Source organism: Chanos chanos, chromosome 6, assembly GCF_902362185.1.
Source record: "Chanos chanos chromosome 6, fChaCha1.1, whole genome shotgun sequence".
Lineage (NCBI taxonomy): Eukaryota > Metazoa > Chordata > Actinopteri > Gonorynchiformes > Chanidae > Chanos > Chanos chanos.
The window spans coordinates 37,232,461-37,289,830 of record NC_044500.1 but is presented as its reverse complement, the minus strand read 5'-3'; the positions used below and the strand labels follow the sequence as shown (position 1 = coordinate 37,289,830).

At 40.0% G+C, this 57,370-nt stretch overlaps 3 protein-coding genes across 3 annotated transcripts; all 3 read left to right on the top strand.

Moving 5' to 3' along the window:
- The first annotated feature begins 17,104 nt into the window (after window positions 1–17,104).
- cntn2 (contactin 2) lies at window positions 17,105–31,953 on the top strand. The gene is made up of 22 exons (XM_030778324.1): window positions 17,105–17,168; window positions 19,469–19,610; window positions 19,986–20,161; window positions 20,346–20,441; window positions 20,560–20,772; window positions 21,084–21,186; window positions 21,337–21,518; window positions 22,416–22,552; window positions 23,037–23,166; window positions 23,392–23,542; window positions 23,980–24,107; window positions 24,299–24,474; window positions 25,068–25,188; window positions 26,462–26,620; window positions 26,809–26,958; window positions 27,086–27,156; window positions 27,252–27,486; window positions 27,816–27,931; window positions 29,463–29,649; window positions 30,176–30,288; window positions 31,073–31,241; window positions 31,844–31,953. Exons 1-22 carry the CDS (start codon window positions 17,105–17,107, stop codon window positions 31,951–31,953), a joined length of 3,129 nt encoding a protein of 1,042 aa, XP_030634184.1.
- A 4,762-nt stretch (window positions 31,954–36,715) lies between these two features.
- Window positions 36,716–40,697, top strand: LOC115814772 (acidic mammalian chitinase-like). Its single transcript, XM_030777721.1, has 11 exons — window positions 36,716–36,740; window positions 36,833–36,862; window positions 37,234–37,435; window positions 37,749–37,805; window positions 38,824–38,989; window positions 39,093–39,217; window positions 39,309–39,432; window positions 39,625–39,807; window positions 39,957–40,073; window positions 40,256–40,382; window positions 40,489–40,697. The coding sequence occupies exons 1-11, from the start codon at window positions 36,716–36,718 to the stop codon at window positions 40,695–40,697; spliced, it is 1,365 nt and encodes a 454-aa protein (XP_030633581.1).
- Window positions 40,698–49,391: 8,694 nt separating this feature from the next.
- LOC115814773 (acidic mammalian chitinase-like) lies at window positions 49,392–53,393 on the top strand. The gene is made up of 12 exons (XM_030777723.1): window positions 49,392–49,416; window positions 49,509–49,538; window positions 49,878–50,079; window positions 50,391–50,447; window positions 51,495–51,660; window positions 51,764–51,888; window positions 51,980–52,103; window positions 52,283–52,465; window positions 52,617–52,733; window positions 52,910–53,036; window positions 53,143–53,172; window positions 53,215–53,393. The coding sequence occupies exons 1-12, from the start codon at window positions 49,392–49,394 to the stop codon at window positions 53,391–53,393; spliced, it is 1,365 nt and encodes a 454-aa protein (XP_030633583.1).
- The last annotated feature ends 3,977 nt before the right edge of the window (window positions 53,394–57,370 follow it).

Here is a 57,370-nt window from a genome sequence, read left to right as displayed (position 1 = left end):
GCAAATCGCTTTCATCTCAAGCACTCACAGAATGCAACTGCGCTGAAAGGAAGTTCATTTTTTCGTAATTAAAAGCTTCTCTCTCTCTCTCTCTCTCTCTCTTTCTCTCTCTCTCGCTCTCTCTGTGTGTGAAGGAGATTGGGATCTAGGACACCTTGCCTAGTGAGGTGCAGTGTTAATTTGAACAGCAGAGGGTAGATGTGACCAGCTGTGGCAAAGCTCAGTGCCAGCTGGACACAAAGTGCCTGTCTTCTGACAAAGGCATGTCACCTCTGAGCTTCTGAGGGGGCTCCAAAAATGTCAGCCTCCCCAGGAAGATCAGTCATCGGACAAGAGATGATACACATCTCCCTCTTACTTTGACAGATCGATGGTTCCGTTCTCTCATATTCTCTCTATCCAGATAATGGGGTTTAATGGGTCCTGCCCCTTGGGACCCATCCACTGAGATAAGAGCAGGTGGGGATGGGCGAGGGGAGTCAAAGATGGAGAGGTCAGACAGTTCCTCTGTTGTGGACTTACTACACCTCTTCAAACAACAGGAACTCCCCCTTTTCTGTCAGAATTTTTGATCACTGTGAATAAGAATTATTAATCAGAATCAGACTATAAATGCAGCCATCTGCACACACCACAGAAAATGGCTGCTTTTCAGTCTTTTTACATTTAAAGTGGTGATTTATCTTGTTCAGACACACAGGACATTTTACATATGGTCAAGGTGATTAATTTCAAAATTTTTGCTAGAAGCAAATTTGATGTGTGACATGTAAAATGTGTTTCATTTCTGAGATTGCAGGGTTGGCACATGGCTTACCGCAAGGTGTGGATGAATTTGGTGAATTCGTTATTCTGTAAATGGTAGACTGCTGATTTTTGATTAACTTACCTGTTAGAAAAAGAGACACAGTAGGAGTCAGATTAACTCTTTGATGTTGTTTCTTTTGATTAATTACATGTCAGATAGCAAGTGCACAAATCAAATGACTTTGTTACAAAATCAAAGTACCCTTTATCATACTCGTTCTGATTGTGAATTAATGTCTATGAACAAGACAGATTTATGCTACTGCTGCCAAGGATCGAAAGCAGATAGCCAGCTGAATGGAAGAGAGAAGGAAAGAAAATGAGAGAGAGAGAGAGAGAGAGAGAGAGTGACAGAGACAAAGAGAGAAATGCTTGAATGTATACCTCAACAACAAATTTGCTAAATTCTTAAGTTGATTCAAGCAAAAAAAAAAGTGAGAAAGAGAGAGAGAGAGAGAGAGAGAGAGAGAGAGAGAGAGTGCTGTAGAGGGTTGAGTTGTTGTTTTTTTAATGGTTGTTCCAGTTGGTTTGACACAGGTGCATGCTGACTTGATATCACCCATCACGTGCTCCGGGCGGCACCCTAGCGAGCCATCACCATATGCCCCTCGGGCAGATGGCATTTTCTCTGCCAGCACACTGGACCCCTTCTCCCGCCACAGGGTGTGCTATTCTGAGTAACGCTAACATGACAGTTTCTAAAACTAAAGATGCTGAAATTAGTCTTTTTTTTTTATTAATACTTTGTTCCAAACATTTCAGCATATTGTGTACAAAATTTTGCTGAAGTACCTCTGTGATTAATGATTCAGCTTAAGAAATCAAATGACCAGGTGTTGCAAGTTTTGTCTTGCTGTCAGCTGATTTTTAGTGTCACATGAGGCATTGAAGCCTGTCATGTGTTGTACTGCAAAACTAAACAACATCACATCTGAACTCATACATAACAATTACACAATATACACAAATACACAATATCTCCAGTCAGCTGAAAGACATTTGTTTAAATGGAATTTTCTTGTGCTGATAATGCAAATGATCACAGATATATAGTTTCAATCTGTAAAATTTAGATGCCTCTGTAAAAGTTATTTGATTGCTGTTATTTACTGCAGTATCCTCATAGATAAACTCACATGTGGTTCATGGTCCATGGTATTGTACATATGGGTTGACACAGTTAGAAAAATAGTCCTTTACAGGACTCACTCCAAGAGTCTACCATTAGACATCAGACCTTCAGGCAGGAGGTAAGAATGCCATTTTCACAGTAATGATGACTTGCACCTAGGGACCTGAGACCAGGTGCCAATGCTCCACAATGAGTGGCGGTTTTCCCTCAGAATGTCAGCCACGACAGATTTGTGGTTCCCTTAGAGAGAGAAGTTTGAGAGATAGAGTAAGGGGCATGCCAAGACTGTCTAAAAGCATTTCTAATCTAAATGCTAATTGTGTCCAGACAGAAGAAACAGGGGAAACAGAATAAAAAGAATTCCATCGATTAGCCATCATATATAACAGTGGACTGTTTAGTGGATGGTCTGGTTCTAAAAGTCAGGATGCTTCACGGACCGTTTTCCTTTTATGCCTTTGAAAGCCTGATAATATATCACCGTGTGTGTGTGTGTGTATGTGTGTGTGTGTGTGTGTGTGTGAAGAGAGAGAGAGATTGAGGGCATGAGAGAGAAAATAAAATGGCTCTATATAGAGCCTCATAAGCATACTGTCTGTGATATGCCACGTGCACAGTCTGTGTCTTTGTTCTACTTTCATTAAAACTTTTATTTTTCGTTTGAGCAGTCAAGTGAATATTGCTTAAAATCTTTGCATGTTAAAATAACGGTTCTCTCTGACGGTGACCTGGAAGTGGACTTGGAAGTGACTGATGGACTGTTCTGTCTTATAACATGTCAATGGAGCAGGGCTAAGTGTGAGTACATTGGTCATCCCATGATAGGGTGAAAGGGTGGTCTATGGCTGGACCCTGAGGGCTCATCAGTCTGCATGATGTCAGTGGACAGGAGCAGCGCTCTGGGCAAAGTGCTCAGGTTTCTTGGGGCTTTTAGGCATCATTAGAAATCACAGCTATTGATCCTTTTGCAAGACACAGATGGAGCCTTCTTTGAGGGAGTTTTAAATCCACCAGTGTAAATACTGTAAGGTTACATGGCTAAAGCCAACTTGTGGCATAATCCTGGTACTTATCACTACATATTTCCAGTCATCTGCTGTACTCTAGCCAAGACTAAAAGACATCATATTTTTCTGAAACCCATAATGCGACCATGACTGTAAATTGCCCTGTTACTGTACATTATTTAGCTGTGTGATAACAAATTAAAACAGAAATCATTTACAGTTTGTGGACCATAACAGATGACATCATTCATAAAATGTATCTGGAACATAAATATGAAGACCATGGTTACTGTGTGCAAAGTGAGATGATGAACACTGCTCTAATAAATAAAGTCACGTCATGTAACAGGTCTCATGCCAGCGCACCAGGATCTATTTATTACATGACCAGAACAAAGAGCTCCTGGATATAGAGTATCATGTCGGCCGCCCAAACACAGACGGTCTCGTACTCAACCACAGACAAGCCGCCGTGCCCCTGACAATGCTGATCAGATTTGTCGTGCATCGCACGGATTGAGCAGTCAAATTGAAAATGAATACGACAACAGGGACCACCAATGACAGCCAATCCGAGGGTGGGCTCTTTGGCTTGACCGGCACAGCTGGGAGCCCGAGTGAAGGAGTGGGGCACATAGGGGAGATATAACTGAAAAATGATCGCTTCCTCTCAGTCATGTGAGTAAAGCCGGGAAAAGCATGTAGACCGAGCTTACTGGAATCTTCTAAAATGAATGAATTTAAAACCCTGCTAGAACAAGCATGTCATTTGCCATTGTCTGGCTCCTCGTTATGCTATGTCATTATGATCTCACTCTGAGGCGTGGCAACAAGGTCGATTTGCAAAACCTGTTCACAGTTAAAGAAAAACCTTTCGGTGCTCTTTATCTTTATTAAATGTATTTATTTGTCTATTAAGCATTTTATTGCTGGTCAGAGCTCTGTTAGCACTCTACAGACTACCCAACTTCACTGTGACCTATAAGTAAAAAATTAAACGTTTTATGCAGTGCACTTCCAACAAAAATATCTATGATATCATTCTGATGTAATCAGCTTGATTAAAGGTCACAATCAGACAAACAGACAAAATGGTAATCTTGGAAACAATCAGACAAAATGGTTATCCTGCATCATGATCGATCTTCATCATGGTTATCCTTTAATCCCCAGTTCATCTAAACATAACTGCAACCTACTCTATCCTCTATAAAAGTGATCTTTCATCTTGGAACACCTTTAAGAACCAAGGCATCTGGCTAAATTTTTAATCCAATAATCTAATAATCTTGGTTAGCTCAGATGTGTTTATCCAGGATGAAATCAAAGGTGTGCTATGAAATGGCATGTCTAAACATCATGCTCCCCCTTTACACAGACGCTATAGTAAAATGTTTCTTAATGTCAGAACCTGGGATGGCAGGAGTCTGTTCTAATGTAGCACTGGAGAAAAATTGATTCAGCCATAAAAGAATCATCAAACCCTTGTTCTACAAAAGACTGTTGTGTGTGTGTGTGTGTGTCTTATTTAACCTTCTGAAAACCATGCCAGCTCTTAATGTTGCATCCAAAACTGCAGGAAAAATGCCCAAAACTTGAATGAACATGTTTATATTATTTATCTTTGTTATAACACTGTACAAATTAGTGCAGGGTTTTTATTTGTTTGTTTGTTTGTTTGTGTATTATTTTAAAATCAACTTACAATAAAATCTTTTTGAGGACCCAGCCAAAATGTTCTTGAATATTACATTGTTAAAAGTGATTTCTTTCACAACAGCAATTTAACAGCAATCTAAATTTCTATATACGTAATAAAATGCAAGGTCAGCAACTCAATTGCTCATCCTCTCTGAGCACTCACAGTATTCTTCAGCCTACAGTGCTCAGTCTATTTAGACTCGCTCCACTCCTTTGCCTACCTCTCTCACATACATCACTTCTACATGTTCTTGGGTGATTACACTGAGTTATGCAATACAGTTTTAGCATTTATACCTTTATGCTATTGCACCCATCTAAATTTGACCAAGAAAGAATCCCATGCCTAGAAAAGGTAAATTGCCACATTATAAACTGCCACAGCAGACATGTCCGTTGAATACACTTTATGTTTATTTATGTGTTCTTTCTTGTCATCTGGGGGTTCTCTCCCTGAATCCAGACAGCATGGTTCTCTTCAGGTTTGATGGTGCACATATTGCTGGGGGAGATTTTCATTACTGAGGTGTGAAAAGGGTCTGGGGGGAGGGGAAATCACCCCACCCCTAACAGGCAATGCATCCCTGTGATTTTTTGGAGGTAACAACGGAAAGGTGGGTTTCATGTATTTAACACTGATATGTTTACTCCCTTTTATTCTATCTGGCGGAGGAGCTCGTACAGAGTAACGGATGGGTTGATGCTCAAGAAGACACGATTGTGGCTCTGTGACCGTGGTCTGTGCAGGTTTAGAGCGAGTGATCCAAAAAGGGAGGGGGGTCTTTAAAATATGAAAGGAGGGGAGAGAGAGAGAGAGAGAGAGAGAGAGAGAGAGAGAGAGAGAGAGAGAGAGAGAGAGAGAGAGAGAGAGAGAGAGAGAGAGAGAGAGAGAGAGAGAGCATCCATCGTGAACACATCTCAATGCGACAGAGGGCTGCAGCTTGACTCACAGTGTTCTTTCAAGAGAAAAGGCTAGGGACGCTTTCATTATCTGAAAATCCCGTGTGCTCCCTCTTTTACAGGGCGTTAGATGAGGGGAACATTAGTCTTCCACTTGCGCATGATCGGCAGACTACGCATCCTTTCTGCCGGGAGTCAAAACAGCCTCACTGAGGAGGAAAGCTCGCGACGTTATCTGTATCCGCTCTGAGCTGCTAATTTCTTCATTCAGGTAAGACAGCCTTTGCATCTCTACTTTTGTGTGTTTCCAGTGTTTCAGTTACATTCACCACAATAAGTGTGTTCACTTTTGAGGATGTTTATGTGTTCAGTTGTGGATTAAGATGGCAAATTGGGCTACGACGCATATATTTTTATATTTTGGTCTTAGTATTACGAAAGGGTCCCACATTTAACATTTAATAACCACAACAGAGTACAGATTCCTCTGAGATCCCACCTGGAACGGCAGATAGGCTGATATTAGTTTTCTCACCCGTAAACTAATCTTTTTTTGTTTGTGTTTTTAATCGTCGATCAGAGATTGGAAATGTTTACAGGACATGCCCGTTTCCTTGAGGAGTGTGGGACTCTAGAGCAGCTCGTTGACGTATTTTTACGTTTTGCATCTATTTTCGAGGAGCCTACATCAAACTTGTGATGATGGACAGGGACGTGACATCCCGTCTCTAAATATAACTACCACCGGCAGATACCTCCCGATGCTACTATGTTAAACCGGGCAGGTGGGCATGCGTTATGGTTGGCATTGCAGGCTTACACACAGGTGCACATACTGCAGTTTCGGACAACTGAGTGCCAGGTCTAGGAGAAGGGCTTTGAGTGTACAACTAAATGTTTTCAGCAAACATTATATTTTCATCTTTAATTGCACGAGTTTCCATCTCTCCAGGCGATCTCTTAATATGTTATTAAGTGCTGGGTTCGTTCAGCACTTGCTGAATTGTAGCATATAAAATACTAAGAATAAAGGACAAGCTTTGTTTAAGAGTAAAAAGCGTGTTTTATACATATAGTCTGCCTGTATGGTGAGCTTATTTTTGTCTATGTTAAATATGGAAGAAGTGTATGAGACATCATGACAAAAATGTCATGACAGACAGTTTTTAACAGAACATTATGTTGTAGCTCATATTTTTCATGTCCTTGTGCTCATTTATACTGTCTATTGTGGAGAGATTTTGGGGTGAGTGTCATTTTTTTTTTTAAACCGTTTGAATCTTTGAGTCAGTCCCATGGCATGAACCCCGTAGCCTGACGTGGTTTGGATGGTCTAGATAGGACTGATAAATCCCTTATGAACTGTTGCAGTGTGCTTTGTGCCGACAAGAGACCTTTTTTATTTAACAGTTTTCAACCACAGTGAACGTATTTTCATCCAAGAAACAGTCCGTCTCTTTGTGCGATGATAATTAGACTTCACATTTTTGTTCAGTCCTTGAGTAGTGCAATCTAGAATCCAGGACTTTAGCATGTAATTGTTTTCTTCTTTCTTCATTTTCCTCCTTGTTGTCCTTTCCTCTGTTCCTCTAGGTCCAGTGCCCCCAGTAGTCTAAGAGCTGAGTGGAGTCAATATCCATTCACCAACAGCCCTCTTATAAAACTGTTTGAAATATGACAATTTAATAGTACATGGACAAAGTCTCTGAAAAATAAAGTTTAACAGTTATCAGTAAAGGACAAAGTTATCAGACAGTGTAAAACCACTACCCATTTGACTGAATGTAATCTGTTTGAGCATACATCTGTTCAGGAGCTCTTCTCCTCCTCTCAAACATCTGTTACGTTACTCAGATGGGCAATTTGAACAAAGCTGTATGCTTATAAACCGAGTAGTCTATTGAGGAAACGGGGGGTTGGATAGGAATTGCGTGCTTTAAAATTTTGAACTCAGGGGACTGTCAGGGCAGTGGACCCCAACAGGTCTACCAGGTACAGCCGTGGCTCTGTAAATTAAAGCTCAGTGAACCATACTAAGAAAACATGCAGCAGACTGCTAATGTTGTGGCTCTCCTGGCCAGCAGTCAAAAGCCAGACTATGCTGAGTGCTCAGGAGTTAAACCTGAGCAGAAAATTAAAATAAGCGGAGAAGAGAGTGAGAGACAGAGAGAGAGAGAGAGAGTCTAATATCCATCAGAAATACTGTGTTGTGTTGTGTGTTGTATGATTTCATGGTCAGAATGCCAATATGTATAAGAAATGAGTTTATGGAGATTTTATGTATAATAATTCATGGACCGCCACAGACAGAGAGTTACCAATGAACTGGAATCATTCATACATGAATCAGTGTAAATATACGCCCACATTCCTTTGAAATCAGACCAAGTGTAACACCCACACATCATGAAACATGTGAAAGATTGTGCTGGTTCTATGAGGGTTTAGATGGGTTTATAAAACTTTGTTGGGGTGGAGCTGGTCTTCGGAGATGTATGGGATGTCCTCACCGATTCTCATCTTTTACGCATAGCCTTAAACTCTTATTTCAAACCTTTTTAATTTCAACAGATGGATGTACAGTTTTGTTATAGTCATTCACTAAAGGTGTTTTATTTTTTAAATCCCTGTCATAAAGCATTATTTTTCATGTACCACATGTCACGTGCCAGTTTTGAGCCCTTTTCAACTTCAAAGTAAGTCAAAGTCCTTAAAACGATGAGAACAGAGATCACTACTGTTTTCCTCTCGTGGCACCTGGTAGGGCTCTCTTACCCCCGCCAGATGAATTGATTTGCTCTCGCTGTTCATCCTTTGGCACTATTTGTGCCACCTCTGACAGAGGAGGGTGAATTAAGGTCAAGATTATGAGGAAGTATTTCCAGTAGAGGCCCTGGAGGCTAATGGCATTTAGGGGTCATTGTGTACAGTGCTGTGGTCCCCAGAATGCAAGAAAATAGGGGGGGTGGGGTGGGGAAGACAAAAACAAAACTGATGTACTGAAGTCAGCAATCAGGGGTACAACAATCATTTGAGACTTACAAGTATTTTTCCTGAAGCAATACATTTGGTTTAAATGGTTCTCAAACTATTATTGTATGACTACTGTTATTGACATCTGGTAGGAGGTGTACCTTCATAGATTGCGAACATGTTTTGTGCTGCTACAGTTTCTGAAATTTCAGCACTGCAAAGACAGTAAGGACATGTTTTGTTTTAATGTATTGGTACTGAGTAATCCAACAGAGAGCTTTACTGCTCAGATTACTGGATCTTTATAATGATGACATGAGAATATTTTGGCCCTACACAGAGAAGCTGTGTTATTATGTTGGGAAACTAGATTACTTTAAACTATGGGCATAAATGCCTTCGCTATAAAATTAATATCTATAAAATTAATATCTATAAAATTAATATGCACGTGAAGCAAAACAGTAAGCAGAGCGTGTTCACCAAACTGAATTCCTCTGCCTGTGATTCTCAGCACTGTCCTCTTGTTGGGAGTCTGAACACATTTAGTTCTGATGGAAGTTAGCATTGCCTGAAGGGGCAAGATAATTCATTACCCAACCTTTAAGCTTTAGTTGTGCGAACTCTAATAAATTTGTCTGATCACAGAGCAAAAGAGAGGTCATTTGAGAGGGGAGAGATCGCAAGGTCAAAAATGTCCGCATCTGCGGTGCAGAGGTCAAGGAACTGCCCATCTGCTAAGTCGAAAGACTCAGCCAAAATCCAGAAACAAACAAGAATGGGTGGGTTGTGTGAAAGTGAAGAGATCGTAGAAGAGCGGATGGAGTTCGCTGTTTGTCCAGCGTTACTGTGACGTACACCATTATAAACGAGGCCCTGTCCACTTCTGGAGGGGGAATTTGGAGGGATATAGATCCCCCATTGTTGTCCTCAGGGCGCTGTAGAAACAGATGCTGTATTTGTCTCTCAGAACATGTAGCACTCCAAATGAAGTCACTGGGCCTGATGATCACTGTCTCACTGGGTACAGCTATCCTCAGGCCTGTCGTCATTTGTCACTTGATGGATCTTATCACAGTGAATGTGTAATGGAGTAGTAAGGAGGAGTAAGTGCTCTTTCTCTACACAGAGTCTACCCTTTCCAAGCTACTGTCACTCAAAGGAGAGGCAAGAATTTTCAAATCCGAAGCGTGGAGTAGAATAATAAAACTGACAGATTTTCATCTTAAATTTTTAAATAATCATTCTAGGAGTAATATATATATAGGCTTTAGCATAAGCTCTCTCTCTCTCTCTCTCTCTCTCGTGGCTTGGCTTGAAAGAAAATTGAGCCAACTCAAAATGTTTGTCTTTTTACACATATACAAATTTAATACAGTACAGCAAACAGCAACAAAGCTTTTTAAAAAATGGGACTGAAAGAATGCTATTCTTCAGTGCGTGTCATTTTAAGGTACTGTAATTCTTTTAGAAAACCAGTGTAAGAAAACTTGAGCAACAGTTATTCTAAGACTCTTCTCCATGACAATGAGTCTTGTTTTGGTTCTTGGCTGCAAAACTGAAGTACTGCCGCACCAGCCATTAGAATAACGCAGAGAGGTCCACAGATTTGGGACAGTAACTTGAGCATGCCGAAGAAGCACATGACCAAATGATGACCGACTGCTCTGAGCTTTTTCAGATCAATGTGCGGCTACTTCGATATAAGAAAAGTCTAGTTCCCACTTAGAGAGCGCCGTAAGTATATGTCCTCGCAGTGAGAGATGAAAAGAAAAAGAAATGCATACTGGCGTCAAATTACTTGGAATGTTAACCTTGATAATCAAAACCACAAACTGTGGAATGTTGTTCTAAACTGTATATTGGCATTATGTTAAAAAAAAAAAAAGAAAAAATTCTGTGGTTCGCCTGACGGGTGTAAAAATCAGAATGCCCCAGCAGATAAGGTCCATTTCCACTGAATCACTTGGGTCCGGATGAGCAATCAGTCATTCAGTTATTATTTCACACATATATATTTCTATAAAACACTGAATGACTGATTGCCTGTCAAAACCCAAGTGATTCAGTGGAAATGGACATTATCTGCTGTGACATTTTGATTTTTACGGCAGGTACTTTGATCCAATAAATTTGATGCTGGATGATACATATCCAGCCAAGGTGTCCAGAGCTGACAGTGTTTGACAAATACAACATTATTATGAGACAGCACCTCACCCAAGTCTGCCAAACTTTTTAAAAGAGAGAAAGAGGAAAGAAAAAAATGCATTGCCTTGCTAGCCTTTTAAAGGTCATCAAAATTTAGGCCTGTTTCCTTCCCTTAAAAGGGCAACAACACTACTGGAATCTCTTGAGGTGTATAAAGCTTTTACAGCATATTTTTTCTTGGCAGCCGTTCAGCACATTCGGGCCACCTTGTTGATATTTCAGTTAAAATGAGGCTAGCAAGTCTCCACGAGAGTGTGTGTCTGTGTTTTGGTTTCACGTTCCCTACTTTTGCTGAAGTTTGCGTTGATGCAGCCTTCTCCATCCAGACAAACACCATCTTGCATACCATCTGTAAGTCATATGCAGGGATTTATTCACCATCATAGCCATGTTCACAAAGCAGGACAGTCAGAACAGGTGGTGCACGATGCTTCCTGCTTTGCCCTCATGGTCTTGCTGTGTTAACTTGACCCACATGCTGGATACATGTCATCCTGCAAGCAGGGTCATGATCCAAATGGGCATTATCACCTTTTTTTTTGTTAATGGAGCCTCCCCCTCTTCCTCCCCACCCATTCTGTGTATGTGAAACAAGCTGTAAAACTGTCATTGTGATAATTAGACTGTCCAGTATATTTACTTAGTAAAAGTCAAGCAGCATATTCTAACCATCTCACCATCTTCCAACATTTCACTAAGCTTGCTCATCTTTCTCCGCACTCCAAAAAAATATTTTAAATAACGACGTAGAAAGAGCACAATACTTTGCCAGTGCCATGAATTTAATGCAGTACTTAGAAACGGCTTTGCAACTCATGACTGGCAGTTGACATGCGAAATATGAGCCATGCCAAATCCGACTGAATTCGGCTGTTCTTTCCCCGTAGCGGCCAGAATGAAAATAACGCTTGCCGCTCGCCGTTCTGATCGTTACCCTCCGCTCTCCTTCCCAATGCCATTTGAGTTTGTGTGCCAACTGAGCAGGATCCATCACCTCACAGACACCACTGTGGAGTGCCCAATTAAGGTGGCTGTCACACTGAGACTCAATTCCACCCCCCCCCCCCCCCACCCCCTTTTCACTGGAAGTATAGGCAACCGAAAATGAGTCCCCGGCGTTAGCTACAGCCCTGGATTCAGAGTAATAGAGAGGCACCAGACTGCATAATTTGCTTGTGTATGAAAATGTTCTTTCTAGAATTATTGTAAAAATCAGTCAACATCAGCTCACTGTCATTCAAGATCTACCCCTTCAGTCTAACATGTAAGTATTTCCTCCAGCACTCTGTCGTAGACCTTAAATGGTAGTCTTTTGATGTTTTGAGTTTCTACCGTTCATCTGTATTTTCATCTGCAAACTGCCGTCACTCCTCTCACGTAAAATTAGAAAGCTAATTCATGTGTTCACCTAGCTAGCTAATCAAGTTCATTCAAGGTTGAGAGAGTAAAATTATGCCTTTTGTCTAAGCAGTCTGATAATTAGGACAACATGGCCCCACCAGCATGAAGATTATGATCACTGCATGAGAATTATTAACACATCATGCTAGCTGATATTAACAATATATAAAGCACTGAGGGTGAGCAGTTTGGATAGATTTAGTTTTTGCTCCAGGCTAAAACTCACACACAGGCATAATCATCATAATTGTGTTGTGAGTGGCAAACAACAATGACAAATTGAGAAATCATGCACATTGCGCGTAATCATGTGGGTGGCTGCTGGGTAATAATCATTCATATTGATTAAAATGCTCCGACTTACCTTTAACTAGCTAAGTAAGAAGTCTGTGTTAAGGCTTGAAAGTTTGTACAAATTCTGGAGACAATTTACATAAATATCTAGATGACAACTCAAGTCGTTAACATATTTAGACAAAATAACTGCCAATCAAGGCAATCCTTCTTAAAGACAGGCTATTTAAGTAATGGAGCACTGTGGTTAGAATACTTGCCCTGGTAAGTAAGCAACGCCTATGCTCTGGATCAGTTAGAGAAGGTTATGCTTTGTGCTGTCATTTCATCTCATTTTATCCTCGATATTTAAGTTCATTTCAGTGTTTTCTCACTATATTTCTATGACTTTCACGTGTTGATTCCAGGAAGAATTAAAAGGTCATGTTGTATTTATTTGAGTTGAGAAGAGAGGCAGCTGAGCATATAAAGTACTTTGTGCCATTTTGACTTCAAAGAGATGCACTGCATCAGTTGTCCTTCACGTCATTTGAGAGCGGAACAGTGAAGCAGAAAAATAAAGTTTTACTGTTGTCAGATCATCATAGGAGTATTCGTACTCCATTTCTCTTCATTGTCAATCTTGAGACACTGAAAAAGAATCATGCCATTTAATCACTGAATCGTTGCCCTCCAACTCTCTTTCAAAATTTAATCTGGTCATTGCTGCTTCAGTGAGTGACAGCAGAGGTGAAACTTGGAAGGCGTGGGTAAATAATGTATTACACACACCTCTAGTCACTGTGCTGGGTCTATGTAAAGAAAGTGCAGTTAGTATCATCAGTATACCTTCAACTGCCTGGATAGATATTTTTTTCCACAGTACCATGTGGCAGCCGAAAGGCTGACAACAGAGGAATGGAGAAATTATAAGATTGAGGATAAATATTGGAATTAGAGATGAAACGGTATGAAAATTTAATATCACGATTATAGTGACCAAACTGGTCACGATTATCAGTATTATCGCGGTATTGTTAAATGTTCAAAAAGTACTGATACACATACTGAAATCATTTCACCAAGTCTTATATTGAAAACCACAAAAAAAAACTAGCAGCACTTTTGCATAAACATTACAATAACAGGCGTATTATGGTTATTGCTGCTGAACACCCACATCAAAAGAAGGCAATAGGCTAGCCTACATCTGTTCTGTCCGCTGAAATGAATTAACGTACGATAGTCTACTTGGTCTTTTATAGATGACATTACTTTCGCAGGCTACAAAAACACTCTAAAATGAAGTGCAGATATGTGTTTTTAAATGCAAAACTTAAGCTACCTGGGGGGTATTCCAGAAAGTGGGTTTAGTGAAGTCTCAAAGTAAGTAGTTAACCTCCTAATAGAAAAGCTCTATGGCTTTGTTTTTCTAGGAGAAGGAAGCCATAGGGCTCTTCTATTAGGAGGTTTACTGCTTGCTCTGAGCTTTCACTAAACCCACTTTCTGGAATACCCCCCTGGTCTAACATTCCCATGCATGGCTCCAATTGCTTAAATGAGCTTGTAAGGAAGACGAGATTTTCTAAGTGAGGATGCTAAGGATGCGTTATTCATCGCAAATCAAGCGCAAAGTTATAATAATCGATGTAAATACGTCTTAGTAATAGAAAGCATGTAATCTCAACACATGGTATCCTCCCTGTCCACACTAGTCTGGGTAAATTTGAAAACACAAAGGCCTAAATATTTCTCCGTTTAGCCGTTCCGTTCATACTAGTACCGTTGTGTACGTTAGTTCTCAAAACGTTGTCGTATGGATGTGAAAGTTTTTGAAAACACAAAGGAAAAATGTCATTTTCAGAACATTCTGTTGTTGTTCTGTATCATGCCTAAATAGCCTAAATAGCGTTTTCTGCTGCTGAATCACGGATCACCACGGTAATCAGCCACAGTTGTAACGATAATTTAAATTTGAAACGGTTTACTAACCATCAGGAATTTTACTGTGGTTTATCGTGAAACCGGTAACCGTTTCATCCCTAGTTGGAGTATGAGATTTGAAACAGTTAATATCACAGTGCTGTAACTGACACGGGCTAAATAGCCTACATGATAAAGCAACTTTGTATGGGTGATTAGCCACAGTACTAAAAAAAAAAAAAAAAACATACAAAAAACTTTACATATACTACGAGCAGCCTTACTGCTGGACCATCTGCTAAAAGTGAACTACTGAGGCAAAATGTGTTTACATTCTGCTGAAGGTTCTGTATCATGTCTAAGGATTGTGATTGCAGTGGGAATACCTGTGGGATTATGTGACTGCACTGCTTCTTCACCTGCTTGTTTCCACTCCCGATTCTTATCAGCTGCACTCATAACACCTGTCACGCTTTCAAGTGACTCAAGTTTCTCTCAGCACAAACACACCCAATAATATAATGTCATGCTTCAAACGTTTTGGTGTTCAAGAGTGAATACATTACCAGTGGAAAAAAAAAGTATCAGGTGAAGTAGTGTGCAGAGGGGTAGAGATGAGAATAGTGTGAAATAGGTTAGTTTAGTTGACACAGTGTAGTACAGCTCTGAATAATAAATAAGGAGATTTAAATGAGGATTTTTCACTCGAGAGATATTTCTTACAAGGCTTACATATTAATTTTTCTTTTGTGGAAAGAGACACATTAGATTCTTTGAGTAACCTATTTGGATTCGACCCTTTACCTGACTGCTTCACAGCTGTTCTCTCTGTTTTTTAATGCATTTATTTAGCTTTTTAGACATTCACAATGTAATTTATACTTCAACGAAATATGACAGAGCTCAATATTTAATTAAATTCTAAAGTAGTTATTGTCTCATTTCTTTTTGTTGTTCTTTGTTTTCAGTTTGTATTTTATTTTATGATGTTTGCCAAAGAACTGGAACTACTTCCCATTGGTTGTTTTTGAGCCTTTTAAGCTGTATATTACTCTTCGCTCTTCCAAAAGGCCTGCCCCCTAACATGCCACCTGCTGGGAAGGACCCTTTTGGGAGACATAGTCTCCTCAGCAGATGTCTGGAAACCACTAAAAGCGCCACTGCCCCAGGCAATCATTTGGCTCTTTGTGGAGTATGACTTTATTTAGAGAAAGGGAGGTGTGAGAGGTGAGAATATTTAGGTTGAGTGGACTGAAGAGACTCCCGAATTGCTGTCTTTGCTTTTGTAGTGTTTTTTTTGGGGTTTTTTTTTTGTAGCATCCTTTGCAACACAAGGACATCATCGCACCATCGTTTGTGTGTGTGTGTCTGTGTGTGCGCGCGGGTGTGATTTTCTTTCTCTGTAATCCTACATGTGCATCGATTAAATGAACTCCATTTTTGCTCTTACACTGCACGCAAACCACAATGCCCAGTAAGGGGTCTACGCTCCTCAAAGAAACAGCAATCCCATGCAGACAGACCAAGCGTGGTTTCCACTTCAGATGGGTGCTGGAAATATACTGTCATTTGAAGGACAAAGAAAATGTTACAGTTTTTGTAACTGTGTACACACTGAGAAAACAAGCTTCCGAGAACTGTTTGAGCACAGCCAGGCGGCAATCAGTCATCAAAGAACCTCGTCTGGGTGTAATTTAGGAATCACTGTGATGCCCCCTTGCTTTCTCACTCAAGCCTGCACAAATTACTGCTGTGAGCTTTCAAGGGCCACTTTTCCAAAGAGAGGATCATAAACAGCACATCTGCGCTGGGTTTTATGTTGTTGGGCATTGCACATGCTCTTGGATGGCTGATTTTGCTGAATCCACAGTAGATCAGTTGTGTGCCAAGAGTGCTGTTCTTCAAACCAGGGAAGACATGTGAGTACCAATTACAGGACCTGTAGGAGGTTTTTCAGCAACATGAGGATAGGATTCCCACAGACTCTGCGATGTTAGCAGATGTTAGGACACTATAGAGATGCAGCGTAGCAACCAGAAAATTGTCTCTAGTGGATAAAAACGTAAGGTTAATTTGACAAGGTATCTCCTAGATGTCTGCCCCTATGTTAATAGTCCCTACTGTTAGCCATGCATCAGCAGGTGATAGGTCTAGAAGACAGCACAAAGAAACTGACAAATGAGATTAGGTTGCAGAGTTGTTCAGGGAATACTGTGTCAAACCAGCTTGTTCTTCCTTGCAAACTGAGGTCAGTCAACCATTCAGATACTTTTCAAGACTGAGTTTTCATCGCAAGGCATCAAAAAGTGAAACTGGCAAGGAGCATTAAAATCCTGCCAAGACACAGAGGAATTTTTTGTGAAGTGTAGGGCAGGGGAAAGAGAGATGTCTGTGGATTCTCATAGGTTCCTGCAGTGGTGTACTTTTAATGGTTGTCACATTCAGTTTCAGTTTCTCATAGATATTTACACTTCTTTTTCACACACCTATCAGTTCCTTTTACCCCCTATGAGGTGTACGTGAGGAGGGATAGAAGAGCTTCAACAGAATTTAGAGAGTATCTGAGGTATTGTAGAAGGGTTTTTTTTTTTTTTTTGGTCATTTTAGTAAAACTTCATGAAGGGCTTCAGGACCATGGAAAGAAGCTGTCATCCAGGCTTGGTGCATAGAGAACTGTTATTCATAGATATTGATAAACTGTATAATGCACTCTTTCATATTGTTTTCCTCAGGAGCCAGCAGGCTGCCAATCGTTGACCTGAGAGTAAATTTTAGGATGACAATGAGGAGCCTATTCTGTGTACTAACCCTCAGCTCCATCGCTCTGAGCTATGCCGTAGGTGAGTAGTCTCTTCTGTTTTTGTTTTTTCTGTCTCACATCTGTATGTGTCTACACATCCTTCAACCTCCTCTTTTTTACTCCCCACTTCCTTTTTGTTCTTTTGGTATTCCCTCTGTCCCAGCCCTCTTCCACAGAAACATCACTGAGACGTCGGATGTCAATTTGATGACAGAGAATGTGTCTGGCATGCGAGAGTTGGGGTGGTAGTTTTCTGCGGGGGGCACAAGTCCAGATTAATAATTGATGATGTTATTTTAGATTAGCAGGCGGAAGAGATTCAGTTTTCTTGAGAGGTGTTTTCGTGTCTTCTTTTCTTGGGGTGGAAATAATTCAAGCCTTGTGAAAGATTGATGAAAGTATGGCGTTGCCTGTGTCGCAATTAAATAGATCCTTTACAGTTCTGCATAGCTGCAGAATTGATCACACATGACAGCTGGTAGCCTCTATCTCTCTATTTGCTACATATAGTCGCAGCATCATTGTGAATATGTTTGTTAAATTCTTAGAGCCATGCTTCAGAGATGAAAAGAGTGAATTTAATTGGACTAATCTTATATAAATGTACACACCCACACACGGTAGATGGACGTGAAGAGGTTCTTTATAAAATCCTTAATTTACAAAATAAACTAATGATGCTGTTTCAGAATTTTCTTTATTTCCTGGTCTTTGTTAAATTCAGAGCTAAAACTAATCTCATGGCAAACTTGCTTATAAATGTGTAGGCCAATAGACCACTTAATAGTTGCATCACAGTATAAATGGTATGCTGTATTTCTAGGATTGCCTTGGGGGAAATATGTACTAAATAACATTAACAGAGCTATTTCATTATTTTTCATTTCACATGATAATTGATATTGGTGTACTGTAATCTTAAGATGCAGTCCTCATGGTGGCATTAAAACAACATCCACAGAAACACTTACATTTTGATTATATTTTTCATAAGTAATCCAGTAATTTAATAAAACAGGGGAACAGTATTAAATACATTTTTTTCTCTTTCAAATAACTGCTTTCTGCTTTGAAACTTCCCATTTTTAACAGGGCATTTGAAAACAACAAGGGCTTTTTACAGTAATTTATCTCAAGTTACATGTCTGTTTCAGTCGCTGGAAAAAATATTACAATATGAATTTCAGCTTATATTGTGGATCTCTGTTTGTGTCTGGCTTTAGGGCTGTTCATTTTTGTGTTCGGCACAAGGACCTTTTTTCTTAGCCGGCGTGATGGAGAGGATATGAGCTGATCTAGAGGAGATAGATCCACTCTTCTGGCTTGGTTGTGGATCAGAGGAGAGGTTTCATGCTTAGAGCTGGAATCCTATTACTGGCAGCAGTAAACACATCATTGAGCTGCAGTTTAATCTCAGCATGGAGAACCATCAGAGGGAAGAGTCTGATTAGTGTGTCTCCCCTCCCTAACCTGAATGTCTCTTTCTGTCCCAGATTTCAGTGGGACCCTGTGCAGACACGGACAGATACACTCGTACACACACACGCATGCACGCACGCATGCACACACACACACGCACACACACTCATACACTTCAGAAACATCACAGTTTTTTTGAAATGCCGATAAAAGCATGCAGCTCCAAAAATGTGTAAAACCCATGCCTGCCTACAGTGCTGTCATACTCACGCACAAACACACACACACACCAGGTCTTGTATGATTCCATATGCTGCAGTCATCTTTCTGACCCACTTCACAGTGCAGTGGATGGATTTTCTAGGTACCAGGAGAATATACCGCATGTCTGCAGATCCTCTCCCTGTTTCTTTTGTGCTGTCACAATTGTTGAGCAAATGCAATTACATCTGACAGCATGTATCCTCCAGCTGGACTGACCTACAAGGAAAGCACTCCCACCTTTTGTGTAAATGTACTGTGTCAATTGGTGAGCACAGCCCTTCTGTTTCTTCTCTCCCTCTACTGCACAGCTTACGCCTGCTGTAGTAATGAGATCCTGTCAAAGGAATCAATAACAGGAACCTGGATGCATTTCACAATTTCAACTCTGTCTCATACTAACTGTACTAATCTTTTCTGACGTCTCTATCATTACGTGATGCGTTAAACAGATTTTATCTGAGTCTTATGACTGACTGATCATTCCAAATTATGAGGACCGGGATAAGAAACACTGCTGGAAGCATCACTATCATGGAAGGAAAATAATTATATCCATCATTACGTTTGGCTTTGTTCATCAATCAGAGAAAATGTTCAAGGGAAATTTTCTGTGAATTCTGAGCCTGAATTCTGGCTCTCTCACACTCTCTGTGCTAGGTGGAGATGTGTGTGTGTCTGGACATGACAGTGGGCCAGTATTTGAGGAACAGCCGTCCAGCTTGATCTACCCGGAGGGTCTTCCAGAAGGAAAGGTGACCCTGAGCTGCCAGGCTAGAGCCAGCCCTGCAGCCACATACAGGTAAATCCACAGAGCATGAAAAGATAACCACTAAGCCGGTGTTTTATATCCTCTATTACTGAGGACCTATAGGGCAATACTGTAGTGCACTAATGTGGTAGACTGAACTAATGAAGGGGGTCAGACTGCTGACTCTGAGAAACGCTGAACCGAAGAGTGTTCCAGTGAGCCAAAGAGTTTGGTTCCAGTTCACAAATTCACAGTGTCATTAGAACTAATAAATATGTAAATAATGTTTATTCATGATTTTTTAAAATTCCCATTAGGATGTTTTGATGTAAAGGCATTTTTAATCCTATCCTAAACTTTTATGCTGAGTCACATGTATGTGCAAAACGTGTTTTGTTGAGTGTGAGTGTTTGTGGTAACTAACAGGTGGCGACTGAATGGGACAGATGTAGCCGTAGGTGAGGACCCTCGCTATACACTGGTGGCAGGAAACCTGGTCATCAGTAACCCCCAGCATGGCCGAGATGGAGGCTCTTACCAGTGTCTTGCCATCAACCGCTGTGGCACCATTGTCAGCCGCGCTGCTAATCTCAAGTTTGGCTGTGAGTTTTGCACCTTATTTTCCAAATATCTAGTGCCAAATTACTCTTGCAAACATGTAAAATTTAAAGCCCACTGACTTCCCACAGTCAGTCTGAATCAATCTGAACTGCTCTGGTTTTGTTGAATGATTGCCATAGTTTGACGGTTAATATGGAGTCATGTTTTTTGTCATGTTCCACACAGACCTCCATGATTTCCCTCCTGAGGGCAGGAGTCCTCAAACAGCATATGAGGGGGCAGGCACTTTTCTGGCCTGCCAACCTCCTGCTCACTACCCAGGTAGGCTTGGCAGCATAATATACCATAAACCATAGCAGTCAAATTTAGAAAATATGAAATAAATGTTATAATACATGACATCAGTATAGACTCTGTTTTACCCATCTTCTTGTCCTAGCTCTGTCATACCGCTGGTTTATCAACGAGTTCCCCAACTTCATTCAGCCTGATGGGGGTAGATGGTTTGTGTCCCAGGTGACTGGGAATTTATACCTGGCCCAGGCAAAGGCTAACGACACAGGAAACTACTTCTGCTTTGCAACCATCAGCACAGACATCAGCACCAAGAGCATCTTCAGCAAGGCTATACAGCTCACTGTCCAGCCTGATGGTCAGTCTTCCCCTATATACAGATATATGTGTGCGTGTGTGTGTGTGTGTGTGTGTGTGTGTGTGTGTATGTATATATATGAAACTGCTCACACACATACACACACATATATATATACATATATATAAATGCTTGAATATGATATGTTCAAATATGTAATTTTTTGAAACACCATATGATGTCCCTTCAGTTTCCTGAGTTGCAGTAGGTACCTAGCCATATTTCTCTTGCCATCAAAAGAGTGATTTTGAAATATGTTTTTAATGAGTCAGTCTAAATTTTTGTTTCTGTCTCTCTCATAAATTTTTCAGCAAACCCCAGGAAGTCAACCCCAAGCATCCGCGTTCGCTTTCCCTCTGAGACGTATGCGTTAGCGGGACACACCACACAGCTGGAGTGCTATGCCTATGGAAAGTAAGTGCCTGTGGCTAAGTAACACCTCCCCCTTCTACCTCTCTCTGAAACCTTATCATCTGCAATGTCTGCAGAAAACATGATCCAGAGAGCAAACATCAAATCATCAGAATTTCAGTGTGCTTTTTATCCAATCTCTCTTCCCTCCAGTCCTGTACCTAAGCTACGCTGGCGTAAGGTGGATGGGGTTTTGCCGTCTAAAGTCGGGGCCAGCGCCGAGGGGCCCGTCCTGACGTTGCCTGACTTGACTTTTGAAGATGAGGGGCTGTATGAATGTGAGGCCTACAACTCAGAGGGCGGTGACACGTACCAAGGACGAATCTCTGTGCAGGGTAAGATTTATATGCCTACAGAGCATCCACATTACAAAGCAATGTGTCATTGACCAAAAGTATCAAATCCTGATAGTGACTGATCATAGAAAATAAAATGGTCATTTGGATTTGATTCAAAAATGTTTTTGTTTTTTTTTATCAGCTCAGGAGGGTCTTTCTCTCTGAAAAGAGAATGAATGTAGAAAAAACATTGCACACAACTTAATTATTCATAATTAATCATTTCAAAATGTTTGCATACCGTAACATTTTAATGTATGCTGAGTCAGCTAGGAATATTGTTATTATTGAATGAGGAGAGATTAGTTAGGCAGGGGTCAGAAGCTCATCTGGTTATCATTAATATTTCCACCTGACTACAACGCATGATTGAGGTAGCTAACATAAAAATGACACAGCTGTAAAACTCAGGCATGTAGAACTTTTAGATGAGGGGAAGGGGATAGCTAAAATACGTGTAAAAAAAAAAGACAGACTGCTAAACTCACACATTTATCATTCCAGTAGTGGCTACGCAAATGCATTTTTTCCCAATATGCTTTGGCTTCTTCACCTTTGAGATATTTTACACGTTCCCAGGATCATTTTTTCACACTGCCTATTCTGTTGTGTCAACAATAACAACAGCTCTAGTTAAGAGGGTAATGAAGGCTTTATATTGTTGTGGTAAGAGGATGAATCACTTGATCTTAATTAATCCTGAGAGGAGCTACAAGAGGGAAATTGCTCTTTTTAACATTCACATGGGTCCACAGGCCTTTCTAAGCAGTAGTCCAGACTGTATTTAAAGATAAAAATGACAGCATTGCAGAATTATATGCATAACTTTTAATGTCCTACATATTAATATTTCTTGCATTTGTGTGTCTGTGTGCTTATGTTTGTGCTCTCCAGCCCAGCCAGAGTGGCTGCAGGTGATGAGTGACTCTGAGGTAGAGATTAGCTCTGAGCTCCACTGGAGCTGTATAGCTTCAGGTAAACCCAGGCCCACCATCCGATGGCTTCGTAACGGCCAGCCTCTCGGCACACAGGTGAGGGTCATGGCCAGTGATACAGATCAAAACACAGACCCTACTGGACAAGTTATTACAACCCTATCAATAACAGTGTTCCTGTAGCTGTGAGGCCTTTCACTCATATTGGAACTGCAGCCAGCCTCTGTGTTGCTCAGGGCTTGTGTAAAATTCCATATCTGCAATCATCATACACTGAATAAAACACACTGTTAACATAAAAAATAATTAACAAAACTCAAAATGTTTAAGCCTCTTAACCCTCTTAAAGTTGTCCTTAACTGAAATTGTCAAGTTTTGTTGAACTTAGTCGTTATCATTATTATTACCATATGAGGGCAGTGGAGGGTAACAACAGTCTATCAAAAACTCACAATCTGAACCTGACTTACAGTAATAGTAAACATTATGACTATGTACTATGACTATGGACATTATGTTGCCCGCCCATTTGTCTGTGCTGTGGGAATGTATCTTCTTGAATATCCTCTTCTCACTACAGGACAGAGTGGAGGTGAATAATGGCCGCTTGAAGATCAGCAATCTAGCGTTGGAGGATTCTGGAATGTATCAGTGTGTGGCAGAAAACAAACACGGCACCATCTACTCCAATGCTGAGCTCAGGGTTCAAGGTGACCTTTGTCAAAAACGTTTACCTCTAACAGTTTTATTCCTAAAATGTTAGTATAAATGATCCGTTATATCAAGAAGTGACAGTTTCAGTCTCTGTGTCTCTTCTCCCTCATTCCTCTATCTGTCTAACCTCTCCCTTACATGTAATGTCATTGTCGTAGCCTGTAAGGGCTCCTAGTTCCTCTGCTGTCTTGACTCTGTCCTGCTTTGTTTTGGGCACTTAGTCCAGGCACCAGATTTCCGTCTCAACCCAGTGCGGAGACTAGTGCCAGCGGCACGTGGTGGACAAGTGATGATGGAGTGCAAACCCCGTGCTGCGCCCAAACCCACACTGTTCTGGAGCCGAGGCACAGAGCTCCTGACCAATAACAGCAGGTTAGTCATGAGTCATCATTCTGATCAAGTCCTATAGCATAGCTTTTAGAAGTCATTAGATATGTGAGAAGATGTTAGTGTAGCACCCTTGGTCCCTAACCTTCAGGGTTTTCTTAGTAGACAGGATGATGAAAGCTGAAAAACAACATGAAAAAAAAAAAACAGCACAAAAGATCACAAGAATTATTCAGCTCAAAGTTTTACTTTTCAAGATCAAAGAATTACGTATGATTTCATCATGTCAGCAACATCAAAATTTGACATTTGGCCTGTGGGTGTGATGAAATTTGTTTCATGTTCTTCAATAAATTTGTTTCAATGAAATAATGATTTTCTCACTAAGATTCTGTTTGAGCTTTTCAGTCAGTCGTTATCGTATTTCTGACAGTATCTTTGGAACAATGAAAGGAGCAATGCCTTTCTGAAATTTTACACAGGATAACAGTCACTCCAGATGGTGTTCTGTGGATTTACAACATTAGCCGGGCAGATGAAGGGAAATACACCTGCTTTGCAGAAAATTATCTTGGCAAAGCCAATAGCACAGGACACCTCTCAGTACGAGGTATTTGTCTTGCCTGCCATCCTTATTTTTCTCCAGCTTTTGTCAACGTTTTGGAGCTTAAATCTGTCATAAGAATTCTGCTCTTAAATATTAGAATATGACATTATATGCCACATTTTAAATTCTGTACCTTTTAAATCTGTTTCACTTGCCTCTCTTTTTCTGTCTCTTCAATACGTTCCCACAACTAGACGCCACTAAAATCACATTGGCTCCCTCAAACGCTGACATCAACCAGGGAGAAAATGTCACATTGCAGTGCCATGCCTCACACGACCCTAGCATGGACCTCACATTCACTTGGTCCCTGAATGGGGTGCCTCTGGACCTGGAGGAGCCAAACAGTCACTACCATCGTGTGGAAGGGGTAAATACTCCTTTTGAAATGTCTTCTCCTTTGTATCCGGCTACGGTCAGTGTGACTACACACAAATTTAGTCTGTAATGATTCATAAGCCTTTTTTAATTTCTGACCATAAGTTACAGATGACTGTTTTCTAATAGCACATAATAATATGCTCAGACCCATAACATCATAACAATACCACTGGCAGCAGTTTTATGGCAGTGAAGAAAAATAATTTATTAATTAATGGTTCTGCTTTGTGAGCATGAACAACATATTGTTACAGGATTAGTTTGTTCTTTTGCTGCAAAGTTTGATTGAGAGAATGTGCTCAGATTAACATTATTAAGCCTATTCAAGCTTCTCAGAAAGCTAGGCTGTAAGTTGTACTTAAAAGTTGTAACTTGTTTTCCTGTCTTTTTTTCCTTCATTTTGTGTCTGTGTTTAGTGTAATTGCAGAATCAACTCAGCATACAAAATCCAAATCATCCACAAATAATCAGAATAATGAAACATGCTAATCCTCCTTGCACTGAACATTTTGTAATTGAACTCTTCAGGGCCCTTCAGCTTTCCTCAGTCATCCCATTGTACTTTTTTTTTGCCTTCCGCAGAAAGAGACCATTGGTGACTTGCTGATAGTGAACGGGCTGTTGAGTCATGCGGGCACATATACTTGTTCAGCCCAGACAGTGGTGGATAGTGCAGCTGCCTCAGCTAAGCTGGTCGTCAGAGGTAAAATATCCCAACAAGTTGCACAGTGTCAGGGAACAGGTTTTGTCATTAACCTGCACTACGATTATTTCCCATTGTCCAAACACATTTCTTACAGAATTTGCATTTTCATAACAACAAACCATTACTATACCATCCCTAAAAAGTTTTTTTTATAAAGTACACTTTTCCTTTGCAAAATTTATTATCAGTCTCAGGATTTAAAATCACGTCTCTTTATGAGAAACATAGTCACATATTATCACTCAATAAGCACCAATTAAATAATATTGAATCCAAATGTCAGCGTTATGTACAACTATGTAATGACTGACTCTACGGAAATACAGACTAAACTATATATGTGTGTGTGTGTGTGTGTATGTGTCTATATATATATATATATATATATATATATATGTATATATATAAACACACACATCATGTGCATTTTTCCATTTTTCCACTGAAATGCTGAATATGTGACAAGGTTTTAGAAAGAAACATTGATCACTTGAGAAACGACTGGCACATAAAAAGCAGTTATTAGGATCCTAGGGAGTAATTCGGACCTTGTACCTTTTGCATGCATGCCCCATACCACAAACCTTAGACAAATTTGAATATAGAACTCACAGATGGTATGAAAGTACTGTAATGTAAAGAAATTGAAGATTTTTAATTTTTCCATTTCACTTGAAGTTATTGTAATGATGCATATGATAATTCATATCACACAATCACTGATCTCTCAGCAGAGAGATAAGTGAGTATAATTGCAATTAATATGACCTGAAAAGAAGTGTCTAGAAAAAAAAATTATAATTTGATGTCTTGTTCACTTTGATGTTTTGCTGTGGATAGATTGCACTCTGATAACTCTTCTTCAGATATTTTTTTTAAAAATTCAGTCTTTCACTAGCACCCAGAGCTCTTACTAGAAATCCACATTAACATGCTCAGAAGTGAGGATCCCATAATCTGGCCTGTTCCATATATTCATACAGCGTTGGTGACATGGGAGGCCACAAGATCTAAATTAGGGCAAACAGTATTTTCATTGTTAGTGTTTCTGCTTAGAAAAGGGAACAATTTCTGTTGCTCTAAACTTGTGGAATGAAAATACAAACCATCTTATGTAAGCCTAAGTGCTAAACAATGATCTGTACCCGCGGCACCTTCCCTCTGCTTCAGCGTGCTTAGCTTCCCTCTGAATAACTGGTGCTGTCCTGGAGCAGTGTTTATGCTGGTAATGCTTCTGTAATCCTGACTAAGATTCTTTTCCCCCTCAAAGGTCCTCCGGGGCCTCCTGGAGGCTTAGTAGTGAAGGATGTCAATGAGACGGCGGTGGAGCTGCGCTGGAGCCGCGGCTATGACAACCACAGCCCCATCGGCAAGTATGTCATCATGGGCAGGTCTCCACAAGGACACGACTGGAAGAGAATGAGGACAGGTGAGTCCATTTGCTTTCTGAAAAGATTAACAAACTTATTATTCCAAGCATCTTTGAATGTGATATTACATTTAGTTAATGTGGATATGAGTGATATGTTACGTAATGTACATCAGAGACTGTTTAGAGAACGCACAAAAAAGTTATTACACTGATTCTTTTCCCCCGACCCTGTGTAACTCTTACAGAGCCTCCCAATATTGAGGGTAATGCTGAGTCAGCTCGTGTGATTGGTTTACGACCCTGGATGGACTATGAGTTCCAGGTCATTGCCAGTAACATCCTGGGCAGTGGAGAGCCGAGCATGCCCTCGCAGATGGTCCGCACCAAACAGGCAGGTCAGAGAAACTTAATGCATCACCATTAGTTAAGATTTTAAATGCAGATTTTATGGCCAGATGCCATATGTTTAAATGAACTGAGTAATTGTATGTCAATAAGGTTTGTGTATTTCTGACTTGTCAGCGCCCACTGTAGCCCCTAGCGAACTGGGTGGAGGAGGAGGAGACCGCAATGAGCTCATTGTTACTTGGAAGGTTAGTGTGTGGTTTTGATTTCATACAGTGTGTTGTATCATTACTAGATGCATAGCAGCCTCAGTTCACTGACAGACCTCTCAATCCACCTGTAGCCCATGGCCAGGGAGTACCAGAATGGAGATGGCTTCGGTTACATTTTGGCATTCCGTAAGAAAAACGTCCCAGCGTGGACAGTGGTACGAGTGCCCAACGTGGAGTCATCACGATATGTCTACACCAATCAGAGCCTGTCACCCTACTGCCCCTTTGAGGTGAAAATCAAAGCCTACAACAGGAAAGGAGAGGGTCCCTTCAGTCAGACAGCAGTGGTACACTCTGCAGAGGAGGGTAAGCCAGAGGCCACGTATGCGTAGTCCTCTAAAATGTGTACGGAACTTTATGATGGATAAAACTGGATGTACCAGTGCCATTGTGTTTTACTTCTAAATGGCTCGGGTCGCACAAATAAGAGGCAACAGCAAAAACAGTCTGTACATGCAGTTATGTAGTCTGAATTTATCCATTTGTTTTATGAGAGGCTGGTTGACATTATTTCATGTTACCACTAGAGGTCAGACTTCCATTAGGTTTTAAAAATAAGCAAGGGACAAGTTGGGTTTTATTTTATGCAGGTAAACTCTGTGTCTAAGTTAAATCTTTTTTTTTTTTCCCTGTAGCACCCACTATCTCTCCTGGCAAGATCAACGCCACAGCACTGACTGCCTTTGAGATTCAGGTGTCCTGGGACCCTGTTCAGCACCTTACCACTAATGGACCCCTCAGAGGCTATGAGGTCAGCATCTAAACTCACCTGAGCTATAACATACCTAGTTCCAGTAAAGGATAAGAGATACTAGTGTGAAGGTTATTATAGCCTATCAAACGAAAATGGATTATCTGATCCTAGCTGTTTATTTCATTGGTTTATGTCCATAGTAGGGATGGTAAGATTCACTGATTCGTATCGGTGCACTGGCATAAAAATTCACGATGCGTTTGCCCCGATTAAAAAAGTGTGCACCAGAAACAATTTGGGATGAACTTGTGATGCATCGTTTCTAAAATCCTTGCATGGGTAAAATCCGATTTGTTTATATATAATTATTATATTAGTATTTAGAAATGTGACCAATAATTTGTGACCAATACTTTTATAGAACTGGATTGATTCCTCCACTCTAAACTGTTTCTCAAGTGTGCGCTCTCATCTCTACTGCTGTCAGTGGCCAATTCTCGTCAAGTCTCTCTGTCAAGTCTCCTGGAGGCCTGTCCGGGCGAGTCACAGATTATCTTGGAGGAGGAAGAACTACACGTTCTATGAATCAAATGTTTAAAGTTAATTTATGATTTGTTGTCTGCTTAAGAAGAGCCAAAGAAATGAAATCAACCTATCTGTACCATACTGAATTGCACAGCATCATATTCTTTTGCATCGCATCGTATGCCGTTGAAGGCACTGTGATGAAACAAATCATTTCGATCTGCACTGCATCGCAATTGGGATGAAACATATCGCATTAGTAGTTGCTTCATATGTATCTTTAATGTATCAGATCGTTGGCAATGCATCAAGCTGTGCATCACATCGGCCAAATTGATACACATCCCTAGTGCATAGATTTTAGTCTTATGTCTCAATTTTGGCTGTGGGCCACGAAAATTCATTTTTATTAATTTATTGGTATCATTTTCTCAAGTTGGCATATTCTGTAAATAAGCGGTTTATGACTACATGTCTTGGTTTTGATTTGTGACTGCATTTATTCATTTATTAGTATTGTTTTCATCAGCTCAACATGCCTAATAAAGTTGAAGGGTACTGTGAGGTCTGATAAGGAGTTGAGAGATAAAATGATATGGGTGGTATATTATTGTTACTTACGTCCACAATACTTCTATGGTTCCGGGTATTCGAAAAGATCAAACGGCCTGACCTGCCATATTGGAAAATAGGATATGAATAAATTAGACCAAGAATTAGGCGAGATGTGCCAAAAAAATGTTGTGTAATAACGTACCTTGCTCACCAAAAACAGGCCTTATCTTTACCTGGATTACCAGCATTACATAAAGTAGGAACAGAGGGCACTGTATTTGGTACTGTAGACTGATTCAAATTGTACCTCAAATTGTCGCATTCATTTTCTTCACACAGCATCTCAGTGCGTAATTTAGTAGTTTTCATTTAGTTATACATCTTTTAGATGTGAATGCCTTTCAGATAACATATAGAAAAAGAGTAATAACAACAGTATTGTTCGAAAGACCTTCATTTTAGAGTTAGAATGCGCTCCTCAGTGTTTCTGTTCTTTGTTGGGTTGCAGATCCGTTACTGGCGGCAGCACGAGAGAGAGGCAGCGGCTGACCGTGTCCGGACAGCGGGGCTTGAGACCACGGCGCGAGTGACAGGCCTAAGGCCCAGCACACGCTACCACGTCACTGTGCTGGCTTACAACAGCGCAGGAACTGGACCAGCCTCCCTCCCAACCACTGTCATCACCAAGAAACCACGTAAGACCCCACCCCATCCCTTAGCCACTGTGAGGATGAGCTCAGGCTCTGGCCTGCCATGCACAAATGGATCCACTGGTATCATGTCACTGCTGTCAGTTGCCACCATACACGTCTCAGCCCCAGACAGGACATGGGTCACTTCTTGTTGCGGTTTTGCTGCTAATTTGTACTATATAGACCGGTGAAGATACTAAAACACAAACATAATTCTACCTTCCAAGCGAAGTGAGGATATGCTGTACTGATGTCACTTAGGAATGTTTCACTACTGAAACCATCCATGTAAAACTTATAGGACTGATCTTGATCTAGAACTGTCTTGTTAACTGACAAGTAACATATTGAGGTTCCCAGGATTTTATTATATTGACTTGTCAGTCCAACAAAGGCACATGATAAATACTAACAGTATAAATACATTTCCAAATCAGCCATGATCCTTAGGGAAATTACCAAGTCATTGAGAAGACTATGAAGACAATACCTCTGTGAAAATGGAATTTGTTTTTCTCTTCATTCCCAGCTCCAAACCGTCCCCCAGGCAGTGTCTCATGGAAGATTGATGGATCTTGGGTAACAGTGAGATGGGATCATGTTAAATCCATGGACAATGAATCCTCAGTGCTGGGCTATAAAGTGAGTGACACTCAAAGACAAATGTGTGTGTTTTTTTTTTTTTTTTACATTTTATATGTCTGCTTCAGTGTATGTTTGTGTATGTATTCATGTGTGTATAGCAATGTATGTTTATTTAAATGTGTGTTCATGGGCCTGTGTCATTTGTTCTGTAAATGAACTTTCTTCCTGTCGGTGACCTGATTATTCACGTGTTTAACTTTGAGATTCTCTTCTATGACCATTAGAAACATATAGGTCACAAGAGGGCACAGCTTTCTTCTTTTTACCATATTAACACAGGGCCCTTATCTGTAGAAGGGCTTTAAATAAGGTCAAATCAAACCTTCTAAAATGATACGATTGAACAATTTTTGATCGTTATTATTTATGCATAATTTGTCACAATCATTCACAACCCTCCTCTGTAAACTCAGATAACCGAAGGAGGAAGTGTTAAATGCCAAGTATGTGACTGGTCTGAAAACGTGGCTTGGGCTGATGTCTTCTGAAAACTGTCCAGCATCTTTTGAAAATATACTCCAGTTGATAAGACCGTATAATGGCTTTTGATATTTGGACTTTTCCATTGATGCAGCCATTACAGAACATCATACATCTTTGTCTTATCATAATTCTTTGTCTATCATTAAAATGGAAAATTATTTTTAAGCTATGAGATAAGAATATCACGCATGCTAATAGAAAACTGAAATGATTTTGAGTGATTTTAACCTGTGATTCTGCAGTTTGTATCCAAAGTGTGACTTGACTTTCAAAACATGGCCTCACTGTGTCCTCATAGGTACTGTACAAGCATGAAGGTCAGTCTGCCCTTAAAGTCTTGGACAAAGGCAAGACGTCAGTCAGTCTCCCTTTACCCAAAGACAATGGTTATGTTGTGCTGGAGATTCGTTCATGGGGGGAAGGTGGTGATGGTGCTGCTTTTGAGACTATTGTTTCACGAGACTCAGGTACGTTAAGATCAAAGGACTCTCCCAGGATTCATTGGCTCTGACTCTCAGTGTGAAGGCAGTAGTGTCATAAAAGTCACATGACAGAGACTAAGCATTTTACTGTTAGTCCTTGAGGGTCTAAAAACACAACTGAAAGTACTGACTACAGACCTTTAGTTCATTTTAGAAGCTTACGTGTGACAGTTTACAGGAACCTGTTTGATAAAGTACAGTCCACAGCAACTTTGATTTGTGACTGTGGTTTTATTAATTTATTAATGTTCTTTTCAATTATATAATAGGGCAATGGTTGTCTGATTAGGAGCCAAGAGTTACACAAGATAGATAGGTGGTGCATTACTGGAACTTGCGTTCCCCAATACTTTGTGAATAGTTCCGGTAACAGGTGGGATCAAAGGGCTTGTTTTAATAACCTACACACATTTATATGAGGCAGATTAAATTTTATTAATACTGTAGTGTGATTGAAATTGTACCTCAAATTGCTGAATTCCCCTTCTTCACACATGTCAGTGTTTCGTAATGTTAAAAGTACATTTTGGGTGTCAGACCAGAAGCAGTGAATGGGTGTTGTTAATGACCTTTTCTTTCTTCTATAGGCACTGGAATGATGGTCCAGAACAAAGCAGACATTCCTAGATTCAACTGCACACCAGCTCTACTCTCAGCTACACTCTTACTATGTTTCCTCAACTTCATGGGACTCTGAATACAAAGCCGAATAGGAAGCCTTGTTTTTATCTCTCTCAGACCCCACAAATATTGGTCAGTTTTGCTTTATTTCAGGCCAGGAATTAGGATGGTGGAATTTTTTGACTGGGTTGGTAACTGGAGCTGGTTTAAAACTCGGGGGCAGTGAATAACAATGATTTTATTCTTTTGTACCATCTTTTTAACAAAAATAACTGGTCCTTGTGGGGTATCAGGAGGTCTGACTATGTGATTGTGTAGTAAAAAAAAAAAAAGAAGAACAGTATGTAGAAACTTGCCTTATGGAACCACAGAAAAAAATATTCCACAATTGTTACTCAGAAATGAGCAGTTCTTTCTCAGTATATTTTGGTTTATTTGCAAGTGATCTCTTTCAACAGCATATACAAATTTGCATAGGGGCCTTTCTTTTACGAAATGCTGATCAGCCTGTTTGTTCACAGATGTACATAGTGGACAGTACACAGAGGTGTCAAAATAGTAACACCTTACAAACACATAAAATAGGTGGAAAACATGCTCTTTTTCTATTTTATTGCCAAGGCAGCATGAGTATGACAAACACGAATCAAATGAATGTCTGCCTTGTTTATACAGTTTTCTCCATGAACTGAGGGAAAGTTTGTCACAATTTATGTGTTTATGTTTATGTTGACATCTCAAAGATTGTAGGTACAAACATACAGAATTACATTCCCTCCAGCATTGCACTGCTGTGTTTATCATGCAGATAGTGGTAAAACAGAGGGTTAGTAAATGTCTAATGCTCTTCATGAAAAGTCACCAAAGCTCTGTTTGGGTGTTTATCTCTAAGGCATCGTTACTGTCAAGAATATGTCCATTTATCTTGTGTTACGTAAAACATAGTTTATGACTCCTGTTCTGAGTATTGGCATTATTGATTGTTCCATTGCACTCTGGCTTATCATTAGACCATCACTATATTTATTACTCCATTGTTCTTTTCTGGTCATGTACTTGTTCCATTGTAAGCAAATGAAAAGAAAAAGGGAAAGGTTAAGTTTGGGTGCATTTGTGGGCTGTGACTTGTGTTGTTCCTGCTAATTCTTTGTAGCTTACAGTAGGCTCAGGAGATTAAGAAACAAATTTCTTAATTTGGAGAATGTGAAGAAGCCAAATGTTTTATTTTTGTTAGTGTCTATTTCTGTTTTTTTCTCCTGAAATTATTGTCTCAAGGTGGGTTTGTACTTGAGGTCATTTGGTTTTGTATGATCCAAGTTATTTATCAGCTGTCATATGGTCAAGGATATTATGTTACACTGTACAAAATGTGACTTGAACCTCTAAGTGAAACTAAACACAAAACTGCCATATTATTTTTTTAGCTATACTAGAATTAATGTAGGAATGACACCTCTGAATAGTTACCAATACTCACCTCTAAGAGCACTAACATGTTATTCAGTCAAAACATATATTGGACAATCCTCCAATCATAGGCTCTTGTTTGAACATTGTAATGTGTGTTTGCCAAATACAGATATGAACAGTGCTGTCTGTATCATGAAAAGCCCTGTATCACAGGAATATCTATGTTCAGAACTTACTGTACTGGTCTTGTTATCAACAAGCATACACCCCAGATTGTTTGTCCTTCTATTCATTCCCTTAAAATTATCACTGCTTTCTCAGTTTTACATCCTGATCTCTGACCCTGTGCCTGAGTAAGTACAGGGTGAATTTTTATTCAATTGAACTATGTATTTTGTAAATCTATTTTGTATTTGGATTGTACTTCAAACTTTTAGGAAGGGGGGCAGCTAAAAACAGTGAATTTCAAAGTCTCACAACAAATTTACTTCATTGGAAGAGAGAAAGATGAGCTCTCAAATCTCAGTATTCAAAGAGTGTTAACCAACTAAATATGTTCACTTTAAACCTGCCATCTTCATATCTTTTGGAGTCAGACAAGAAGTCTGATCAATATGTTTTCTTTTTCAATGTACCATGTCTAATTTAATCTGTATACCTCTAGCTAACATATGTTTAGTAAGGTCACTGAGGCTTCTAGACTACTCTTGCAAATTTAAAATTGGTATCCTCATGCCAAATATAAGATGAACTGTTTAGTGGTAGGTTGCTAGAGTGCGTTAATTCTAGGACAGTTTTAGTTAATGGATTAGTGGCACCCCACAGTACACTTATGCAATACTGTATAATGTCCACATGCAGGCACATGTACTACTTTCCATTGTTAACATTGTGATGTAGAGGCACTCAAAAGACTTGTTAAGGGCACTGGATTTAGGAGCTCACATGTCATTGTCTTTCCTGCTCTTCTTTACTGAGGTCAGACATGATAGCTGATTCATTGATTCATTGTGTTTTTAACCTGATTCATTTATCTGTAGGCCTGAGGACCATGCAAGTCATCAGGTTCTAACGAGGTTTGCACAACATCACGACAGTTTTGCCATGTTTTACCTTCTTTTTCTCTGAATGCGTTCTATGGATCATTGATGGGTTCTTTTAATTCCTGCTTCCAGCTGGAAGTTAGGTTTTGATTGTCATCAAGTTGTCTCATTGACCTATACCCAAATTGTTGTGAAATAGTTGAGTTTGTCAAGTGTGGATTGAATGAGTTTGTGGTACAATGACACTTGTAAATATTCTTCAATAAACACCTTTGGATTGTATTTAAGAAGAAGTTGTCTTGAATTGCCATGTTTGCGTTTTCTTTGTACAGCACAGTCATTTTGACTTACATTTGGAGGATATCTGAGTATGTTTTGTGTTAAATGTACATGCTACCCTTTTATGTGAGAGTGTGAAAAGGCACATAGCAGTTCCCAGACTGGGTCAAGTTTTCAGATACACAGCCCTGTATCAGTAGCCTTTGTAAATGACAGTCTCAACAAGGATCAGACATATTGAGGACTGCTGGGCAGGGAAAAGATACATTTCAGTCTATGACTTATTACACCTTACTTTAAACCAGTAAAATACTGAGTGATGACCTAGATCTCTGCAGCACAAACAACTTCTCCCTGAATTAATAAATTGAATTAGATTCAGCAAGGAAGGCTGCCTAGAGGAAAAGTTTAGCCTTTTCACATATGGGCTCATTATGACCCTAATCTTTCCATTTGCCAGTGCTATAAGTTTTATTTTTTATTTTTATTTTCCCATAAAATGCAACATACATTCAAAACTACATTGGTCGATGATTCTGTTAACAGTGGTGGTTGATTCAACAATCACAAAGGTTTCTCAGACAAGCTTTGAAAGTCACACATCAATATACTTACCGAATATCAAAACAGAGCAACAAAAAACAATGGGAATGAGCAATCTGGTGATATGTAACATATAAGAAAAGCCAGGTTTATTCATGAGAAACACTGACACAGGAACAACAGAGGCAAAACAAATGATGGTAATGAAATAATTTTAAAAAAAAAGAAAATCTCTAAATAAAGCTTTTTTGAATGATTGCTGTATTTTATCCATGAGGATGCTCTCAAATATAAAATATCTGTAAATAAATAAATATACTCATTCTTAACTACGTACAGCTACTATAGGAAAAAACAATATGAGGTTGTTTCATAATCACGGACATGTATGGATCACAGAGTGGTCGTACAGTACACAGGCTAGACCATTCTTCAAAGAGAAATTGTAACTTTTCATGTGACATTGATGATGTTTGAGAATGTCCTCAAGCATTCTAAAGAATGGCAGCATTAGTCACATGTTGAGAACTGTTGACTGACACACAAAGCTCACCTAATTTTGATAGTCATCAGACCATTCAGTGACTTCTTAATGTCTGTGGAAATTTACCCCACATCATGACTGAGCCACCACAAATTTTCACTGTTGAAAACCTGCACCTTTGCACTTTTTGCACTTTTTTGGAGTGCACCTCATATGCATGGTTCAAAACAGGATGAATGATGACTCATATGCCCTGTCTTACACTGCCCAGTAGAACTTTACCAGTGAATTTTACACCATCTTACTGAAGAACATTGTTGGGCTTGTGGAGCTTGAGGTGTGCAAGAAATGCTTTTTCAGTCATACAGATCAGACACATATTATTCATCTGGTTTACAATCACATGTTCAAACGTGCCAGTTCTAAATGTTCAATTATTTGGCTAAAAAATTCTTTGTGTATTTTTTCATACCATTTTCAAAGGTTCCTCACGTCAATACAAAATGAAAATATGGTATATACATAAGATCTGTACCCCCTTCTTGAATGCATTTGACAGAATAAACAGGAAAACTGTTATCAGTTATTGTTCTGTCCACCTCCTCCTGATAATGCTGAACTTATCTCTTGTACTTTGGCACCTATCAATAATGTCAAGAGTATAAATTAGCTTCAAGATCTCGTCAGTGCACACCCTTTCTCTCACATTAACAGGTAAAAAAAAAAGCTTTAAACATAATATTGTTTTAGTTGAAAATATTTGTTTAATTTAGTGTGTCTGACTGATCTGAAACAAAATGTCTTGATGTGTTTGGCTGTTTTTTGTTTAAGTTTATTAAGTGCCTAAATATTAAAGAGGCTTGGAAGTACTTAACACTGCATTTAATGTTATATCCATCTTCTCTTGATTTCAGAGTGGGAAAAAGCTCAATAAAAAACAAAAACAAACAAAAAAAGAACCAAAACAAACAAACAAACAAAAAACCCTAATACCAAATAAAAGTATTATGCTAATCTTCTAAAATTGTCCAAAACCTTAGGTGTTTGACTGCTGGTGTCTGGCTGAATTCATGACCAGGATGGCAAAACTTATACTATTGGCATGTAAGGTTACCTGTAATTTCTTTAGTATTGTAAATTGCCCTACAAAAGGGTTGGTTTGTGATATTACTTATTTCCTTCTCTCTCTCTGATAGGTTTGGGAATTTTGCTTACGTTTCAACTGGGTAAATATTTCTACACCATCACACACTGATTAATGGTCTGTCTATGCATAAATGGGGCACATGTAATCACTCATGATATGGACGCATTGAGAGTGTATAATTGCCATTATTTTACTGTCCATTAGTTGCATGAAATAATGCAGTCACAATGTAAGCAATTTGTTTGATTACTTTTCAACTGGGTTAACATCTCTACAACATTATATAGTGATGTAGTTATGATTACGTTGAAAACTATCTTTGAGTGAATATGAGACATATAATCTCCTAAAATATGGATTCATTTAGAGTGTATAATTGTCATTATTTACATCACATTATTGTTACATTATTACACATTACTGTTATCTTATCAAATGTTCATCTCACAGCGGCCTCCACCAAGCTGGTGTGTTACATGACAAACTGGGCTCAGTACAGGCCAGGATCTGGAAAGTTCACTCCTGGAAATGTGGACCCATTCCTCTGCACACATGTCATCTATGCTCTTGCTACTATCAAAGACAACAAGCTTAGAACTGCTGAGTGGAATGATGAGTCTATGTACAAAAGCCTGAATGACTTGAAATATGTGTGAGTCAATTTCAAGTCAGTTTCAAAATATCTTACTAAAATACAACACTGGTTATACATGATAATTATAATAATGAAAATGATAATTATGATTATACAATGTATATAAAAATACAACACTGGTTATGCATGATGGTTAAGGTGCATATATTATTGTGCATTTCTAATTAGTTCATTGCTCATTGCAGTTACATAGTCATACCAAGTAGTTCTCAGAGATGACCTCTTCAAATAAATCTAAGGCAGTTAGCCAGGTAGAGCAATCAGCTACCACAGACAAATGATGAATTTTTTTTATGTAATTTTATTATAGCAACCCTCTGCTGAAGACACTGCTGTCAGTTGGAGGCACGGACAACGGTGTTAGTCCGTAAGTATCACACTGGGAAGCTGTTGAATCTAGTTTATTGTAATTTTCTAAGATTTATCAGGGATCCATAAGATCCTCTGCATTATCATTATCATTATTATTATTATTATTATTATTATTATTATTATTATTATTATTATTATTACATTGCTGTTATATCAAAAGTTCAAGCGTGTAAACTCTTGCTATAAAATTTATTAGTATGAGTACAACTATGTGATTCATGCATTTGTCAGATTCGCTGAGTATAGGTTAGAAATGTTGACCACAACATATAATAGAGATATTTCCAATATACAAAGAGTCAAGGGTAACCAGAGAGATTTTGGTGAGTAAAAAGAGTTTGTCTGAATACCAGACATTGGTTGGAAGACTGTTCCATAGTTTAGGGACCTGCCACCAACTGTGGACTGCAGTATGGTGGGTATGGATAGAAGGCTTGCATTTTTTGATCTAAGAGGTTGGTGCGGTCTATAAATTGTTACTATAAGTTGAAGTCACATAGGTACAGGGGGCCAGACCATTATTTGACTTATGTCAGCAGCAGAATTTTATAATCAATACGAAACCTTACAGGTAACCAGTGTGGTACTGGATAATATAGGACTAATATGTTCATACTCCCTAGTTCTTGGAAGAACCATAGCTGCAGCATTCTGAAGCAACTGAAGCTTGTTTATACATATGGCAGGGCATCCAGGAAAAAGTGCATTACAGTAATCTAATCTAGATATCATAAATGTATGAACTAACTTCTCTGCATCATGCAAGGACAGCATTTTCCTTATCTTGGCTAATATTACTTTGTATACTAGACTTTTAAAAGGTTTGCAAAGAGGGGTTTGCAAAGGAATCAAAATCAATCTCAAGGTCACGGTAACCATGGATCCCTAAAGTACATAACAATATTCTGTCCACAAAACTATGCTTCTTTATGGTTCAAAATATTTGATGAATCACTCAAAAGTTCCATAAACCTCAGCTACCAGAAACTTAATTTCTCTTTCATATATTTCAGATTTATTGAAATGGTCTCTACACCAGAAAATCGCCAGACATTCATCCAATCAGCTCTCCCCTTCTTGCGTACATATGGCTTTGATGGACTGGATCTGGCCTGGGAGTACCCTGGGCAGAATGGTAGCCCAGTGGAGGACAAGGAGAGGTTCACTGCTCTGGTTACTGTGAGTATAGGATGTGTAGAAATGCATTAGAGGGTACAAAGTTTTACATGGATCACCATACGTTTTGCTCTGTGCTCACTGGCATCTTCTTGACTGTCTACAGGAACTAAGAGAAGCCATTGAGCAGGAGGCCACAGACAACAGGAAAGCTCCATTGCTTTTTTCTGCCAAAGTGGGCTCTCTAAGAGATACAATTGACAATGCCTATGAAGTTCCTGAAATTGCAAGGTATTGATGAATTCTCCAAGACTGTAATCATAAACCTATGATGTGTTTCATTTATGATTCTAGATGTGTAATACACATGCTGTTTTTGTAGTCAACTGGACTTTATCAGCCTCATGACTTATGACTACCATGGCTTCTGGGAGAAAGCTACAGGACAGAACAGCCCTCTTTTCAGAAGCTCAGCTGATGAAGGATCATTTGCTCACCGCAACATTGTAAGACCAAAGGAACAACATTCCACAAAATGCTGCAACAGTAACAATTAAAAGAAATTTCTGATTCAAAAATCTAGCCAAAGACTGGAACAATGATTGGACATGATTGGATCTTGTTGGAGAGGTCAGCTTTGGTAGCAGTACTTAGACCAACAAATTTATTATTCTTTCTGTGGCTACTGTCTTTGTCAGGATTCCACTGTGACATATTGGATTGAGAAAGGAGCTCCAGCAGAAAAGCTTCTCCTGGGTTTCCCCACGTATGGGCGAACATTCCACCTCGCATCCTCTATGACAGGTCTTGGTGCTCCCTCTGACGGTCCAGCTGATGCTGGACCTTACACCCGTGATGCTGGATACTGGTCCAGCTATGAGGTGACTCATCATGTCTCTTTGGACATTTTCATTTTCATTTACATGCTCTATGCTGTGACTAATCTCAATGCTGGGGTGATTTAAGAAATATCAGTACATTATATATTTTCTTACAAATTAGCATTTAAGAAAGTTATTCTTGTCCACAGATCTGTTCCTTCACATCAAGTGCGACCGTGGTATGGAGTGCGGAGCAAAAGGTTCCATATGCCTTCCAGGGACCGTCCTGGGTGGGTTATGACAATGAGGAGAGCTATTCTGCCAAGGTATTGTGATTGCTATCTATTGCCCTCACTGTCAGCTTTCAGTACTTTAAAAGTAGTGTAATAGTCAAGTACATATGCTGTCCTTCTCTGTCAAGTGTGAATACTGTATACCTTGATTGAGTATGTTTTTTTTTTGTTTGTTTGTTTGTTTGTTTTGTTTTCTGTCAATTGCCCTCTTGCAGGCTTCATGGCTCACAGCAATGAACCTGGGAGGTGCATCAGTCTGGACCCTGGACATGGATGATTTTGGCGGATCTTTCTGTGCAGAGGGGGCATACCCACTTGTTAACCACTTGCGTAATTCATTGGGTAAGTCCTCAGAGTCCTTATACTTGAACTGTTCAATGACAAATCACTGGTTTATACGGCTTTACCCTAAACAACTCTACTCACAACTTTTAAATTCCTGTCATAGGATTCCCTCCCAAACCCACTACTACAAAGGCTCCTACCACAACACCAGATCCCATTGCCTCATTCTGCTCTGGTAAACCTGATGGACTATACCCCAACCCCACGGACCAGACTACTTATTTCCAGTGTTTCCGTGGCAACACCTATGTTCTCCATTGCCAACCTGGTCTGGTCTATGTGGATGCCTGTAAATGCTGCGACTGGCCATAGAGGATCAAACAGACATCCTGCCATACTAAACAGCCAATACAAGCCAATCATCTTTTCTGCCACTGATATTTGGGCAGAGTTACATGTGATGTGTGATTTAGAGGAAATAAAGACATAAACAACAAAACCATACAAGTCTTGTTTACTTTGTGTGGCCCATTAGAGCCTGTCTTTTCTACACAATTGGTAAACGAATTCAAATATCACCATACCACTGAGTACAAACTGCATGAAAGAAAACATATAATGCTATATATAATGATTGCTGAGACACCACATTTGAATCTTTGGAGTATCTGGAAATTGCTGTCATGAATGTATAGTGTTTCCAATATCACCAAAGACATAGGACGAAGTTTAATTCAAGATACAATACATTTACCTACATTTGCCTACATGGTGCCATGAAAGACAGTTGTTAATTATTTTTCTCAAGATCCCTCTAGGTAGTTTTGTTCCCATTACAGGATGGGACTCAATATTAGCAGTACCGGAAAGGGACATGGGGTGGCAGTGGAGTAATCCTCAAATTAGACCGGCAGCAGGTCTTATGTACCGTAGTTATTTGAGTTCATAAGAGCATTGCAAGAGGTACCACGCCATTCTGTGTCCTGTTTATAATTGCTTTGATTACCGGTGAGTCCACAGTGACAGAAACCACCTCGTTAAGTTGGTCGGTTGTCTATACACGTTCAAGCAGATAAATGTATACATAATGTGTTAATGTGTTAGAAAACCCATATATTTAGCCACGATAGCCTAGTGTGTACAAGTGCTGGATGAGTGAGATGTACGTGGGAATAAATGCAAGGCAAATTTCGCACCTTAATTTACAGAAAACAGCCAGTTAAGTTGTTCAGTTAGTGTCTGCACGGTCAAGTGGATAAACTGAGTTGCATAATGTGTTTGTTAGAAAAACCATTAGCCATGATAGCCTAATGTGTGCGAGTGTTCGGTGAGTGAGATAGTGTGGATACATGCGAGGTAGATATCGCACTGTAACTTGTACACGTGTTAATGTTGATGTAGGTCTCATTTAGTTATTCCAGTTCATTAGACCATTGCAAGAAGTTCCATACCATTCTGTGTCCTGTATATAATTGCTTTTATTTGATTACAGATGAAATAAAAAATACAAAATAAAAATATGTGGCACTGAAGAAACTTGCCTCTTCTGTGTGTGCAACATCATTTTGGCAAGCCAGCCAAGAGAAAGCTTCTGAGTGTTTGCGGAGATGGACATCTCCTGATCAGAGAGGATATTGGAATGAAATGAAAGAACTGCAGGAACAACTGGAAGAACAGTAGGACTGACTGTTGACCTTGCAAACTCACGATCTCAAAGTGTGTACCTGAAATGCAGTGAACTAGGGGGTGAGAGATTTGAAGACAAACCCAAGCATGCACTCATAAGACTAGTGGAGAGGACTTTAGATGAGATTGAGGAGAGTGAAGATGCTGAGCTGTTCTTACAGTACCTCATAGACCTTCTGTCATTTATGGAGACATTAAAACAAAAACCCACTCCATGAAAAGTGATGTATCTGGAAATATCCGGATAAAGTAAACTTCTGCCAAACCTGTTGTTTGCCGGAGGTGTTCGGTGCCTGCAGAACTTTCTTATGCAGACCTGCAAACTCCCACAAATGTCCAAATACAGCTGTTAGACGGAGGTTTTCAGGAATCCACCTGACCACAGTCGTTAGCTGATGTCTTGGCCTTTCCAATGCTAATAACAGTCTGCGCACTGAAGCCTGCTCCCCTTCCTTGTTGTAACTTTCTATCAGATAGCCTATATGTAATATTTAGCCTATATTTTTATAACCACACAAACTTAGGTGTTGCATGGTGTGTAATACAGCAGTGGTCGGCCCATATAGCCTTTAATATCATTGCACTGTTGTACAACTAAATTAAGATGGACTCTAAAAATGAAGTATACAAAACACACTGAAAAGATAATAAAAACATAATGAAAAGTCTAAATGACAGGCTCATTAATTACATATTTGATGGCTATGCAAATGTCCTTTACTTAGGCCATGCGCAAGGGTGGCAACAGTGAGTATAAACTAGGCTTAACAGGGCTGCAAACTCCCAGATACATCTGATTATCTGTGGAGTATCCGGGAGTATACAGGAGTATTCCAGTCTCAATACACCTCTTTTAACGCAGTGACCAGAGTAAGAAGCACCTGTAGTCTCCAACAAGATGGAGGAGTTAAAAAAAGAGTATGCACAGCTGCAACAAACACAGTCAGAGGCACACTGCACCCTAGAGGAACAGATAGGAATACTAGAGGGAAAGCTTAAGAGGAAAGATACCATAGCGCTAGTGACTGGTTCAGTGTCTGGGGTGACCCTGAGAAAAGAATTCAGAATCTTTGGACAGATTGGAGAGGCGGGCCAGAAAAAAAACTCTCCTACATGAGCCTCACCAATCAGATGGAGTTGAGGCTGAAAAAGGAGTACACAGAGACTGAAATTATCGAGGCTTTCATAAGGGTGGTGAGTCCAGGCCTTCACTTAAGAGAGTTACTGGAGATTAAGAGAAACATGAACTTACAGTCACTGAAGACCAGATTGAAGGGGCATTACAGAGTTGATTCATCATCAGATCTGCTGCATAAGCTAATGAGTGTTACTCAAAAACCCAAAGAGTCAGCCCAGAGCTTCCTGTTCAGGGCAGTGGAACTGAGGGAGAAATTACTGCACATCAGACGATGATGAGGTTGATGAGCAGTTTAGCCCTGACTTAATACAAAAGAAATTCCTTCACTCTGTTGAGACTGGACTTTTAAGTGACTCAATTAAATTTCAGATCAAACCTTATCTCAGCAACTCTAACATTACCAATGAGGTGTTGATAGAGAAATTAGGTGAAGCTGCAAATTTAGAACTTGAAAGACAAAACAAGGGATGTAAACCATGCCAAGATGCGCAGAGAGGTGAGATATGCAGTTACTGTTATTGCCATGGGCAAGATGGGCACCTCTATGGGTGGTGCAGGCAAAGAGGACCAACACAGGGAAATGAGAGGGGGCAGCTGAGCCAGGACTGCAGACTGAGTTTAAGGCAAGGCAGGCGGAGCTTGATGTCTCAGGTAGAGAGCCAGACTCTGTCTCCAGGATGGAAAACTGGGGGGTCCCTGGGGTGGCAATCTGCCTTTAACTTATGTCGGCGGACGGCTCCTTGGAGATGTATGTGGGCCATTTGCCAAACTCTTTCCGCCTGACAAAACCAGTCATCCACCGCAGGAGCCTCAGTCCAGCTCAGATTCCAGGGACACAAGGGAGGTTGATATCCAAGGACGCACTGAAAGGGAGTTAGTCCGGTAGAGGAGTGGCGCAGAGAATTCTAGGCGTATTCAGCCCAGGGCAGAAAATGGGACCAATTGTGCTGATGGCTGTGGCAGTAACTCCGAAGAAACCTCCCCAAGTCCTGGATGGTCCACTCTGCCTGGCCGTTAGATTCCAGGTGGTAGCCAGATGTGACTCCCAACCTCTCCATGAAAGCTTTCCAAACTGGAGAGGTAAACTGGGAGCCATGGTCAGAGAATTTCCTCCGGAAGGCCAAAACAACGGAAGATATGATGGAACATGGCATCCGCAACCTGGAGAGCAGAGGGGAGAGAAGCAAAGGGAATTAGGCGGCAGGCTTTAGAAAATCAATCTACCACTACCAAGACCGTGGTGTTTCCGTTGGATTGAGGAAGGTCAGTGATTAAATCTATAGCGGTGTGGGACTACGGTCTCTATGGAATTGGCAATAGGAGGAGTTTTCTTGCTGGGACTTCTCATGGGGTCTTGGTAGTGGCACAAACAGAACATGATCTTACATACCGCCTCACGTCAGAGGCCAAGGTGGGCCACCAATATTTGTCAGAAATGAGCTGGATGGTTTGGGTTATCCCAGGATGACCAGAGGAGAGAGAGGTATGAGCCCAGATGATAATCCTCTCTCAGAGCGTCGCGGGGACATAGATTTTCTCTGTGGGTCGGTTTGGAGGCAGTGGTTCTATCGTGAAACCCCTTCGTATGACTTCTTCTATATTCCAGTGAATGGGTGCGACAATCAGTGAGGGAGCCAGGATGGTCTTGTCCTCTGAAGAGGCTTCGTTTGACCTGTGAATACAAGAGAGGGCGTCTGCTTTGCCATTCTTTGTTCCTGGACAAAAGGTGATTGTGAAATTAAACAGAGAGAAAAAGAGGGACCACCTGGCTTGACGTGGATTGAGCCGCTTTGCTGCTCTAATGTTCTCCAGGTTGCGGTGATCGGTCAGCACAAGGAATGGTTCCTGAGACCCCTCTAGCCAATGTCTCCACTCCTCAAGCGCCAACTTCATCGCCAGCAACTCATGGTTGCCCACGTCATAATTCCTTTTGGCCGGAGATAATTTTTTAGAAAAGAAAGCACATGGGTACATTATAGATGGCTCACCATGGCGTTGCGAAGGCACCGCCCCCACACTGGTGGCAGCCGCGTCAACTTCCACAATAAATTGCCTCTGTGGGTCAGGCATTTCCAGAATGGGTGCTGAAGTGAACCGTTCCTTTAATTGACAGAAAGCAGATCTGGCGGAATCAACTGGGCTGACCCTTGACAGGAGCCGAGAGGGGGGCAGCCACTGAGCTGAAGTTTCGAATGAAGCGGCAGTAGAAGTTGGCGAAGCCAAGGAAATGTTGGAGCTCCTTCAGTGAAGTGAGTTCTGGCCAGGATGTTACAGCATTGCTCATATTTTCCTCCATTCTCACCCCCTCTGGCTGATCACGTATCCCAGGAAGGAGACAGTGGTTTGGTGGAACATGCACTTCTCCGCCTTTACATAGAGGTGATGTTGTAGCAGGCGTGACAGCACTCGACGGATGTGTGAGATGTGTTCAGGGAGTGTGGCAGAATGGATCGGGATGTCGTTGATGTAAACAATCACAAATCTCCCCAGCATATCGCGTAACACGTCGTTGACCATTGCCTGAAAGACGGAGGGTGAATTAACCAAACCAAAAGGCATTATCTAGTATTCATATTGGCCAGAGGTAGTACTAAAGACTGTTTTCCACTCACCTCCCTCTCGGATACGGATGAGGTTGTATGCGTTTCGGAGGTCCAATTTAGTGAAAAACCGAAACCCCCGAAGTTGTTCGATAGCTGATGGAACCAGAGGGAGCAGATACTGGTACTTCACAGTGACTGAATTTAGACCTCTGTAATTGATACAGGGATGGAAACCCCCATCTTTCTTATCAGCAAAGAAAAAACCTGCAGATGCTGGTGAGGTCGACGGATGGATGAATCCCTGCTGCAAGGCTTCCTCAATGTAATCTTCCATGGCTAGGGTTTCTTTAACTAAGAGAGGGTAAACTCTTCCACTGGGCGGTGAAGTACCAGCTAGGACAGGGGTCAGCAACCCGCGGCTCGTCAGCACCTCTGCCATGGCTCTCTGTAGCTTTGACCACAGATTACACCAAAATAAATAATGCTTATTTTTGTTTCATGTTTACTCATTTTTGTTGCGCGGTGGTTAATCTTTTCATAGGGAACACTTCTTAATTTCTGTGGAAATTAAAAAAAATGTTTTAATACTTCATCCGCTAAAGTATGCGTCACATCCTGTGTACTCGCACTTCTGGGCGCTTTTCCAAGCAGGTGGCTAATATGAAGATCTGACCCCTGCCCTCGGTAAGCTATCATGGATAAATCCGAGAAAAGAAAGGTGTTAGAGGAAAATAGAGTGTTTAATTTTGCTTTCACTACCAACGATGCTGGCTTACCTGTATGATATGTGGTGAGAAATTAGCAAACAACAAAAAAAAAATCTAATGCTGTAGGCCTATTGTATTTCTACAATTTCATAAATGCATTATAAACAATAGTTTTTGTATATAGAGTATAACTATATACAAAATTCTATAAACTGTGTTATCTCTATTTTAAGAGTCAAATAGGTTTAGCGGCTCCAGATGAATTTTATTTGGTGGGAGCGGGCAAATATGGCTCTTTTGATAATAAAGGTTGCAGACCCCTGGGCTAGGAGGTCGATGGCACAGTCCCATGGGTGATGAGGAGGGAGACAGGTGGCTTTGGTCTTACTGAAGACTTCTCTCAGGTCGTGGCATTGATAAGGGATATCAGGAGGCGTGGTTACTGGAGAACTCTCCACTGAGGTGGCGGCACAGATGAGAGGTATACGCCGATGTCGGCATAACGGAGACCAGGCAATGGTTTCCCTCTCTGACCAAAAGATGTGGGGATCGTGTTTTTGTAACCAGGGGAGTACGAGGATGAGTGGATGGGTTGATGACTGGAGAACCAAGAGAGTGATGTCCTCTTGGTGGAGAGCCCTCACAGTGAGTGTGATCGTGTCGGTGTTGTGGGTAACCATCCTGCTGCCCAGAGGACGGCCATCCAGGGAATGCACAGAGATAGGGTAGGACAGACGACGGAGGGGAAGATGAAGAGTCCAGGCTATGTAGTGACTGATGAAATTCCCCGCCGCCCTGGAGTCTAGCAGGGCTGTAAGTAGAGATAAGGAGGAATCACCGCAGCACACCATCACAGGAATTAAAAAAGGTTTAGCAGACATGGTGAAATAGCAGGCACTTACCTTGTTTTGGGGGGTCATTTCCCAAGTGAGCGCCTCTCTCCTTGCATCATGAGGGCGAGCAGGTCTGACAGGGCAACTCGACACCAGGTGACCCCCCTCTCCACTGTAAAGGCACAAACCCTGCTTGATCCAGTGACGGTGTTTGCTGATGGTCAGGCGAGCAGCACTGATTTCCATTGGCTCAGACTCAGGGTCTGGACCAGAAGGAATGGGCAGTCTGGTGACATGGGACAGGTGACAACGTTCTTGCAGCTGTCGATCTAGATGAATGGAGAGGGCATTGGAAACATTGGAAATCACCAGTCTGGTGATGTATAAGGTATGAGAAAAAACAAGTTTATCCACAAGCAACACTAGCACGGAAACAACAGAGGCAAAACAAATGATGGTAATGAAGTGTCACAGCCTGCACCTCAGTTTGGACTTTTAGTTTGTCATGTCTTTGTGCCTGATCTCTGTCTGTCTCTGCCCCTCACCTGTTCCCGTTTGTCTAATTATTGACCTTGTTAATTTTACCCAATCCTGTTTTGCCCTGTTTAGTTTCTCCTTCTATTTAAGTCCTAGTGTTTGCCTTTGTCTTTTGTCTATCATTGTTTGTGTTTTAGTGCACACTGTCATGCTGCACCTTTTTGTTATCGGTTTTTGTTATCAGTTTGCACTTGTATTTTATTCTTCTTTTTTCAGTAAAGTCTTCCATTTGGTCACCTTCATCATCGTGTCTTGCACTTGGGTCCTGCACCACACCACCAGCGTGACATGAAGTAAAAAGAGAAAATATTTTATGAATGCCTGCTGTGTTTTATCCATGAGGATGTTCTCGAATGTAAAATATCTGTAAATAAATAAATACACTCAGCTACTATACTACTATACTAATATAGCTACTATAGGAAAAAAATGAATGACACAATGTGTGTTGAAATTTGAGTCTGAACGAATATGAGGTCGTTTCATAATCACAGGCACATATGGATGACAGAGTGGTTGTACAGTATAGCTGTACTGTAGAGTATCTAGACAGCTGTATGAGGAATGCTAGACCTTTCTTCAAAGAGAGAAATTGCAGCTTTTCATGATGTCTGAGAATGTCCTCAAGCATCGTAAAGAATGGCAGCACTCAAGCATTAGTCTCATGTTGAGAGTTGTTGACTAGCAGATGGGAACAACACAAAGTTCACCTCTTTTTGATGCTCATCAGACCATTCAGTGACTTCTTAAACTCCATGGAAACTCTATGGAAACTACATAAATTATGTGGAAATTCACCCCATGCCATGACTGAGCCCCCACAAATTTTCACTGTTGAAAACCTGCACTTGGTGTGCATGTTTGCACTTTTTTGGCATGCACCTCACGTGCATGGTTCAAAACAGGATGAATGATGACCTTACTGGACCTCACCACCTTACTGGAGAATATTGTCGGATTTATGGAGTTTGAGGTGTGCCAAGAAATGCTTTTTCAGTTGTACAGATCAGACACATATTATTCATCTGGTTTACAATCACATGTTCACACGTGCCAGTTCTAAATGTTCAATTATTTGGCTAAAAAATTCTTTGTGTATTTTTTCATACCATTTTCAAAGGTTCCTCACGTCAATAGAAAATGAAAATATGGTATATACATAAGATTTGTACCCCCTTCTTGAATCATTCGATAGAATGAACTGGAAAACCGTTATCAGTTATTGTTCTGTCCACCTCCTCCTGATAACGCTGAATTTATCTCTTGTACTTTGGCACCTATTAATAATATGAGATGAGTATAAATTAACCTCAGCATTATGTGAGTGCACTTACTCTTTCTCTCACAACAATAACAGGTAAGAAACAAGCCTTAAACAAAATATTGTTTTAGCTGAAAATATTTGTTTAGTATAGTGTGTTTGATTGATCTGAAACTAAACGCCTAGATATTAAAGCTGAAAGTACTCAATACTGCATTTCATGTTGTATCCCTCTTTTCTTGATTTTTTGGGAAGAGGATCAATCAAAAACAAACAACCAACCTAACACTAAATAAAAGTATTATACTAATTTTCTAAACCTTTACAAAATTCTAGGTGTTTGGCTGAATTAATGACCAGGATGGCAAAACTTACACTACTGGCATGTAAGGTTACCTATAATTTCTTTAACATTGTAAATTGTTCTACAAAAGGATTGGTTTGTAATATTACTTATTTCCTTCTCTCTCTCTGATAGGTTTAGGAGTTCTGCTTATGTTTCAACTGGGTAAATATTTCTACACCATCACACACTGATTAATGGTCTGTCTATGCATAAATGGGGCACATGTATTTTACTGTACCATTAGTTGCATGAAATAATGCAGTCACAATGTAAGCAATATATTTGTTTGCTTTTCAACTGGGTTAACATCTCTACAACATTATATAGTGATGTAGTTATGATTACGTTGAAAACTATCTTTGAGTGAATGTGAGACATATAATCTCCTAAAATATGGGTTCATTTAGAGTGTATAATGGGCGGCGGGGAATAATTATTTACATCACATTATTGTTACATTGTTATACATTATTGTTATCTTACCAAATGTTCATCTCACAGCGGCCTCCACCAAGCTGGTGTGTTACATAACAAACTGGGCGCAGTACAGGCCGGGAGCTGGGAGGTTCACTCCTGGGAATGTGGACCCATTCCTCTGCACACATGTCATCTATGCCCTCGCTACTATCAAAGACAACAAGCTTACAACTATTGAGTTGAATGATGAGACAATGTACAAAAGCCTGAATGACTTGAAAAATGTGTGAGTCAATTTCAAGTCAGTTTCAAAATATCTTACTAAAATACAACACTGGTTATGCGTGATAATTATAATAATGAAAATGATAATTATGATTATTCAATGTATATAAAAACACAATACTGGTTATGCATGATGGTTAAGGTGCATATATTATTGTGCATTTCTAATTAGTTCATTGCTCATTGCAGTTACATAGTCATACCGAGTAGTTCTCAGAGATGACCTCTTCAAATAAATTTGAGGCAATTAGCCAGGTAGAGCAATCAGCTACCACAGACGAACGATGAATTTTTTAATGTTTTTTATTATAGCAACCCTCTGCTGAAGACACTGCTGTCAGTTGGAGGCCACTTCAATAGTCTTAGTCCGTAAGTATCACACTGGGAAGCTTTCTTTCTTTTTCTTATTTTTTCAGAACTGTCAAGAGATGAATCTGCCTTCCTGTTTCAAAGGAAATGTTTAGTCTAGCTTATTGTAATTTTCTAAGATTTATTAGGAATCCATAAGATCCTTTGCATTATTATTATTATTACTATTATTATTATTATTATTATTATTATTATTATTATTATTATTATTATTATATTGCTGTTACATAACCAATTCAAACATGTAAACTCTACCAATGCAATTCATTAGTATGAGTAAAAAAAATATGTGATCCGTGCAAATGTGTCAAATTTGCTGAGCATAGGTTAGAACTGTTGGCCAAAACAAAAAGATAGATATTTACAGTATAGAAAGAGTCCAGGATAACCAGAGAGATTTTGGCAAACTAAAAGTGTTTGTCTAAATACCGGACATTGGTTGGAAGACTGTTCCATAGTTTAGGAGCCATGTAGGAGAAGGACCTGCCACCAAATGTTGATTTCGTTAGGTTGGGTAAGGATAGAAGGCTTGCATTTTTTTATCTGAGAGGGTGGTGCGGACTATAAATTGTTACTATAAATTGAGGTCACTTAGGCACAGGAGGCTAGACCATTATTAGCCTTATAAGTTAGCAGCACAATTTTATAATCAATACAAAACCTAACAGGTAATCAGTGTGGACTGGATAATACTGGACTAATAAGTACATAATCTTTGAAGAACCCTAGCTGCAACATTCTGAAGCAGCTGAAGCTTGCTTCTCTTTTAGTAGCAACTGTACATTGCTGTAATCTAATCTGGATATTATATCTTTTCCTGATCTTGGCTATATTACTTTGTATACTAGAGTTTTAAAAAGTTTGCAAAGAGAAGTTTGCAAAGGAATCAAAATAAACCTCAAGGTCATTGTGACCATGGATCCCTTAAGTCCATAATGATATTCAGTCCACAAAGCTAAGCTTCCTTATGGTTAAAAATATTTGATGAATCACTCAAAAAAAGTGCCTCAGCTACCAGAAATTTAATTCCTCTTTCATATATTTCAGATTTATCAAAATGGTCTCTACACCAGAAAATCGCCAGACATTCATCCAATCAGCTCTCCCCTTCTTGCGTACATATGGCTTTGATGGACTGGATCTGGCCTGGGAGTACCCTGGGCACAATGGTAGCCCAGTGGAGGACAAGGAGAGGTTCACTGCTCTGGTTACTGTGAGTATAGGATGTGTGGAAATGCATTAGAGGGTACAAAGTTTTACATGGATCACCATACGTTTTGCTCTGTGCTCACTGGCATCTTCTTGACTGTCTACAGGAACTAAGAGAAGCCATTGAGCAGGAGGCCACAGACAACAGGAAAGCTCCATTGCTTTTTTCTGCCAAAGTGGGCTCTCTAAGAGATACAATTGACAATGCCTATGAAGTTCCTGAAATTGCAAGGTATTGATGAATTCTCCAAGACTGTAATCATAAACCTATGATGTGTTTCATTTACGATTCTAGATGTGTAATACACATGCTGTTTTTGTAGTCAACTGGACTTTATCAGCCTCATGACTTATGACTACCATGGCTTCTGGGAGAAAGCTACAGGACAGAACAGCCCTCTTTTCAGAAGCTCAGCTGATGTAGGATCACTTGTTCACCGCAACATTGTAAGACCAAAGGAACAATATTCCACAAAATGCTGCAACACTGACAATCAATTTCTGATTCAAAAATCTAGCCAAAGACTGGAACAATGATTGGGCAATCCTGTTGGAGAGGTCAGCTTTGGTAGCAGTACTTAGGCCAACATATTTATCATTCTTTCTGTGGCTATTGTCTTTGTCAGAATTCCACTGTGACATATTGGATTGAGAAAGGAGCTCCAGCAGAAAAGCTTCTCCTGGGTTTCCCCACGTATGGGCGAACATTCCACCTCACATCCTCTATGACAGGTCTTGGTGCTCCCTCTGACGGTCCGGCTTATGCTGGACCTTACACCCGTGACGCTGGCTACTGGTCTTACTATGAGGTGACTCATCATGTCTCTTTGGACCTTAAGTTATATTCATTTATATGCTCTATGCTGTGACTAATCTCAATGCTGGGGTGATTTAAGAAATGTCAGTGCATTATATGTCTTCTTACAAATTAGCATTTAAGAAGGTTATTCTTGTCCACAGGTCTGTTCCTTCACATCAAGTGCGACCGTGGCATGGAGTGAGGAGCAGAAGGTTCCATATGCCTTCCAGGGACAGTCCTGGGTGGGTTATGACAATGAGGAGAGCTATTCTGCCAAGGTATTGTGATTGCCTTCTATTACTCTCACTGTCAGCTTTCAGTAGGCTACTTTAAAAGTTGTGCAATAGTCACGTACATATACTCTCCTTCTCTTTCAAGTGTAAATGCTGTATACTTTGACTGAACATAAATATTTTTTTGTTTGTTTTGTTTTCTGTCAATTACCTTCTTGCAGGCTTCATGGCTCACAGCAATGAACCTGGGAGGTGCATCAGTCTGGACCCTGGACATGGATGATTTTGGCGGATCTTTCTGTGCAGAGGGGGCATACCCACTTGTTAACCACTTGCGTAATTCATTGGGTACGTCCTCAGAGTCCTTATACTTGAACTGTTCAATGACAAATCATTGGTTTATACGGCTTTACCCTAAACAACTCTACTCACAATTTTTAAATTCCTGTCATAGGATTCCTTCCCAAGCCAACTACTACAAAGGGTCCTACCACAACACCTGGTCCCAAGCCAACTACTACAAAAGGTCCCACCACAACACCAGATCCCTTTTCCTCATTCTGCTCTGGTAAACCTGATGGACTATACCCCAACCCCACGGACAAGACTACTTTCTTCCAGTGTTACCTTGGTAACACCTACCTTCAACGTTGCCAGCCTGGTCTGGTCTATGTGGATGCCTGTAAATGCTGCAACTGGCCATAGAGGATCAAACAGACACCCTGCCATACTGAACAGTTAATATAAGCCAATCATCTTTCCTGCCACTGATATTTGGGCAGAGTTACATCTGATGTGTGATTTTGTAGAAAGAAATAAAGTCATAAACAGCAAAACCATACATGTCATTTACTTTGTGTGGTCCATTAAAGCCTGTCTTTTCTATGCAGTTGGTAAATGAATTCAAATATCACCATACCACTAAATACAAATTGCATGAAAGAAAACATATAATGCTATATAAAATGAATGCTGAGACACCACATTTGAATCTTAGGAATGTCTTGAAATCCTTGTCACTCATGCACAATGTCTGCAGTATCACCAGATATAGAATGGGTATAGGTTTAATTCAAGATACACTACATTTACTTACATTTGCCTACATTTACAGGTAGTGTGGTTGTGCAATAAACACATATGTGAAGTAACTCAACTATGTTTGATGTAGAGTCAGCAAGAGAAAAAAACCTTGAACTATAAAGTGAAGTTGGTCTATTTACATTTTTCTTGCACCAAGGTAAAATATTCACTTAAAATACTCAAGTAATTATCAATAGCACATAATCTGGAAGAATCAGTGTGCACAAAAGGTCAGATTTGTCAATGGTTCTGTTGATTTTTCAGTTAGTCTCCCCGATCCCCTGGCCTCTTTTAGTAGCATGCTCTAGAAAACATTCACACATTTAATTTGTACCAATCAATCAGTCAACTAAATGTAGGACTCTATCCACTGTACGCTGAAAAACAAATTGTTACATGTGTTTAATTCAATTGTGGAAAGTTCTTCCATGACAATAAATCATGTTCATTCAAAGTTAAGTAATATTGTTGATCTAACAAAAATAAGACAGATTAAATGAATGCAATTTACTGTGGTGACCTCAGTTTCATGTGATCAAGTTAGATGAACATGATTTATTTGAGTAGGCAGAAGTAATTTCACCCATGTTGTTCCAATTTGTTTTATAAGGCTTTATTTGACGTAATGATGTAACATTTATGTAACTTAGTTTAGTGGCACTACTTTGTTACTACTTTGTTTCCACAACTGTCAGTGATACAGTCTGACTTGGTGGATTTAACAAATAAATCTAATCTAGCATTAACTCATAAATGCTAAAACTGAATTCTGAACTGAAACCATTTACAACTGACTTGCTCTAACATGGTCATGACAGCCAGTGTTTGCAGCATTCATTGATTCATTTTCAAAGCTGCGTGTCCTAATTAGGGTAGCTATCCCAGCATTCTTTCGGCAAGAGGCAGGGAAAACCCCCTAGACAGACACACACATTCGCGCATTCATGCAAGGTGTAATTTAATGTGGGAGGAAACCCATGCACACCAGGAATCAAACCCAGGACATTCTTGCTGTGAGGCGGCAGTGCATTTTTTGTATGCAAAAAATGCACAGAAAATCACAAAATAAATGGACTCACATTTGAAAAGTGCTTCTGTCCACACAGTGGAATAAGGTACATCACACACATAAGTGGCACAAGTGCACAGTGGCCTATAAGGCCCAACTGGTTCATTTAATAGACATGTAAACATAAGATTCTTTGTCATTTAAAGGGAAAACATTTTCTGCAAACATTTTCCTCATGCCAACATCCGTTCAAAGCTGAAAAACAACAACAAACCTGGTGTTATAGATCTACAGTAACAACTGAAAACCGAGTCTCAGTGGCATCATCTGTAAGCTGCCTTACTGGAACGAACTCTTACCGTTTCTTTATTTAACTCATTGATTTTCCCACTTTGATTTTCCAATGCACAGTTACATTGTCGACCGAAGTTCCTGCTCTTCGCCCAATCTTCTGGTTAACTAGACATATGCCATAACTCAGCCGTATATGTTATCTACCGCTGGCACCTTAATGGTAAACCATAATCATGCCACAGTTAAGCCAAAAGCCATTACCTCTATGCCAAAACTAATCCAAATATGCCAAATGCATGCCAGACTACAGCCAGAATGTTTATATTCTCAGAAATCCCTTGTCAAATATTTGTATTCTGATCACAACCTAAATGTATTTCATTAGCAATGACCAAACCATCAAGTGGAACGCAACAATTACAAAGCGCTTCTTTTATGAATATTAATGAGTCTTCCCCTGCCACACTCCATTTCGAAAAGCAACTTCCGGTTCACACACACAAAAAAATCAACGCAAAACTGAGAAAGAAAATTTCCACCCATGTATTTAAATCCCAAATTCCATTCATAAGCACATCAAAGAAAATCAGATGACTGGTTGTTTTGTCGTTTTCCGTTTTTATCATCAAAACAAAAGACGTTTTTTGTTTCCCTATTTCTAAATGGTAGTCGGGAAACAACTCGTTTCCCACTTTTGTTTTTCTCATTTCAAAACAAAAATGCCTTGGCCGCCGAGTACACGGACTAAGAAATTTGGTGATCATTGATCGCTATTTAGGTGCATAAGCCACATTAAGCTTTTTCCTTATAATGGGAATCAATGGAGAGGAAAACGCTTAATGTAAGACAGCGATAGCAAAATTTGTCTGGCCCACCTCTGGGCCGCACCCTTGCCTCAGTTCTGGCCCACTTCTGACTGAGTCCCCGGCCCAAAACCGTCCCACACACTGAAAACTGACACAATGTGCTCTGGTCCACACACTGTAAAATGTTTCTTTCCGTTTCTTCTGACCCAGATCTGGTCCACACACTGTAAAACTGAGTGTTGGCTGAGTGTCGGCTTGGTCCCCGGGCCAGATGTGGCCCAGAAACTGCCAAACTTGAAAAGAAACAAAACTAGAAATTCATTTAAAAATAAAAGCTATTTTTATTAACAATTAAAACAAACACAACCTAACACACTATAGCAAAGACAATATAACAACAAAACAAAGCAACATTTTTTAAATGTAATAACTGATTCTGCACATATTTTTAAACATATTTACAGAAATATCATTTTCTCCCTCTCTCTAAATAAATGAGCTTTCTCCATACTGCACGAAACATCGAAACTCCGAAATGAATGATCACACATGATCACAAACAACCCCCGCAGAACAGCCCCGGTACAAAAAAAACCCCCAAAAATGTATCCTTTAAATACTGAATTTATCCCCTACCTATGACTCACCCAGCTTTTTTTTTTTATTTATTTGGTTTTCTTCAGTTGATGGAATTTAATGAGTCACATTTTCTTTTCAGAGGAGGTTGCCATGCATTAATTATGCATGTGTCACTGATCCGCTGTTAAGATGCATTTACTGTATTTACTCCTCGCCAGCAGGGGTCAGTAGCGAGATCGTGGGTTCCCATTAGGAGTATATATGTGCAAGTAGCGATCTCCTCTCATTATTCTAGAGGATTTCGTGAAATGAAACTGTCTTCCGGTTGAATTATTTATTCGCTGCATTACCAGGTTGGTTATGTGCAAAAACATCACATAAGTTGTTTTGTTTAACTAGTTTACTTTAACTGAGCTTGGGTATTGGAGTAGGAGGGTTATTTTAATGGAACAAGTTTTCGTATTACCGCGAACTCCATGTCTAATGTAGCTTAATGCTAGCGAACGTCACACATTCCCCCTGTACATTTTTATTTTGGGTTCCACCGGCTCCTACAAAAGAAAAACACCAATTGACATCCTAATTACTGAAAGAAAACTGTTGAGGCTGTAGTCATTTTCTGTGTTTGCGTGTGTGTGTGTTTTAAAATGTTCGTACGGAAGGTCCTGTGATGGTGTGCGCGTGTATGTTTACCTGTGTTTTCAGAAAAACCGTTACTGTAAGGCATCTAGTCAGTATAACTAGGTAGCCAGAGGCTACTTAAATGCTTGTTATTTTTGTGTTCTACAGCAGTGCAACAATCGTAATGTCTGTTTAAACAGGATTCTTCTAAAGAATGGGAAGCTGACTGATAAATGAAACAGTATTAATATAGCTTAGACAACATGCAAGACAATCCGCAGTAAAAGTTA

What these genes read in the sequence shown, in the direction of transcription:
- LOC115814773 (XM_030777723.1), top strand. Translation starts at nt 49,392, where the DNA reads ATGGCAAAACTTACACTACTGGCAT. An exon ending in AAAACTTACACTACTGGCAT is followed by an intron (nt 49,417 to 49,508) that starts GTAAGGTTACCT and finishes TCTCTCTGATAG; the next exon opens with GTTTAGGAGTTCTGCTTATG. An exon ending in CAAGCCAACTACTACAAAGG is followed by an intron (nt 53,173 to 53,214) that starts GTCCTACCACAA and finishes CTACTACAAAAG; the next exon opens with GTCCCACCACAACACCAGAT.
- LOC115814772 (XM_030777721.1), top strand. Translation starts at nt 36,716, where the DNA reads ATGGCAAAACTTATACTATTGGCAT. An exon ending in CTGAATGACTTGAAATATGT is followed by an intron (nt 37,436 to 37,748) that starts GTGAGTCAATTT and finishes ATTTTATTATAG; the next exon opens with CAACCCTCTGCTGAAGACAC. An exon ending in GAAGTTCCTGAAATTGCAAG is followed by an intron (nt 39,218 to 39,308) that starts GTATTGATGAAT and finishes CTGTTTTTGTAG; the next exon opens with TCAACTGGACTTTATCAGCC.
- cntn2 (XM_030778324.1), top strand. Translation starts at nt 17,105, where the DNA reads ATGACAATGAGGAGCCTATTCTGTGTACTAACCCTCAGCTCCATCGCT. An exon ending in AGCCCTGCAGCCACATACAG is followed by an intron (nt 19,611 to 19,985) that starts GTAAATCCACAG and finishes GGTAACTAACAG; the next exon opens with GTGGCGACTGAATGGGACAG. An exon ending in AGCTCATTGTTACTTGGAAG is followed by an intron (nt 27,157 to 27,251) that starts GTTAGTGTGTGG and finishes ATCCACCTGTAG; the next exon opens with CCCATGGCCAGGGAGTACCA.